The sequence below is a fragment of the Benincasa hispida genome, chromosome 1 (genome assembly GCF_009727055.1).
Source record: "Benincasa hispida cultivar B227 chromosome 1, ASM972705v1, whole genome shotgun sequence".
In the NCBI taxonomy this organism is placed as follows: domain Eukaryota; kingdom Viridiplantae; phylum Streptophyta; class Magnoliopsida; order Cucurbitales; family Cucurbitaceae; genus Benincasa; species Benincasa hispida.
In genome coordinates, this window is record NC_052349.1 from 50,471,867 (window position 1) to 50,543,955 (window position 72,089).

General features: G+C 33.3%; 3 protein-coding genes across 5 annotated transcripts; 2 read left to right on the forward strand and 1 right to left on the reverse strand.

The window, feature by feature from the left end:
- The first annotated feature begins 5,713 nt into the window (after window positions 1-5,713).
- On the forward strand, window positions 5,714-9,712 carry LOC120067422 (LRR receptor-like serine/threonine-protein kinase RPK2). Its single transcript, XM_039018991.1, has one exon. The coding sequence runs from the start codon at window positions 6,061-6,063 to the stop codon at window positions 9,490-9,492; it is 3,432 nt and encodes a 1,143-aa protein (XP_038874919.1). The 5' UTR covers window positions 5,714-6,060; the 3' UTR covers window positions 9,493-9,712.
- Window positions 9,713-16,843: 7,131 nt separating this feature from the next.
- LOC120067431 lies at window positions 16,844-31,009 on the reverse strand. Of its 3 annotated transcripts, none has more exons than XM_039019000.1 (12): window positions 30,564-31,009; window positions 30,376-30,473; window positions 30,152-30,238; window positions 29,861-30,029; window positions 21,724-22,356; window positions 20,623-20,771; window positions 20,337-20,534; window positions 20,129-20,219; window positions 19,879-20,047; window positions 19,110-19,220; window positions 18,913-19,009; window positions 16,844-17,358 (listed from the first exon to the last, which is right to left on the reverse strand). In XM_039019000.1, exons 1-12 carry the CDS (start codon window positions 30,687-30,689, stop codon window positions 17,283-17,285), a joined length of 2,004 nt encoding a protein of 667 aa, XP_038874928.1. In that variant the 5' UTR covers window positions 30,690-31,009; the 3' UTR covers window positions 16,844-17,282. The 3 variants fall into 3 exon arrangements, with proteins under 3 accessions (XP_038874928.1, XP_038874924.1, XP_038874931.1); XM_039018996.1 differs by having other exon boundaries at window positions 21,724-22,437; XM_039019003.1 differs by lacking the exon at window positions 30,152-30,238 and having other exon boundaries at window positions 21,724-22,437.
- Window positions 31,010-40,381: 9,372 nt separating this feature from the next.
- Window positions 40,382-42,689, forward strand: LOC120085595 (exocyst complex component EXO70E2). Its single transcript, XM_039041663.1, has one exon. The coding sequence runs from the start codon at window positions 40,548-40,550 to the stop codon at window positions 42,528-42,530; it is 1,983 nt and encodes a 660-aa protein (XP_038897591.1). The 5' UTR covers window positions 40,382-40,547; the 3' UTR covers window positions 42,531-42,689.
- The last annotated feature ends 29,400 nt before the right edge of the window (window positions 42,690-72,089 follow it).

Genomic DNA, 72,089 nt, shown 5'->3' on the forward strand with positions numbered 1-72,089 from the left:
AAGAACATCAAACATGCATGAGGAAATCAAGACGGATTTAATATAAATCTTCAGCGTCAAACAAAGTAATAAAAAAAAATAGATCTGAAGAGATAAAAAACCTAGATCTACTATAAAATAAAAAAAAAAACAGTTAGATCTACCAAGAAAATGGTTAGATCTACTGAAATATCGTTAGATCTACAAAAAATCATTCGTATCTACCCGATCTAAGAAGAAAACAAAGAAGAATATTAGGAATAGACATGTAGAGAAGCCAAAAAAAACCATTCTAAAGCAAAGAAACGAAGAGACATACAGAGAAACCAAAAAAAAAAAGTCATACAGAGAAACGAAGAGATGAAGAGAAATACAACTCATTCCAACCGGAAAGAGAACGAAGAGACCAAACAAATAAGACAAACCAAACGGCGAAAGAAGTGAGAAGATGAAAGAGAGAGAGATGGTGATTAATTACGTGTGATGAGAAGAGAGGGAGGGGGCAGAATAATGAACCTGCAAATGGGCCGTGAAACGAGGGAAAAAACGAGGGGGTAAAACGATGAGTTTTAAGTTAAGCGTGCATCAAACACCGAATGGGCTTTTTAAGCCCACCCAACCCAACTCAACACACCCATCAAACATGCCCTTAAGCATTAGAATTTGTTTAGTGGATACCATACTAGATACCTTGATTATGCTCGTTGATGCCAAAAGTCAAAAGATGAAAAATTATAGAATTGAGAAAAAAAAAAAACAAGAAGTTTAAAGTCTATTTGATAACATTTTCGTTTCCTATTTTTTGTTCCCTGTTTTCGCTCCCTATTTCTTGTTTCTCATTTTCTCTTTTTTTAGAACAAGAAACAGGAATATGTTTGATAACTATTCAAGTTTCTTGTTTCTTGAAAAAAAATAAACAAGAATAGAAACTTGTTTGATAACTATTTTTTGTATTTTTTTTCCCTAGTATGCATTAAAATATAAAAAATAATTATCAAATACACGTAAGTCTTTATGTAAAATTATTAACAATAATACAATTGTTTCTATCATTCATATGTTACTAAAATTTGATTTACAATATTATTTCTCACTCAAGTCATTTGTTTTAAATTTTAAATGATGTAGACTCAAATCTAACTCAATTATATCATTATGTAAATGTCATGGTTATAAAAAGTACTAAAATGAACCTAAATGAATATCCTAGTAAACTAAATTTATATATTGTAGAATTATAACTGGTTTCGTATGTAAGGAAAATATATTATAAAAAAATGCATATTGCAAAATTTAAAATTCAAAAATAAAAAAAAAATTATATATAAATATTGAAAATGAAAATTATTTTAAATGACAAAATTGTTGGAAATATTTATAAATAATAGCAAAATATCGCAGTCTATCGCGGTCTTGTTATATTTGTAAATATTTTTGTTCATTTTCCTATATTTGAAAACAATTTTATTGAAAATTTGAAATTTGAAAATCAAAATAATATATAAATCTAAATATTTGAAAATTCAAAATTTAAAATTAAATTTGCTATATTTGTAAATATTTTATTCATTTATATATGTATTTGAAAGCAACCTTGTTGAAAATTTTGAAGTTTGAAAATTAAAATAATATATAAATCTAATTCAAAATTCAAAATTAAATTAACATATGGATATAAAAAAAATACTAAAGAATAAAAGAAAGAAATAATTATTAAAAAATATAAAAATATATAGAGAAAAAGAAAATAAAAATAAAAATAAAATAAAAAAGTCTCACTATGACTGGATTCCAAGATCCTGTTTTGAATGTGTTTCCTCACCAACTAACCAAGTCTGCATTTTAACATATTTTAGAAACAATTTTAAATAAAATAGAAACTCATTTTGGCCCCATTTTTAGGAAAATTTCTCAAAAATTTTAGAAACAAGAAACATGAATGATTATTAAACAGGTCAATTTCTTAAAAAATGAGAAATAGAAACAGAAAATAAGAAACAGGTTATCAAACGGGCCCTTAAGTTTCGAATCTCAAATCAAGATATATCATATAGAGTTACAATAATATATTTATAGAGAGAATGACTTGAAGCTTACCTTTTCCGTTTACCACAAGAATGATATAGATCTTTCTTTATCTTACCTAAGTTAGGATTTGATTTGATTAGATCACCTAGACTTATTCGATATCAAATATACTTTATCTTGGATTTATCTTCCCTGATCTTTTCCTACCATTGACTTGTTTCTTCATTTCCAAATTTACTCATAGCAATGCTCAAATTTGATTAAGTCATACACCAACATATGTTATCTAATTTTACTAATAGCCCTTAAATATAAATAAATGGAGACTTTTCATCTTAAAGCAAAAGAAAGATATTTTAAATCTAGAGTACGATAAATTTATGAAGTTTTTTCCATTTTGTTCAACGATATTTAGAATATGTGATTTGAACCTCTAATCTTCTTGGTCTTAAATTCATATCGTATATCAATTGAACTATACTTATATTGACATAAATTAATGAAGTTACGACCCTTACTTTCGTTACATTTATAAATTTATAAATTGAAAGAGATTTTCTAGAAAGAAAACTAAATATTTTATAAATCCAAAAGGCCTTATCATATAAATTAAGTAAAGAAATGTCCCTTGAGTTCCCATCTTTCTCAACAAGTACAAATCATTTTTTGCAATGGAACCCACCATTTCTTTTTATTTCACTCTTTGACTCATGAGTAGGGAGGTCCTCACTCTCTACTGCCTAAAAAAAACAACTACCTTTTGTATCTTCACATCTCTTTCTTTTAAGGCTTAAATTCTTTTACTTTCTTTGTGGTTGTCTTGCTTTTCTTCTTCCATATTTAAAGCATTCTTAGTTAAAAGAGGTTGGATTGGAGAAACTCCAAATTTTCAACCCAAAAAATATATATATTTCATAAACATTCACAATTATTTGATAGCTAAATTATCAATATATGATCATTGTGGTTTTAAAATTATCAAATTAAGGTTGTGTTTAAGTCGTATAGAACTTGTTATTGAGTTCAGAAATAAGTGACATAATATTTATGTTGAACATAATACAATAGTTTGACACCAATACTCCATTGAATAACAAAAAAGAGTAATAATTTTTAACGTGAGGTCAAAGCGCAAATAAAATACAACCACAAAAGAAAGATAAGGACAAAAGAAAATAACTAAACTCACTCCAAAACTCCAAATATCGGAAATCAATTAAATATATTAGATGTGAAAGAATCTATATGAATTTTCTTAATGGAAGCCTCAAACCACGTAGAATAATTTATATTCATCAAATCATACTTTATGTCTCATTTTAATTTATATTTGTGGTTTGGAAACCAAAATATAATAAATATAATAATGGATAAAAAAATAGATTTTATATATTTTAAAAAGGCCAGAGCGAATATAGTTTAATAGGCATATAGTATGTATTAATGCCTAATCCCAAAAAATCTATCGTTTCAATCTACTACTCTTTATTATTGTATTAAAGAAAAATACAATAAAAAAAATATTATTTCAATTTATGATACTTTTTAAATTATAAATTAAAAGTTGATGATTATGGTATTTGGAAAAGGAAATTAAAGGCTTAGAAATTTCCAAGTCAGAAAAGTCAACTAGGTGGAAATTAAGTCAGCAAATGACTACTGGGCCATTAAGGGCATGGGCCCTATCTTTTCTGGACCTCATTAGCCCTAAACCAGCGCTATAAACCTGAAAATCAAATAAAATAATTATTATAAAATAAAATAAATAAGGGGGAAAAAACAGCTGTGTGTCCCACTTTTGGCTTCTGGAAGGACTCCACGTGGGGTTCTTTTTCAGTGGCCACGTGGCAAAAGTTAACTAAATCTTTCTTTTCAATTATCTCCATCTATATAATTGGTGTAATTTTATATTTTTAAGGTTAGGGATTTTTTTTTTTTCCTTTGGGGAATATGTAGAGTGAAAAAATTGATATTCTAATCTCGAAGTTAATAATACAAGTTTTACACAAGATTAACACGACAGAAGTTTCAATTTGTTATTCTAAAGAAGCTTTCATTTGCATATTTCCTTTACATTATCAATGTTACGAGTGAAAAACACGGATTCATTTGGCTAAGTATGGAAGCTGAAACATAGAGTCATCAATAAAGACAAAGGAAGCAGACCCAAAGTAAAACACCAAAGAAGACAAAGGAAGCAGACCCAAACTCCCGGGTCAACCCAAAGTTGGCCAAAACCTCTAAACACTAAAGAAGACAAATCCATGGATCACCCTAGTGGGTCAGTAATAAGGAATAAAATTGAGGTTTAAGTATTCTCCCGTTGAATTAATCTCATATACATAAATCTTCAAACAAAGTTATTCAACGATTCGTCACATAGGCTTAGTAACAATGTAATTAATGACTTAATTAGCTAAATGATTGTTATGAAAAAGACATTTCTATATAATTAAAGAGTATTTTTAAGGCACACTGAAAATATTTTGAGCTTTCTACTCTTTTAGCTCTTTAGAATTGTTACTGACTTGGTTGTCAGAATATCGGTGGTTAAGCATTTTGTTGATATTAAATCTTATTATTATGCAAAGAAATTATTGGATTTTCTCCTGGATTGAAATTATTATATCGATCAAATATTCATTTTAATAGAAATTAATGAAATATCAGCTTTGCTCGAAATAAAATTAAATGGTCAGCCCAAACCTAATTCAACTAAACTCTAGTAAGAGTAAAGGTTGAATAAATTCCATTCTCATAGTCTAAAAATAGTGTTGAATTCAAACAAAAAAGAAAATTGAAAAGATTTAATTCAATACCAATATGAAGAGTATTTTTTAAATTTAATATAATTTAACTCCTCTTTTGTGAGCTCACTTTTGTGTGTGTATATATATACATAGTTAGAAGGATGCTCACTTGTAATTTTCTTATTATTTTTATTCTTTTAGGTCAATAACGTACCACAACAAGCAACTAAAATTCACTAATTCAAATCTCACTGATACGAATGAGAAATAATACTATTTAAAAATATATTTTTCTCAAATAAACAATAACTTTTAGAGGCCAAAAGCAACTAGAGCATGAATAGATTTATTCTCTTATTTAAGAATGCGATGAGAATCTAAACTTAAATTTTCTCTTTATTCTATTAATAAAAAAACGCATATTAAAGACTAGAAGAAGAAAGTTTATGCTTCAAATTAGAAGAAAAAGAAAAAAGAAATATATATTTTTTGTCTCTAAATTCCAAAATGTTACCCATTTAGTCTCTTAAGTTTTGAATTTGGTTTCAATTTAGTCCATAAGTTTCAAAATGTTACAATTTTAAGTTTTGCTTCAATTTGATCACAATATTTTAAAATTTACATTTTTAAATTCGATTATTCACTATATACTCATTTTCCATCTTTAACGTTAATTTATATTAATAAATTAAAAATTATTAAAAGAATTATAATTAATTGTGTTTATTATTTTTAATTGCTTTTAAAATTACATTAAAAAATTACTTTATATTTATTTTTAATTAATTAATAGAAATTGACATAAAAAAAATATTCGAATGTAAGATGAGTTAAATTGAAACAAAATTTCAAGTAAAATTATAGCATCGTAGGTTTTTTTTAAAAAATAAAATAAAAAAATTACATGTTAAAGACGACGAAGAAGAAAGTTGAGAAGAAAAAGAAAAGAAAAAGAGAGAGAGAGAGAAAATTAGGAAGGAAAAAAAATGAAAAATGAAAATGAAAAACGCGTATTCTGTAAAGAACACAGTTTGAATCTTCTCTCTCTCTCTCTCTGTAAGTCTCTCATCGTCCTCCTTTGTCTTCCCTTCCTTTCCCCTTTTTTCTTCAACCAAAATTAGGGTTAGGGTTAGGGTTTTCAAAACCCTTGATCTTCATCTTCCCCACACGATTTTCTCTTCCTTTACGGACGCTGTTTTCTTATTATTATTGTTTTTTGTTGTGGGGGGTTTTCTTTTTCTTTTTCTTTTTCTTTTTTTTTTCTTTTGATAACAAGCCCTTCCAAAGGGGGGGGGATTCCGGTATGGGTTCCTCTTCGTCTTCATTTTTAGTCATCAAATGGTTCTCCTTCTGCAGACCCACCTCGCCAATTCTTCTCTCCAAGCTTTTTTTGCTTTTCTTTATTCTCTTCTTCTTTCAAACTGATATTGTTTTTGGCGATTCCGACAAATCCGTGCTTCTTCAGTTCAAAAATGCTCTTTCTGACCCATCTGCTTTGCTTTCTTCCTGGACTCCCACTGCTTCTGATTACTGCTTCTGGTTTGGCGTTTCCTGCGACTTCAATTCTCGGGTTGTCTCTCTCAACATTTCTGGGAATGGTGGTTCTTCAGGTAATTCCAATGCTTTTCCCTGCTCTGATTCTTCTAAATACCCTCTTTATGGACTTGGAATCAGAAGGGGTTGTGTGGGTAATAGAGGTTTACTCATTGGGAAGCTTCCGTCTGTGATTGGGAATCTCACTCAGCTCAGGACTTTGTCTCTTCCGTTTCATGCTTTTAAGGGTGAGCTTCCTAGGGAAATCTTCGGATTGGAGAACCTTGAGGTTCTTGATCTGGAAGGGAACTCTTTAACTGGGCTGCTTCCCAATGATTTTGCCAGGCTGAGCAAGTTGCGTGTTCTCAATCTTGCATTCAATAAGCTTACTGGTGAGATTCCTAGCTCGCTTTCGGGTCGTAAGAGCTTAGAGATCTTGAATTTAGCTGGGAATCAGTTGAATGGGACAATTCCTCAGTTTGTTGGTCAGTTGAGAGGGGTCTACTTGTCTTTCAATTTTTTTACAGGATCCATTCCGAATGAGCTTGGGAATAACTGCGGAAAGCTTGAGCATCTCGACCTGTCTGGTAATTTTTTGGTCAGTGGGATTCCAAGCAATCTGGGAAATTGCACTCAGTTGCAGACATTGTTGCTGTATTCTAATATGCTGGAGGAAGCCATTCCAGCTGGAATTGGTAATTTGCTGAAGCTGGAAGTACTTGATCTTTCGAGGAATAGCCTCAGTGGTCCGATACCCTCTGAGCTAGGAAATTGCTTGCAGTTGTCTGTCCTTGTGCTCTCGAATCTCTTCAATCCAATTCCCAAGATCAACTACACAGACGACAACTCTCCAACTGAGGAACTTAGTGATGATAGTTTTAACTATTTTGCGGGTGGTATACCTGAGACAATAACAACCCTTCCAAAGCTGAGGATATTGTGGGCCCCTAGTGCAAACCTCAATGGCAGATTCCCTTCCCAATGGGGTAAGTGTGAAATCTTGGAGATGATCAACTTAGCTGGTAATTATCTTTATGGGGAGCTTCCCAGTGGGTTTAGCGTCTGCAAAAAGCTTCAAGTTCTTGATTTAAGCTCAAACCAGCTTTCTGGAGAACTTGATAAAAACCTACCAGCTCCTTACATGACACTGTTTGATCTTAGCGGTAACCGCTTTATTGGTGAGATTCCTACATTCTGTGGCAGTGATTGCTCACCACCGAAGTCCCGTTTGAATGGATATTTGGATCTTGACGATGCCTCATCCCGGTATCTTTCGTTTTTTGTCAGTAGGATTCGAGATGCAACTCCTTTTGAATTTGTTGGAAATGGTGATCTGATAATACATAACTTTGGGGACAATAACTTCACAGGCAACCTTCTGTCATTGCCATTTCCGCGTGATAGACTGGGAAGGAAAACTGTTTATGCTTATCTGGTAGGTGGGAATAAGCTGACTGGACCATTTCCAGATAGTTTGTTTGAGAAATGCGACGATTTGGGGGGATTGATCTTTAATATTAGCAGCAATAAAATATCTGGGCCATTTTCTGCGACAATTGGTAAGAAGTGTGGTTCTCTCAAATTCTTGGATGCATCTGGTAATCAGATGACTGGGCAGGTACCTGCTAGCTTTGGAGAGCTATTATCTCTAAGTCATCTGAACCTAAGTTGGAACAAGTTTCAGCATCAAATACCTACTTCTCTCGGACAGATGGCTGATTTGAAGTACCTTTGTTTGGCTGGAAATAACTTTAATGGTTCTATACCTGCTACCTTGGGAAAGTTGCAGTCTTTGGAGTTGCTGGATCTTTCATATAACGATCTTTCTGGTGAAATTCCCATAGATCTTGTAAACTTGAGAGGCCTAAAAGTTCTGCTGCTCAACAATAATTCACTTTCTGGACAGGTTCCCTCTGGTTTAGCGAATGTTACCACACTCTCTGCATTTAATGTGTCATTCAACAACTTGTCTGGTTCCCTGCCATCAAATAACAACATGATTAAATGTAGTGGTGCAATTGGAAATCCTTACCTTCGCCCGTGCCGTATGTATTCTCTGGCTGTGCCCTCATCTGAAATGCAAGGTTCAGTTGGTGACTCAAGTAGTTTTGCAGCTTCACCGTCTGGCATTGCACCCCAAACAAGTGGAGGTGCCAGCTTCAATTCCATTGAGATAGCATCCATTACCTCTGCCTCTGCCATTGTTTCTGTTCTTATTGCTTTGATTATCCTATTTCTATATACACGAAAGTGGAATTCGAGATCTAAAGTAATTGGCTCAATGAGAAAGGAAGTGACGGTTTTTACTGATATTGGGGTTTCCCTGACGTTTGAGAATGTGGTGCGTGCTACAAGTAATTTCAATGCAAGCAACTGCATTGGCAGTGGAGGGTTTGGGGCAACTTACAAGGCAGAGATTGCATCAGGGATGCTGGTTGCAATAAAACGACTTGCTGTAGGTCGATTTCAAGGTGTCCAACAGTTTGATGCAGAAATTAAAACTCTTGGAAGGCTGCGCCATCCAAACCTTGTCACCTTAATTGGTTACCATGCCAGTGAAACAGAGATGTTCCTGATATATAATTATTTGCCAGGAGGTAATTTGGAAAAATTCATCCAAGAGAGGTCTACAAGAGCAGTTGATTGGAGAATTCTTCACAAGATTGCACTGGACATAGCCCGTGCGCTTGCGTATCTTCATGATCAGTGTGTACCACGGGTCCTCCACCGTGATGTGAAACCAAGCAATATACTATTAGACGATGATTTCAATGCTTATCTCTCTGATTTTGGATTGGCCAGGCTTCTTGGGACTTCTGAAACCCATGCTACCACCGGTGTGGCTGGAACTTTTGGCTATGTAGCTCCTGAATATGCCATGACTTGCCGTGTCTCTGATAAAGCAGACGTGTACAGTTACGGCGTGGTGCTTCTTGAGCTACTCTCAGACAAGAAAGCACTAGATCCCTCGTTTTCCTCATATGGAAATGGTTTTAACATAGTAGCTTGGGCATGTATGCTGCTTCGTCAGGGGCGTGCCAAGGAATTCTTCACGGCAGGGTTATGGGAGGTAGGCCCCCATGATGATTTGGTTGAAGTATTACACTTAGCAGTTGTTTGTACAGTTGACTCTCTGTCGACTAGGCCGACAATGAAGCAAGTTGTACGACGGCTTAAGCAGCTTCAACCGCCATCCTGTTAGAAAGCGGCAACACAGGCATTTATTGACATAGTTAATTTGTAGAAGATTAGAGAGAGCCAGATTGATTGTAATTTGTGTTTTCTTATGAATGCAAAAGCACTGCTGCCATAGGTTGGCTGGTTGAGTTCTAAACTTGTAGTTAATTTTCTCTTGTAAATTCTAATATAGTTGTGCCCTCAATTTTTTTTCTATAAACAAGAATGCTGCTCTTTGTGGATGAGGGAGGGATTTATTTGATGAATCTNAAAAAAAAAAAAAAAAACAAAACAAAACAAAACAAAAAGGTTGAGATATCTTCTATCTTCAAATGATGTTTACATACCTGTATATCATGTCAGTTCTTATTTATTGTTTAATATAAAAGCTGTAGAATAGAAATTTCTCTTTCAACCCAGTTTTTAAAGATGCCTATTTTATGGAAAAATATTTTAAGGCTCGAGTCTGAAAGCATTTTTATTTTTTAAACTCGACATTTTAACCGAGAAATGGTTTATTTAGTTCATGTGTCAGGTTTCTATGGCGACTGCTTGCCCTCTGCCGTCCTTATCATTGCCCATTGTCTTTTCTCTCTCTTCTTCTTCATCTATTTTCCTCTCCTTTTGTTGTTTCTTTTTCTTTCCCCGTTTCTCTCTCCTTTCCGGCATCTACCAAAAAGAAAAAACTGGAACGAATTAGATATGAAATGTGAAAGAGAACAGAAGGAGACGGCGACATAGAAAAGAAAGTCTACCTATTGTCACCCTCCAGTTCGTGGGGTGACGCCCATGGTGGTTATTATTATTATTGTTCACCATTGCAGGGATGAAGGGAGGAATTTATATGAACAAAAAGAAGCAGATTTCAAAGGCATTGTATTGGTTGGGAGTGAATTTCTCTACAAAAAAACAAACACCAATCCAATAGTCATTGTTTTTTGGAGATGGACGCTTGGTATGTCTCTATATTTAGTAAAATCTTTTGCTGTTTGAATCTTGTTTCATAAAACTTATCCTCAAAATTAAAATTGTAGGAGACTAAACTTTCCAACCAGCTTAAAATAAAATAATTTGATCTCTATTTTTGTTCATTATTATTAACATTAATTTGATGCCTCTGTTGATTGGGGTTTAAACATTTTCTTCTTAGATTCTGAATTAAAGATGTGATTTTTTGTTTATAAAAGTAATAAGATAATTTGGGGGTTGTCTGGGGTGTCTTATCATGGGCCTAAAGAAACGTACATCAAATCTCGACCCAAGGGTTGGAAAATTGTGATACATAGCTAATATGCTTAATTGCATTTTCTTTTTCATATATGCTTTCAATACACTACTTCGGTTGTGGTACAAGAGAGAATATCTTTGATCTCATTTTTCCAAACATGTGATTGATTTGATTGTCGAGGTTGTTTTCAAATAAAGAAAAATGAGCCCAACTTATTTTCAAATATAGTAAAATATCACTTTCTATCAATAGTAGATCACGATAGACTTGAGTGATAGTAGTCTATTGCGGTATATCTATCACTCATTGATTGAAGCTTATCCCACAGTCTATAGCAATCTATCACTAATAGACAGTGACATTTTATTATACTTAAAAATAATTTTAACAATTTTACCATTTAAATTAAACATATATAACAAAGGCATAATAGGAAAGAAAGAAAATATCAGTCTTCTCATTCTTGTTATTTCTTTTAGTCTTTTCTTGCTCTTTAGTACTGTTATTTTTCCATTGTAATTTTCCCTTATAGTAGATAAATAAATCATTCTAGAGCCTTGCTCTGTTTCTTGGGAATTTTCTTGTTAGGTATTTTACTGTTTGCAGATTTGGATACCTAACAAATTGGTATCAGAGCCATCAACCTGGGACGAACAAGGAAAATGGCTCAGAAACAAATTGAAGAAATGATGGAGGCGAATGAGAGAGAATCTGGGAATGAAGCAGTTGATCTTGGGACTCTAAAAAAATGTTGAGAAACTCTATGAAGACGTGCGTGAAAATAGCTCGGTGAGGAAGAACAAAGAATTCAGCGTGGTTGATGGGAAAATGAAAGGAAAGCAGGAGGAGGTGGATTTAGCCACTACTCGGGGAAGTACAAGGATGGATAAGAGCAAATATAAGAGGCTAGAGATGTCAATCTTCAAGGGAGAGAATCCAAAATCATGGGATTATCATGCTGAGCATTATTTCGAAATCCATGAACTGAGCGATGTCAAGAACGTGAAGGTGGCGATAGTTAGCTTCGCCCATAATGAAGTATAGACTGGTTCAGGTGGAGCCATAATCGGAAAGCGATCGGTACTTGGGAGGAACTAAAGAGGCAGATGTTCGAACACTTCTAACCCATGGCTGAAGGGAGTCTCAAAGCGAGGTTGCTTCTTATCAAACAAGACGGTAGCTACGCAGATTATATGAAGAAATTTATGACCTATTCAGCACCGTTACCGGAGATGTCTGAGAGCATCCTCGTGGATGCGTTCTTGAACAGACTTGAACCGTTGATTCAGGCCGAAGTTACTGGGCTTGGATGATAATATGCGTGAGGCCCAACTTACTAGCGATCGAAACCTGACCCTCAAATTGGCTTTAATGAATTAGGCATTAACAGGCTGGGAAAATGGGAGGCCTAAACGAGTACAAAAACGAATAGCGGGACGGCAAAGGGGAACCCTAAAGCAACAGAGAATAGGGGAGTTCGACAAGTGACAATCTCCGTCAAGAGAAATGCCGTGAAGAAAGACATGTCGGTGAAGAGATTATCGGACAATGAATATAGGGAACAACTGGAGAAGGGTTTGTGTTTTCGTTGCAACAAGAAGTATACGCACGGCCATTGTTGTAAGGTAAGAGAAAATCGTGAGTTAATGTTTTCATTACGAATGAGAGTGATCGGGAGACAGAAGTGATCGACGAAGAGAACGAAGAGACTCTTGAACTAAACTCGATGGAAGTAATCGAAACGACTGAAATCTCTCACCACTCGATGACGGGTTTCTCCAAATGAGGTACTATGAAATTGAGAGGAGCCATTGGAGATAAGAAGGTAATAATTCTGGTAGACTGTGGAGCGACTCATAACTTCATCCACCAAAGATTGATTGATGAACTAAAACTGCCAATAACACAAACAATGAGGTATAGGGTGATAATCGGGAATAGCAAAGCAATACGGGGCAATGGATTTTGTAAATAAGTGATAGTCAAGCTACAAAATTGGTGGTCAAGGTAGATTTTCTTCCGATTGGCTTAGGAAAAATGGATTTTGTGTTGGGTATACAATGGTTGTTTACCACGAGGTTCATGGGCGTCCATTAGCCCTCACTGATGATGAACTTTATGGAAAGAGACCGAATTGTGACATTGAAAGGTGACCTAACACTTACACGATCAGAAATTTCCTTGAAGGCTTTAACTAAGGTCTAGGAGGACGAGAATCAAAGTTTTATTATTATTATTATTGGATTTCATATTGTAGAGATCCCTGATCATTGAGACATGATGCTTGAGGAGTCTAATCAGGAGGAAGAAGAATTACCTGTCATGATACAAGCCTTGTTAAGTGAAAGTAAGGACATCGTCAAGATCCCATCTGAACTTCCACCTAAACATGGAATTGATCATCAAATTATTTGAAAATAGGGACAACTCCCTGTTAACGTGAGGCCATATAAGTATGAACACTATAAAAAAGAAGAGATTGAAAAGCTAGTGGGAGAAATGCTCCAAGCAGGGATTATAAGACCAAGCCATAGCTCTTACTCAAGTCTGGTTTTATTGGTTAAAAAGAAAGATGGGGGATAGAGGTAGGGGTGTACATAGTCCGGGTTGAGCCGAGTTGGAATATTTTTGTGGACCAACCCAAAAATTCGGGTTGGCTAATAATGAACCATATTAGTTATTTTTTAAGGTCAACCCAACTCAAAATTTCCGGATTGGACTGAGTTGGGTCACTGGTTCTGTTTTTTTTTTTTTTTTTTTTAATTTGACTATTTTTTCTGTTACTTATATATATATATTCGGGTCGGTCGGGTTGGGGTAACCCGAGATCCAACCCGAATTTAATATTTTTTAACATTTTTAACCCAACCTAACTCAAAATAAAATCTAACCCAATCTAACCCTTGCGGTTTAGGTTGGGTAGTTCGGGTTGGTCAGGTTACTGGGTTTTTTTAACACCCCTAAATAGAGGTTCTATGTGGATTATAAGAAGCTCAACCAAAGTACCACTATGGATAAATTTCCCATACCTGTCATCATGAACTTCACAGCTCTACAGTATATTCAAAACCAGATTTACGATCAGGCTACCACCAAATCTGAATGGATGAAAGACATGTTGAGAAGACAGCATTTCGGTAATGCCCTTTCGGACTAACCAACATCCCTGCAACATTTCAATCACTGATGAATTAGATTTTTAGGCCATTCCTTCGAAGGTTTATCCTAGATTCTTTGACGACATCCTGATATATAACCCAGATATTACTACTCATGAGAGTCATTTGGTCATGGTATTTAATATCCTATGGGATCATAAGCTATACACTAATCGAAAGAAATGTACCTTCTACCAAACTCGAATACAATATCTGGGCCATTGGGTATCACAAGAAGGGGTAGAAGCTGACGAAGAAAAGGTGAAAGTAATGGTTCATTGGCAGCAACCAAAAAGTATAACTAAACTCAGAGGCTTTCGCAGTCTCACTGGATACTATAGGAGGTTTGTACAAAGGTATGGAAAAACTGCAGCTCCATTAACCCAATTTCTTAAAAAAAATGCATTCAATTGGAACGAGCAGGCCAACCAATCATTCGAAGAACTCAAGCAAGCCATGGTAACATTCCAGTGTTGGCTCTACCATACTTCTCAATTCCTTTCTTTATTGAAACGGATGGGTCCAGATTCAGATTAGGGGCTATCTTGTCTCAAAATTCCAAATCGATTGCCTATTTCAGTCAGAAACTATCCCCTCGAGCATACGAAAAATCCATTTATGAGAGAGAGTTGATGATTGTAGTGTTAGCAGTGTAGAAATGGCGACATTACCTATTAGGAAATCAGTTTACGGTGATCTCGGATCTTTATAGAATAAAGAGAAGTGCAACCACAATTCCAAAGATGGCTCACAAAATTAATGGGATACGATTTTAAGATTTTGTACTAGCCCCGTCTTTAGAACAAGGCAGTCCATGCACTATCTCGATTACCACCAACATAGGAGTTATTTGTGTTAACTACTCCGATACTATTAAATGAGTTGAAGGAAGTGAGTGAGGATGAAAAGTTACATAAAATCATTGCAATATTGAAGGAGGATCTGGAGGGGAAACCAAAGTATCAATGGCATAGGGATAAGTTGTTGTACAAAGGGAGGTTGGTTCTTTTGAAACACTCAACTTTAATTCCCTCCCTCCTTCATACATTTCATGATTCAGTTCTAGGGGACACTCTAGATCCCTTCAAACTTATAAAGGATGTCTGGAGAACTCTTTTGGCAGGGAATAAAATCGGATATTAAAAGGTATGTTGAAGAGTGTGAGACTTTTCAGCGGAATAAAACATATTCCTTAAAACCAGCAGGTCTACTCTAACCCTTTCCAATACCAAAACAAATTTGGGATGATTTATCCATGGACTTTGTGGAAGGTTTGCCAAATTAGAAGGGTATGATTCCATTACAATGGTGGTGGATAGATTGAGCAAATATGCTCATTTTGTTCAACTGAGGCACCCATTTTCAACAAAACATGTCGCAAAGGTTTTTATTCAGAAGGTGATACACCATCAAGAGGTTCTAAAATCGATTGTGACTGATCGAGACAAAATTTTCCTTAGTAATTTTAAGTAGTTATTTTCAATGATGGGACCATTAGAAAGAAACACAACATTCCACTCTCAAATCGATGGACAGACCGAAAGGATAAACCACTGTCTTGAGACTTATTTGAGATGCTTTTGTAACGAGCAATCATCTAAGTGGAGCAAATGGATATTGTGGGCTGAAATTTGGTATAATGTCACATTCCACACATCTATCAAGACAACCCCGTACCAAGCAGTCTTTGGAAAGAAATTTCCACCACTTGTTTCATATGGAGAGAAGAAGACCCCGAAGAACCTAGTAGAATAACAACTGATAGCTTGGGATGTTGCTTTGAACACTCTAAAAGAACACTCGATGATTGCACAAAATTGAATGAAGAAGTAGGCTAATCTAAACAGAAGGGAGCTATAATTTGAGGTGGGAGATGAGGTATTCTTGAAACTCCGTCCTTATAGACAGAAGTTCCTAGCAAGGAAGAGATGTGAGAAACTAGCCCCCAAGTACTACGACCCATATCGAGTTTTGGAATGCATTGGAGAGGCAATGTACAAGCTAGATTTACCACTAGAAGCAAACGTCCACAAAGTGTCACGTTTTGCAGCTGAAAAAGAAATTGGAAAGGTTAGCCCAAGTAAAACAGCACTTCCCAGTTTTGACCGAGGAGTTCGAGTTACAAGTGGTACCAAAAATGATTTTAGGGGTGCGGTGGAATAGAGATTTGGCTACAAAAGAATGGCTTGTGAAATGGAAGGGACTACCGGATAGTGAAGCTATCTGGGAGTTGGTCTACTTGATGAATGAACAATTTTCCCAACTCCACCTTAAGGACAAGGTACAATTCGAGGTGGACAATATTGTTAGGCCCCCCATCACACACTTATAAACGGAGGGGTAGAAAGGGAATTACACCTCAGATTGTGGGTGAAGGAAGAACTAACCGTGAGAGTGAGGTAGCATGAGAGGGGGGAGGACCATGAATTCAATTATAAACAGAAAGAAGGGAGAGGCAAAGGGTGTGGAATCATTTTGGGAAAAGTCAAAGCAGCTTTCGAAGGAGAGAATTTTGACCCTCTTGGCTGGTTCTTAGTTTCCATTCTTGTTATTTCTTTGTCTTTTCTTGCTCTTTAGTACTATTACTTTCCATTGTAATTTTTCCTTGAAGTAGATAAATAAATCATTCTAAAGCTTTGCTCTATTTCTTGGGAATTATTTTGTTGGGTATTTTACTCTTTACAGATTTGGATACCTAACAAAACCAAACTAGAATAATAATAATAATTTTAGAAAACCAAAAATTGAAAATAATCTAACATAACCAGACAATTGGGCTTGACTCAATCTCCAATTTGGCATTTGATAGCTAATTGAATTTTCAATAAATTACGAATATGTTAAGGAGTGTTTCTAAAATGGTTAAAAGCATTTACCATATTTAAAATTTCTCTAAACATATTTTTAATCATTCAAAACCAATGTTGATATAAAAATTACATTTATAAATGTAAAATTAAATACAAAATGACTCATTTGAGGAAAATGCATTAGTAAGAGCCCATTCTAATAAATTCCAAAAAACATTTGTGAAATTACACATCAGTGTTCAAAAGAAACAACAATACATTGGATACCAGTGATGTCCTAAATGATTTCCCTCTTCAAATATCTCCAAAACCTATACCAAATCATGGTTTGGAAAAGGAACAAGTAAATTGCTAAGAAGCAACTTCAAGTGTACAAAAACACCTCTAAAATCCAACGGAGGTTATCTTCTTTCTTTTTTCCCTTTTTTTTCTTCTGCTAAAATAGCAGTGAATTAAGCTTCTCTTGAGATGTTACAAAATAGAGGGATATGGATGTCTCATTTAGAAGAGAAGCACATTGAAAAATAGATCTCCTTTTAGATCATTTGCTTTAGCAATTTGCTCCACAAAATCAAAGCTTGATGACATTACTACTCTTATGGCTCAGAGATGGAAAATGTCAACATACTGAAGCTGTCTCATTACCTCCACCTGGAAGAGTTTGAGCTATTTCCACTAACTTAGGCCTCTTCAACCTGAATTGATTCAAGAGCACAATTCAAAACAAAGCAAAACAAAACATCGTGAGCAGCAAAGCCTAAAAGATCTTGGAGGCAAATACTGATATGCACAGAAATTTGGTGAGATCCAGAAAAGCATATTTGTTGCAGAAAATGACAAGGGAAATTAACATCATTAATCCAAAAAAAGCATAATCACAGTAGCCATGAAGTGCAGAAGAAATTAATAAAAAAGATAGGGGAAAACAAATGAAGTAACTTTTAAACACTAGGATATATTATTAGAGCCTCCTAAGATATTCAGTCTCCAAGATATTACTAGAAAGAATTGTTACAGTATATTTGAGATATTTGTGCAGAATTTCCCAGAAACTTCTAGAAACGTTAATATGCTATTTATTTAGCATCAACTGAACTGAAAGGAGGGTAGGGCACAAAACAGGGTGAAGGTTCAACTCATAGTATTTCAAATCCAATATGAATATTGATAGAGCATCAAACCATATCTTTAAAATATTATATCAAACATTACGATCTGCATGAACTATAATTTAGTATTGTTACCATTACCATCAAGGTCGACCATCCCATATAAGTAAAAATGAAACAATATAATATGCAAAATTATATAAGAGATTCTGATCGAATTTCAGAACTTGAAAAGATCATCAAAGTCAACAGCCTAATTCCAAAAAATCACTGGCGAACACAAAAATCTTTGGCATCAAGTTCTGATTGGTTTTGATACAAATGTAAAGAATGGAGTTAGAGCTGTTTGACTTTTTTGTTAGCATAGAGCAATTCTAACTTGAAAACAAGAATTTAAAGGGCCGTATGGTAACATCGTTGTTTCTTGTTCTTGTTTTTTCTTAATATTTTCTTGTTTCTTGTTTTTTTCTTAATATTAAAAATTAGTGTATTTTGTAACTATTTCTTATGCTTCTTCATTGGGGAAAAAAAAAAAGAAATATGTTGGTAAGTGGTAACCAATTATGAAATATGTTGGTATGTGGTAACCAATTTTCTTCTTTTTTTTTTTTCTCTGAACTTTTAAATTAAAATTGGAAAAAAATTTACATGAAAATAAGTTTTTAAAATAAATTATCAAAAAAATTTATATTACATTTATTATTACATACCTATTAGGTTGTTTTCAAATATAACAAAATGAACCAAATTATTTATATGATATAACAAAATTTCACTGTCTATCTACGATAGACCGCAATAGACTACTAGTCGTGTCTATCTGTGTCATGATAGAACATGATAGACACTGATAGTAATCTATCGCGGTCTATCACAAATAGACGATGACATTTTTCTATTTTTGTAAATATTTTCAATAGTTTTGTCATTTAAAATAATTTTTCTATTTATTATGCATTTTAATTTTATTTATATTTTGGAAAAAGCTGGGAATAGAAACAAGAAATTCCACAAAATTTTGGAAAATATTTTGAAGAATAAAAAACAAGATAATTACCAAACACTAATAGGAACGTTACCGAATAAGTTCTAAACTGCTAAAAGCTTCATAACAAATATAAATTGGAAAATGATACTCACCTTGAAGAAGTAATGTATTTTTCTATCTCTTGTTTCTGCTCGTCTTTATACATAAACCACTTTTCGCTTGGATTGACTGATTCCCAGCTTTCTATGTCTAACATTTAAAATAAAGTTTTCTTAAACGAAAATATATGTATATATATCTCGAAAGTTTTCAGGCATTCTGCTGAAATCACAATATATTCAAAACTAACCTTGCAGCAGAATATTCCCTTCACCAGCAAAGCCTCTTAATTTCCAAAATACACGACCATTAACGTCCAACATGATGGGAACTGTCCTAGTAGCATCTGAACTTCGTCTCCCTACAAAAATAATTTATTGATATCCCCCAGGTTAAAAGAAGAAGACCAAAATTCATTTAATAATCATCTTTATACTTTCTTCAGAAACAAATAAGATTCATGAACTCTCAAAAAAGTTTTAAAAAAAATGGTAGTACAGAATGTTTGGGCGGGGGGAGATTAAAAACCACAACATCAACATGGTTTAACCTCACCCACATAACTAAAACATGCGACGTCAAACTTCAGCTCTGCCTAAAGGCTACAACGATTAGGACGTCCAAGAACATTAGACCGTGTACTAAGCTTCAATTTTGTTTTATCTCACTATCGACCATACTCCTTTTTCAACTATTATGTCGTCTAAAAATATCTTTACATTTCTATTTCCCAAAATTGAAATCAATTACACAACCTGAATTTAGTGACAGTTTACTTGCTCATACAAGAATTTGAATACACTTTATATATCATCTGAGGGACTCACCAAGCTACCATGAAACCCACTTTAAAACCAGGCAACCCGTTCTAAGTCAACTCCAAAGCATAATTAGTTCATAGTGAAGTTGACCAATGATTGTCCTTATTTCTCATTTAGGTGAAACGATAGATTGTTTGTAGATCAATTACATAAAACAAATAATTACGACAGCAAGAGAAAAACAATTCCAGAGCATACTCTTAGATGCCAATTCCAATGCAACAAGCCTCTCGGCCTGAGCTTCAGATACGTCACTTTTTATTTCTGAAACAATAGCATCGTGCTCTGCAATTGAAAGGGGAACACCATTCTTTGCAATAAGAGCTTTGGCCAATTCATCTCGCATTTTGTTCTTAGCTTGTTTCTCCTGTTATGAAACAAAGACAAGTCAGTTTAAAATTGAAGCTACATAACATACAAGCATTACAAACTTCACAATCTACGCTACCTTATCCTTCAGCGCAGCAAGTTTTTCTTTAACTTCCTTTTGTTCCTCCAAAAAGTTAGTATTTTGTTCTTCAATCCACTTTCTCAATTTTCTGGGAGGAAAACAGAATGAAAATTTGGCAATCAGCCAAATAAATTACCTAGGGAACAATGTGCGGTAGTAAAACATCTTAACCTTTTCAAATAGCATGCTGAATGGCTTTACTTACGTAGTATTGAGAGCCTCGTCGCATAGGTAAGTCAATAGTCTGAGCTTTTTTGAGAGGTCTAAGTCATCATAACAAATGTCACCTCCATCAAAGTGATCTGATTTCAGATCATTCAACTTAAATGGGGATGCAGAAATGCATTTCTTCAGAGCCAGCAACCATGAGTTTTTGTCATTTGTGGGACTCGAGATTTCAGACCTAAGAACAGATGACAGTAAAGATTAAAGACTAAAGAGTATATGTCCAATCACATAATAAAAATAAAAGCCTCAGCTTATAGCCATACTCTTCATCCATATCCTTCAATATCAGAGACAGGAGTTGAATATGAAACCGAACAGTGAGTGAATCATGCACTCGACACCTTCTCTGAGCTCTCTCCCGCATTAGGTCTTTCAGTACAGACTCGGCATGCCCTTTCTTTAAATTAAGAGCCTATCCAAGAATAAAAAAGATGCCAAAGGAAAGAAAATCAACAGATATGGTACAGTATTCTAGCTCATAGAACAAAACTACAAACTCGTACACCCAATTAAATAACTAATAGACAAAGACATTTTATTGATCATATATTATACTCGTGGATGAAAAGGTAACTGATGTTTTGGGGCTTAAAAAATAGTCGTAATCAGGTCAAACTAGCAGGTGCTGTGTTCACAGAAGAGTCAAAATTCTTGATTTAAGATTGACCTTTAATCAAGTGTCAATAATCAGAAAATGTCCTGATATGTTATTTTCAAGAGAATGCAGGCATTCATTTCAAACCTTACATTGTTTGTCCTTGTTCTCGTAAGTCCGTATTCTTTTCTAGCTTGCATGTAATATTGAGCAGAGATCATTTCTTAACAACATATTTGAATGTCTTCAGGATTTTGAATCATACACATAATTCATCAATCTCAAAAAGGAATTGAATTCCTCTCTGGCAAGGTTCTTCAACCATAATTGGTCAGAGTTCCTTATTTATTAAAAAAACTACATATATGTTGGAGAAAACGAGACAAACAATAAATCGTAGTTCAACACATTAAGATCTCAGAATAAACTAATACTTTTCCCATTTTATAACTAATTTAGTTTCCAATTCATGCTATCATACAATAGCAAAATTCAAGTTTTATTTAATAACTGAGTCAGCACACAAATATCATAACACCAATACCAAAGAGCACAATGGTATTTGATTAACATTTGAACTCCTAGTAAAAGATAATAACACACGTACCTTTATTTTATTATTTTAACTCAAAAATTTATTCTAGCTATTATAACTCAATGCTGCATGATTGTCAGTAAAATTTTAATTCAAAAGTGAACAAAGACTTCAGTTGGAGGATTCAGTAAATTTTAGTTTAATACTCAATCATAACCAAAATGACACACATACCTTTCCAAAAGCTGCACAGAATTCTAAAAACTGCAGTGCATGACCAACATCATCTGTGGCCAGTTCAATATCTGCTACAGTTGTTAACCTTGAACCTGGAGGGAAAGAAACACAGGCACCAAGTTCCAGGTTCTGAATATTCACAGAGCATTTTTTATTTTCCCGGGACTTTGTCAGCGGCTTGTCATGCACCTTTGTTTTATTATTTTTCGCATCTTTTGATGTCTTGGCATATTTGTGAATGTCCAAATTTTTTACTTCTTTTGTATCTTCAGCTTTAATTCGATGGTAAGAAACATCCTTTGAGGACCTCTTGTCTTCCTCTTCCACAGCATCTGGTGCTTTAGCATCCTCATGACACGAACTGTTTTTTTCTCTAGCATCCTTGGGTTTGCAAACATCGGAGGCAGCATCCTTAGAGGCCCCCTTTGTGGAGCCCTTTTTCTTTGAGGGAAGAGAGTCATTTCTCCCATTTGCTTCAGTTTGTTCCTTTGAAATTTCTTCTAAGCTGGATTTTGTTGGACTGCTCTTCTTTGAGACTTTAACATCAACCTTATTTCCAATGCATATTTCTTTCAATTCTTCACACTTCATTTTCTTCAACTTCTTTTTATCAGAATTTGGTGTTTGACTCTGCAAATTCAAGTTCGATTCATTATTTCCATTTAAAGAATTTTCCTTCCCTTGTTTCCTTGGTGTATTCATGAGAGACTCCTGTTGAAAAGGATGTGGTATTTGTAAACGAAAGCATAGGCATGGGAACCAAACCTCAAATCTAAATCCTGTCGCATATACATATTTCTTTGGTAGGAAACAAGAAACATTTATTGAAACACACCACATAAAACAACCTAAAGACCATTGGGAAAATACATCCCATGCCTGAGTGATATGAATCTAAGAAGCATAAACACGAATCAATGAATTCATGAGATGGAGTTCAAGAAGTGTTGAATGCATATTATACACTTTGGGGGTGTTTGGGGTTAGGAGTAGAATAGTGAGGAGTAAGGAGTTATGAAGTCTAAGGAGTTGTGAACTTCTGGGGCCATAGTGTAAGGAATTGATAAGATATAAAATTGATGTTTTTTAGTACTGGGACCTACAACTCCTTAAGCTAAACAAAAGGTGGAGTTCACAAACTCTTACTTCCCTACTCCTACTTTCCTACTCCTTTGGCCAAACACTTTTTATGTCAAGTAGAGCTTCAAGAAAGAGTTGCATTAAATGAACATGGGATTCACTTACAGTGAACTCAAGTTACACTAAAGGAAGTCAAGTGGGTTTAAAGTGAAAAAGTTGCATTGAAGAAACTCAAGTTCATCAAATGAAAAATGTCTAAAACTTCATTTAGTGCAAGTTGAGCAACATTTAGTGAAACTACAATTCAAGATACTTTAAAGTACTCCTAGCTCCACCACATTTACTTTTCAACGGTTAATGTAAACTTGTGTATAGTATATAATTGTCTTAATTGTTATTTTTATTATGATTAGATGTCCTTTCCTTTTTTTAATTATTTCTTTAGTTAGAATTTCTCTTGTATTATAATTACCCACTATTCGGTTCTTTTGAGGGATACGAGAAAATAAAATATCTCCCAAATCTACGGTTACAACACTTAGGAGGCTCTTGCATTCTTCTGTTGTCAAATTTATAATGTCCTTTGATGTATTTTCAGTTTCAAACCTTAACCTTTACATTGTAGGTTAATGTTTAGTTAGTAGTCTCAAGATTTTTAAGGTTGCAAAATAAGAAGCACAAATACTTTAGTTTGGTTAGCATGTCCATATTTGACACGTGTTGTACAAACATTTGGTATACATGCATCAAACACTACTTAGTTCTTACACATACTAAGTTCAACACATATATGACAAAAATAATAAAATTTGAGAGTGAAATACATCAAACTAATTTTTTAAGCATAGAAATGAATAATTAACTCATTACCTTTGAATTTTCTTCTCATTCAAAAACGATATATAATTTAGAAAATGTATGTTTTAATAAACGTGTCCTTGCCATGTCCATGTCTTAAACTTTTAAAAAATGATGTGTCATTGTGACGATGTCATATTCGTATCTTGTATTCGTGTCCGTGCTTCTTAGGTTGCAAACTTCATTTATCCCAGCATTAAAATTGGAAATTGTTTAGGCTCTATAGACTTCTAACTGTACTTTAAAATTGGATTTGAGGTTTTAGATTATTGATCTTTGGAAAGCCTTAAGCCAAGAGCTTGTTCTTTGCAGCTATTAAGTGTTTTTAGATAAGACATACAAGCGAGATTAATCAATCCATCCTGTGCAGAGTTTCAAATCTTGAATAGCAAGTATCCTTATCTTGTGAATGGCCACAAGGTAGATCTATTCTAACTTCTTCCATTGAACCATTTCTTAGATTTTAGATCATATATATGTTTACATTTCACTGCATTCTTTTTCATCTTTATTATAAAATTTGTTCTCTTATTCATCTTCCTACATTCTTCTCATTTTAAGGGGGGAAATCAATTTGTACCCCTAAATTTTGAGTGTCATATCAATTAAAGCTTCAAACTAATAATTGCATCATTTTAAAACCTAGACTCTCATAAATTAATTAATTTACACTCTATGTTAGTAATGTATAAGCTATAACTACATTTACTCTAATTTCATTTAAAATCAACTCAAAATCACCTAAATAAAATTATTCTTCTCCCAAAATCCTACCAAAGTAGCAAGAAAAATTATCACGTAATTCTTCCTACATAGAGAAAGAGAGGAAGATGAGAAGATGGAAAATAAAAACTTGTATTAATGAAAAACCCTACTATCTATTTGAGTTCAGTATTTCTCTATAATACTATCTCAACATTTAAAGTATACTTACATGTGTGAAAATTATACATTTATAGTTTTGAAATGAAATCTTAACAAATGGTCTAAATTGATTAACTTGTATAGAATTCTAGTTGGTACATTATAAGTTTGAGATTTTAAATGCTACAACCACCAAAGTTATAGGGAGTATAAATTGATTTGTTTTCCATAAAATATATATAAAATAAAGTTATATATATGTGAACAATAAATATATAAAAAGTTATTTCCAAGAATGACTTTCTTATTGTTTGTGTACTGTTCTATCCATGTTGATCATAACTACAATTTTCCCCCTCAATGATGAAAGCTAAAACCAATTGTTTGCGAAGGAAATCATCACATCTTGTTGACATTTCAATTTTGTTATTCAAATCCAAGAGCACGTGTTCATATTGATCTTGGTGTCTTCTTGTGTTCTTGCTTTGTACTTAAAATATATGCTAGATTTGATTGTTCCGGAGTCAATCGTTAGGTAATTAAGCACCTTGGAGAACCACCCCAAAAGCCACAACTATTGGGATGGGAGACCAAGCCACTTAAGTATCACATTGGTCATCCCATTCTAAATAATGTGAGGACAAAGGTAGTCATACTACCTTGGTTCCTAACAATACCCCATCCTTGAAAAGTCGGTAGGACTGTTGGCAATCAAGCTGAATGGAAAGATTGGAGATGAGTGGTTCTCATAGATTGTGGAGCAACTAACAAGTTCATCTCCCAACAAATAGATGTTAAATTGGAGCTACCTCTAACAAATCGCCAAACTATAAAGTGGTGATGGGCACTAGTGCGTCGGTAAGAGGCACTAGAATTTGCAAAAGGTTGATTATATTTCTATAGAACTTGACCGTAGATGAGGATTTTTCTTCAAGTTAGGAGTAAACTTGATCCTCGAATGCAATGTGCATAAAATGAGGCACATGAAGGTAAATTGGACTAACTTGACAATGTCTTGTCTTAGGGGAGTCATGAATCACATTTAAGCGAGGCCCAACCATCACCAAAACCGAAGTATCTTTGAAGATGATGACTCATCCATGCTCGCCGAAGACCAAGACTTGTTGGTTAAAGTTTCAAGGTCATTGATGCAAGAAAGTGTAAAAGGCATGGCCAGGAGAGTATTGCTCGAAGGTATACAAGAAATATTAGAATTTAGAAGAGAACATTACAATTTTTAATCCTCCTCTAGAGTTTCTGCCAAAACAAGAAGTTGTTCATAGAATTCAAATCTTTGAAACCCTATAAGCATTTTGCTATTGGCACACACAAAAAGAGGAATTGAGAAACTAATTGAAAACATGTTGTCGGGTAAAATTGTTCAAACCAGTGTGAGCCCTACTCTAGCCCGATATGTTGGTGAAAAAGAAATGTGGCCGTTGGAAATTTTTTGTTGTTTATCAAACATTCAATAAAGCAACAATACCAAACAAGTTTCTTATTCTCATGATTAAAGAACCCTTGGATGAATTGTGGTTCAATGGCCATACCCACTTCATTGGAGGAGTTAGGCGAGCTTCTAGGCTTGATGGGTTATTATCAATGATTCTTCACAAACTACGGTGTCATGGCCTCCTCATTAACACATCTTCTAAATAAAGACATGTTCCTTTGGTAGGAGGAAATTACTGCAATATATGAAGAATTGAAACAAGTGGTTGTCACTTTTCCAGTTTTGGGCTTGCCAGATTACAATCTCCCTTTTGTGATCAAGACTGATGTTTCAGGTATGAAATTTGGGACTGTTTTGTCCCAAAACCAAAGGCTGATTACTTATTACAGTCTGACTCCATCAAGCTTGTTCACAGGCCTGAGAATGGGAATTGATGGCGATCATATTATTAGTATAACATTGGCAACATTATCTCTTAGGGCAAAAATTTAGGGTTCGTACTAACCAATGGGCCCTCAAGTTCTTGCTCAAACGGTTGGGTTTTAATCTCAAGATAAAATACCAATCCAAAGTCTAGACAAGAGAATATGGCAGCAGGCACTCTCTCAAGCCACCTGTAGCCTAGTTGTCAAACATTTCTATTCTCATCATTATTGGTGTTCTGCTTGTGAGGCAAGAGGTTCAACATGATCTAGATTTTACTAATATTTTGGAGGGATTAAAATCCCTCAGCAGTGTTCTACAATATACACTATGAGAAAGAAATTTGCTCTACAAAGAAGGTTAGTGTTATCTGAATCCTCAAAATTATTATTGACAACCCTCCATACTTTTCATGACTCAGTGATAGATGGGCACTCAAAGTTTTTACATATTTATGGGCACCTCACCAACGAGTTAAATTGGCTTGGAACAAAAGCAAATGTGAAAATTTATGTCAAGCAGTCTATGGTTTGTTAGCTAAACAAAGGGGAGGAAGTATCCCCAATGAGTCTTTTTCAGTCCCTTCCAACATCTATCCCCAATGAGTCTTTTTCAGTCCCTTCCAACATCAAACCAAGTTTGGAAGGATATCACAATGGATTTCATCAAGGACCTACCTAAATCGATGAGTTTTGATGCTATTCTCGTGGTGGTGGATCGACTAAGTACGGGCATTTTATTCATGTGAGTTATCTTTTCTCTTCCAAGGTAATTGCCAACATATTCATTAAAGTGCCAAGATGTTCAAATTACAGGCACCAAGCTGCAACATACCATTTACAAATATTGTAGAGAAAGAGACTACTTAAAAAAAAATAAAAATGTAATAAACAAAATTAAATAATGGCAAATAAAGAATTGAAAAGTCACACTTATAACTGTATATATGTATGCATGAGAGAAAAAAAGGAGATGACAAGTCACACTTGCACACGTATACATGAGAGAAAAAATAGATGGCTTTAATGATTTTTTAAAGTAGTTTTAATGATATTTTGATTTTTTTTTTATTTAGTTGCATTAAATGTTCTATTGTGTATGGCAGATATCTAGGGAACTTTTCAATTTCTCTTTCTTCTATTCTCTTTCTTCAAGTTGGTTTTCTTCAAAATTTTCCTTTGAAACCTTCTTTTTCCATTTTTTTTTAATTGTCGGCAAGGATTTTTTTTGTTTCATGATTTTCATCCATGCGAACCATCCACGATGTCTTCTCTAACGCCAACAACAATCCAATACTAAATCCTAATAGTAATATTTCGCAGTCTACACATTCCTTACGTTTCATTTTGAATCATACGATACAGCTCATATGTTGTACGATTTTAACAACGCTGGATAGAACGGACTATTATTGATAAGAATCTTTTGGGAGGATTGTTTACCATTCATTGAATATACATATAATAATAAGATTGTTCATAGCTCTACTAAATGCACTCTTTGTGAAACCGTTTATGGCTTTAATCCTTTAACACTTATGGGTTTATACCTATGCCCCCAACGAGTTTGTGAGTTTTGATGTGAATGCAAAGGTTGAGTTTGTTCATAAGCTGCACAAGATGATAAAGAGCAAAAACCCAAAGTTGCTTAAAAGATAAATAAGGGACACAAGCTTTTAGTCTTTGGGAGATTGGGTTTGGGTGCATTATTGAAAGGAATGATTTCAAACTCAAAGAAAATCCAAGCTTTTGCCATGCAGAGATGAACCTGTCCAAATCCTAGAGCACATCGATAACAATGCTTATAAAATTGATTTACTGAGTGAGTATGGTGTTAGTGAAAGCTTTAATGTTGTTGATTTGAGTTCTTTTAATGTAGGTAATGACAATGATTTGAGGACAAATCCTTCTCGAGAGGGGGAGGATGATGTGAACCAAGGAACATCAATTATCATGTCTCAAGGTCCAATTATAAGGTCGAGAGCTAAGCTACAACAAGATTTAGTGACTTCAATCCAAGCTATGGTGAGCTCAATAAAAGAGGTTCTAGAAGATCAAGAATCCTTCCCTACGCAATGTGCAAAGTTGAGCTTCAAGACGAAGATGTATTAAATGCATTTTGCTAGCATTTAATAAACTCATACTTCTTTATGGAACTCGAGTTCAAGCTACTCTATGGATGGTTACAACGACAACACATCTTTTTTATTACAATGCTTTAATTGAAATTTCAGTTTTTGTTGTCATTTAAGCCTTGTTTTTAATAGGGGAGTTGTGGAGAATTATAACTCCCTTAGGTTACCTTTTTCCTCCATAAACAAGCCATTTAAAATTCTCTCTTTTGGTCTTTTTTTTTTCTGTGCCGATTGGGTTTAGGGTGTGAATGGCTATATAAAGCCCTCTTTTCCTCCATTGTAGACAGAATCGAAAAGGTTAATAAATTAAGATTTTCCTTTAGCTTTGTTGGGAGCTAAGTTTTCATAATGCAATTTCTTGTGTGTTAGAACTTGCATGCAAGAGTCATTCAAGTGGTGTTGATCAAACCTCTAGTGGAGTGATTTGAATCACGAGTTTAGAAACAAGTTTTCTTTACTCTTGATCTTGATTGTCAAGGTAGTCCTAATGAAACATTTTGTTTCCTTTTCAAAATAGATTTAAAGATCTTGTTCCTCAACAAGATTGTTAGATCCAATTATCGGGAGTTACTTAACAGTCCTCATTCATCTCTTTTTGAACTTCTTGTGGTTTTCCCTTTCAATTTTGTGTTTCCTCACAACTAAAATAAAGCCATAGCTATAAGCCAATATCGTCATAAACCCAACACAAAAGTCACTGATACCTTAAAAGTCTGAAAGCTCCTAACTTTAAACAACCTTTGTATAAAGGGAGCGCATTAGTTCTTTCATGAAAATGTTCGTTCCATTGTTATATTTTCACTATAACATAATCAACGGAAGGCCAACCATTGTATCGGGCTAAAAGGTGAAAAAACGTAGTGTCGAGACATTTTAAAAGATTTTTATCTAGGTGGAAAGAGCTAATAAATATCCCTCTTTGAAGTACAAAAAGAAGAGCTTTCAAAGAACCAGCCTAGGTTACAAAAAGCAAGTTCTTAGAAACATGAGAGATTCCTTTTCTATAAGAAACGAAACTCTTCTTTTCTTCCCCAACATTGATAGCGAAAATTTTCTTCTCAATGCAACATTAATGAACAATGTGGAAGGCCATGGTTTCACAAACCATCAAGCTAACGTGGCTGGAAAAAGCATCATGCAGGCACAGAGGAGGAAAGACAGAAAGAGGGAGAGGTGAACAAGGTAAAAGGTCCTTTTCGAAATACTGCATGACTCAACCTAGAATGCTTCCAATGAGAAGTCCAGGAACATTGAGAAGTGCATCCGCATTTATATATCAATATGAAAAAAGATAAATAACAGCTAAAGAAACACAATCAGACCTTGTTTTCAGAAGTCTGCTTGTTTGGTGAAGCAACTTTGCATATCGTCGTCTTGTATTGATCTAGGCAGTCGGAACCATTCACTAGAAGCATCTCTGAGACAGAAGAAAACCCAGTTGCTTTGGCTGTGTGCACTAGCAAACCAGTGGGCTTAAGACCTTTTTTCTTCCTGAAAATGGCCATACTTAATTAGATCATGATCATCCGAGTTCATGCAATCAACTTCAATCTAAATAACTTCGAATAAAAAATGCACAAAGAGAATAACAATGATCAGAGTTCCAAATTCACATGCAAACGCTGCAATTGCAAAGGCCTCTGCACTTGGGACAACTCCAGTCTTCCCTAAGCATAACCTCTTCTGCTTTCTCTCCGTATCTAATATAGTTTCCACAAAATTCATTCAATACGAGCACAGACGTAAATTCACAACTTTTTAACACCATATAAACTTAAAAGAAGTGAAACCCAACAAGTAAACAAGAGTACAAAATACGTCAAATTAAAAATGTAACCTGTTTAGGAGGCATTTGTGACAGAATTTTATGGTACACGGCTTGTCCCCTTTCATGTTCATGCAGGATGCAGCAAAATCCATGGTTTTTTGTCGGCACTTGAGCGTTCAATAGAAACCATAAGAAACAATAGGCATTCGAAACAGCTAAAAACTGAAGAGTAAAGGAACTCAGAGTTCAACACTTACTTGATGACAAGTTTTGCCGTGCTCAGAATCATAGATCCGGCCCCCAACGACTCGAACTCCAGGAGACTTGGTCCGTTTAGCTCTGTGTTCGTTATCATCTGCAGCAGCCCTCTTCTTGCTCCCCATTGTCTCTGAGAGCAAAACCTTCAAAACCCAGGTTCAAATACAGACGGCAGAAGGAGGAAATTGGTCAAAACGATGTACCAAACAAATGGGGAGACGCTAGAGACGAAGAAGGGCTTGCATTTCTGGATTGGGAAGTGTTATTTGTTGTGGAGATTCTTCTGTTCCGGCGGGAAAAAATTGAGCGTGAAAACTAATTTCGAAAAGAAAAATTTGGGGCAATGAAGGATTTCCCGCCACTTTTTGAAGATCTGGAACTGAAAATATTTGAGAAGATGACATTAGAGCTAAACTTTTGTTGAGAATTATGAATTTTGGTAAAGTTGCTTGATGGTCAAACTTAGTTTTGTACACAACTTTATTTTATCGATTTTAATGAGTCTCGAAAGATTTGTACGCTATTTTCTTTGTTCGAATTAGTAGGAAAATTAGTAGAAATTGAATCGGGGTAAAATTATATCTAAGTTTATGGTCTAATTTGAAAAAATTGAATCTTTATAGTTCAAATTGATATAATCTACCAAGCTTAGTCAAAATTGGTCCTTTTTCCAAAATATTTTCAAAACGTGTTTTAATGATTATAGTACTTACATGGCATGGAATTGTGATATGGATGAAGACCATACATTTTCAACTTTTAAGTGTTAAGTCTAAGTCTAGGTAATTAATTATAGGGGTCGACAAACTCACCAATCATGATCATGACATTTTGTATTTAGATCTTTGAGTATACGAAGGAAAAATTATCTAATACTATGAGAATATCATACTTCTTTTGTTCGTACTATGAATTTGTCATCGTAAGTATAGTGAACCTTATATTAATATTAGAGGATAATTAAATATTACAAAAAACGTAAAAAAAAAAATAGAGAATCAATATACAAATTTGCATGGTTCATTAACAATATGTTAATAAAGTCTACAGGGTAGAGGGAGAATAATTTTATTAGTGAGAATGTTGCAGAATACATAATGAATAGTGTCTCTATAATTAAAGAGATTATATAATACATCCCTCTAAACCTTAAGAGGAAAAGTAAAAGAATTAAATAATTAAATATATGTCAAATACCAATTCTAATTAAGTTTTGGGGACTTTGCCCCTGAACTCCCACCAAGGAGCACCGCCTCTCCGTACTTGGTCATTCAAATCACATATAACAGATTCAAGGCATTTCAACATGAAATTTCTTGCAATTTTTGTGAAAAAAATGCATGTGAGTCATTCTATAGAGTCTTGCTCAAGTTTGATTATGGAGTGACTCGATCGATCTAAAACATGTTTTCAAATCCTGTTTATAGATCAAATATTTAAATTTAAGAGTTCAGTATTTTCTAGGGGTTGATCTGAATTTTGCTTGAAGGAGGTGCTAGTATCTTAAATTTAAGAGTTCTCGTTTCAACAAAATTTTGAATATTTGGCCTGAGGATTATTAGGATTGCCTGACAAAGGTTTAAAGAAAAAATAAGGTCAATATTGAGTTTTAATTCGAAGAATTTTTTGTGTTTGGGAATGATGTAATTAATGGTAAAACCCATTGAAATTTCTGTGTTTGGGAATGTTTCAACATCTATATCTCATATCTAGTAAGATGTTCATAGGTTGAGTTAAAAGATTTTTTAGACTCAATTCAATTATTCGGATTGTAAATTTCTTCTATTCAAATAACTCTTAGTAAAAAATGAATCAAACCCAACCCAACCATAAAATATTTGGATTTGATTGGTTCGGGTTAATCGGGTCATTTATTTGAAATTTTGTTCTAAAATATAAATATGTAAAAATTCAATTTAATTATTTTCATACATTGAATTAAGATTGACAACTCAATTCCAATTTATATAGTGAAAAAAACTTTTAAGTGCAAATAAACTACTTTTAAGAGTTGGTGAAGAATAAATTATTAAAAAAATAGAACTAAATAAAATTAAAATAAATATATGTATAAATAATTGTTTGTAAGTAACAATATATATAACCCAAATCATCTCAAACCAACCCAAATTTATTATTAACTTTCAAATTTATTATAAGAATTTTACTATCTGCTAACGTAAAAAAACATCTGAAGATCTTACGAAAAGCGTTGGCAGAAGCTTGGATTGGTCTTCATTTTTGGCCATTTGCACCATAATGCTATAAGATATAAACCTGAAAAGATATATTAAAATCCAATAAGCACAATATTAATTTTACTTGCTTTAAATTAATCATGCATCAAAATTAATAAAATAAACTCATACCTCTAAGAGATAAAGCTAAATTCAGAGAGTAGAATGATCAAAGAGACAAACTTTATTTTTACCATAGAAATAGATTGAGAATATCACACAGATAGAAAGACTTAGGTATAAGAGATGAGAAATAGTATCACTTTTAGCATCACTGCAACTAAACTAGATAGCTTATATTGGGTTAACCAAGCAAACAACTACCCCTCAAAGCAGACACCCAACTAAATACTACTCTCATTCGAGCATGCTCACTAAGTAGACAAAAGAGGATATTGAAATCATGTATCTCACTACTCTACGGTGTATTGGTTCCAATGACGATCGAAACTTTTCTTTAGAGCTTCTAAAATCAAACTGCATGGTCACAAAGATCTATAAAAGCCTTGATCATTTGTATTGCATAACCTTTTATTGAGAATGAATTGATATAAGAATGTGGATTAATCATAAAGGTACAAAACCCTAATGAGAATAATCACTCTCATGAAGCAAACTTGCAAGCAACAAAATTTTACACTCTTATATAGATAGTCAAGAGGTCGAAGCTATTATTGGCAACAAAGGAAATAAAATAAATAGAAGATCCAAGGACTCTTAGATATGTTGTTCTCTACAAAACAGTTTCAAAAAATTGTTCTCTATATAGAACCATTTATTAGTTCTAAAAACCCATCTCATTTTTTTTTTGAAAGACAATAAATTTTGGATACACTTGCATTTTCCAAGAAAGAACAGATTCAATTATTGTAAACAAAGACATAAACAACAGTAAAGCAAGAAAACATAATTTTGAAAGATTTAAGCCAAACCTTTCTTATTAAATCAACCCAAAGCATCTTTAGCAACATATCTCGTGGTTTAAACAACATACAGAGAATTCATTATTGCCTCTTAAGCTTGTCGAGGCCTATGCTTCCAATGATGAGATAACTAATAGGAATGTTATCGATTGCTTCACAAATCTTCTCTCAAACATCCTTTTAATAAATCTTAAGCAACATAGAGATCTGTTCCATAATAGAAAGTTTTCAATGAGCAAAACAAGTGACACTTCGACTCTCAAAGTATCCTGATAATAAAACATTTTGACTCTCAAAACCAATTAAAAATTTCTCAAAAAGTGCCTAAAATGACACTTTTAACTTTCAAAACAACCTAGAAGGTACTATTAATTACACTTACTATTAACTTTCTAAGTGATGTTTTGACTTTCAAAACTAACCTTGTGACACTTTAGCTCTCAAAACCAATCCAAAAATGCTTAAATATCTAGGAGCAAAACTATTAGGGAAACCTCATATTTAAGAAATATCTCTAAAATAGCAATAAACCAAGGTACTATTAATTACACTCGGATATAAACAAATAAGAACAAATCTCGTACTTGCTCCTTATGACATGTCTGTGTTAGTTTTACCTCTCTCACTTGCAATATCACATATCTGATGGGTTAAGAGTTGAATATATATATATATATATAACTCAACATGCAATATCAAATTTCAATTTATGCAACAATATTTCTAGTAGTTATGTAAAATTATTAAGGTTTGGTGGCTTAAATTTGAATGAACGACAGTGTTATTGTTGTCGAAAATGGGTGCACACTCCTTTAGAATATTTTGATTTCAACATAAGGTCTTTGGTTCTACAAATACATGTACATAAAGAATTTTACATCTATTTACACATTAAATTCAAATAAACACTTTCCCAAAAAAAAAAAATGGTCCATACATTTCCAACACCATACACCAATCTTTGGATTTAATTTATGTCACATTATTCTAGGAAGATGGAACATCTATCCACAATAAAATCAACAAACAAGTTGTAAACAATTGGTAAAAATGGAACAACTTGGTCCACTAAAAAAATTATGATATTTATATAAACTATAGAATATGGTAATTGGTAAAATGGAACCTTTGTGTTATGATAGGAAATTCTAGAGTCATATGAAGTCATATACATAGTTTATTCCTTGTAATCAATTCGAGCCAAGTTAGCAATCGGGACTGTCCACACAAATTAACCAGGAGAAAACTAGTCAGTAGTAACAAGCCCACTAACAGGCCTGACCCTGATTCCTGGAGGATTTAATCTAGTTTCATTATCCAATGATGTATGATCTACCCAGCACGAAGGTCTGCAAACAATAATTAATTTAATTAAATATCTCGTATTTATTTAAATATAAATTTGAACCACATTCAAATATATATTTCTATCTTAACCTATAATTTTAATATTAATATCATTCATATAAATATATAACTTATGGTTTTAATATGAATTTTATTCATATTAATTTAATATTTGAATTACATTCAAATACATTAATTCTCTCATATTATATAGTTTAAATTTGAATGAAATTCATAATTAACTATATAATAATGTATCTATATACATTATATTTTGTATTAATCATTTCATATATGATTAATATATGTTTTCCTAAACTAATTTAAACATTTGAAATTATTCTTTCAAAATTTTGGCCCTTGTTGATCCATTGTGAGCCAATAAGGGGACCTAGTAGACCTATAGATTATAAACTCCAAGGATCTATGATTAATTAATTAAATTTTTTGATATCTAACCAATATTCATTAATTATGGCGCAAACCACTATAGACACATAGTTATACTCTTATGCACTGTAGAAAAGTTGCGTTATAGATATAATTATTACACATAAGTCAATCCTTCACGTCATTGTAGTTACAATTGGGTCAAATATCCTATTTTACCCCTGTAATTACCTATACCCTTAAGTACCACGGATCATCTCATGAATAATTTATTTATGGTCCAACCATAAACAAAGTCTTGTTGGGCCAATGAGAGGGTGTGACCCCATTGTTTAAGTCTTGGAATCAACACTTAAGAGAACTACTCATCTACTTACCCTATATAGGAAGGCGCAAACTCTATCTTGTGTAATTATGTTTCCAGCTCTCTATTTCGTCAAGTCCTCAAAATGGTAACTATATTGAGTTGGTGGCTTGAACCTCTCTCACCTATGAACATCAAAGGACTAGCCCTAACAGGCAGAAGTTTATAACTCAGTCAAGATTGAGATCGAGTCAGATATGATCATCTTATGAAATATTAATCTCTTCAATTAACGGAGTTATAAAGAGAGATTAATTATTTTGTGGTCTAGACTCATACAAACTCTTTGTATATGATACCCCCACTAACATGTCTCCTCATGAGTAGTTTCGATTACATCGTTTATTAGAATTACAAAGTGGGTCGTATCCTTAGTGTCAAAGGATAAGGCACCCGACTTTATCCATTTACTATAGACCCTTTAGGTTATTACTTCAACATAATTCACTATATGTCAACTACATACTGTTTAAACCTTATGTAAATAACCTTGAGTTTTTCTTCAATGGATATAGTTATGCAAATCTAAAACATACAGTAAAATAAAATTTATCAATAAACAATTTATTTATTTACAAACCACGAGTTTAAGCATAACACCCAACTCACAACTATTGATCTTCATGCTTTTGCTACTCAACTCTCTGATGTTACTCTCTATAGGAAACTAGAAGAATCATTATAGTATCTCACATTTACTCGTCGCGACACTACTTTTGCAATTCATTGTGTTAGTCAGTTCATGCAGCAACCTATTATTCTTCACTATTCTACAGTCAAACATATATTTCACTGCCTTCGTGGTACATCAGGTCTTGGTATTTTGTTTAAACCTGGTAACCTAGCTCTTCAAGCATTTTGTGATGCTGATTGGGCTGGTGATTCCTTTGATCATCACTTGACAACAGATTGTGTTGTCCTTCTTGGCTTCTCTAACGTCTCTTGGTCTATTAAGAAACAACCTATTGTCTCTCGATTATCAACAGAAGCTGAGTATCGTGCTCTAGCCAATACCGCATATAATGTTCATTGGCTCAGGTAGTTGTTGTGTGATCTCCGTGTTTTTCTCTAAGATCCTCTTATGTTATGGTGTAATAATGTGTCTACTATCTCCCTTGCTAGCAACCTTGTTTCTCATGCTCGCACCAAACATTGAAATTGACTATCATTTTGTTCATGAAAAGATCTTTGTAAAAATCTTGTTTTTCGATTCGTCTCTTCGCAAGGGGTAGGTTGCTGATTTGTTCACTAAGGCCATTTCTTCTTGCTCCTTTCAATCTTGTTGTAGCAAACTCATGACTGCTTCCCCGTCTTAAGTTTACTTAGTTGTTTAGATTTTTCATATTTAAATCTCTTGTTTATCTTCTCCTAAAATTTAGGAATCCCTGATGTATCTTCAATCCACTATTCTATAAAATGGGTGTTTATACTTTATGTTGCACATTGAATAAAAGTTGATTAAAAATTAAATTACTTGAAAATTATCTTTATTTTGAGCTTAAAGTGATCCCTTGGGTCGAGGCAGCATGCACGAGACACACCCAATTAGGTAATTTGTTAAGCTCAGCATTCGCCTTACCCAAGGCAAAAAATGCAAGACCTAAGTTAGCCTCCTTCTATTAACCTATTTTTGTTCTAGGGTATCATTTTTTTGCTTGAATTTCATTGTCTGTTTGGTTTTGTCGTGTTTATCCTTGCTTGATGCTAATTATGTTATTTAGTCCAAATTCACCCATATCATAAATAATTATGTAAAAAATGATTTTAATAAATCACTTAAAAATGAGAGAAATTGTTTTAGATGAGAAAATTGTTGAAAATATCTACAAATATAGCAAAATGTCACAATCTATTTCCAGTGTCTATTAGTGGTAAATGATAGTAGTCTTTCCGTGTCTATCTATCAGGTGATATGTGTAAATATCTATTGGATCGATACCATCAAGCAACGGAAGAGTTCAGGATCCATAAGCATTCTAATTCATTAATTTTGGTTGAAAAGAAACGTGCTAAAAACATAGGTTTCAAGAACATACCTTGGCCGAACCAATGAAATCTCCATTTCCAACCATAAAATCCTTTGAATCCTTGTGTAGATCACCACAAAATCTTCCCTACTATCCTTTTGGTGCTCTAGATTGAGTTGTGGGACTCGAAATAAGTTGGAATCAAAGGGAATATGGAGAAAGCTCACTGAACAGAACCCATTGAAGAACTCCTTCTTCATCCGAATTTTTCAGCAAAAATTCGGTCGGTTCACCCTCCATTTCTTCACTCCAATCTCTTCAATATATTGCAGACTATCATGCAAAGAGATGTACTGCATGAGATGCAACTCATGCTTAGAGTAAACCAAAGAAGAGGTGGTGGGTTCTTTGTGAGCAAGTTGAAGATGAACTTGAAAAACCCATTTTTAAATTTTGTGTAATTTTTCAATTTCTAAAATCTATTTTGATTTTAAAGTCATATTTTATTTATAAAATAAAAATTTATTAATTTTACAAATTAATTTTATAATTAATAAATAATTATTTAAACAATTCTAATTAATTTAATATCCAATGTTAAATTAATTTTTACACAAATTCATCTTCATATATTTAAATCATATTTAAATATATTTTCTCCAATTCCATTTGATTCTAATTTGAATGTTTCAAATTAACTTATCATGCTACTTTAGAGCTAATCCATTTCTGAGCTAGTAGGAGGACCTCATGGACCTACAAATCATTAGCTCCAACGATCCGAGATTAATTGACTAAACTCATTAGATCGATCTAACCCCATTCATTAACTAATGGGTCACTCCACTAAAACCCATAGTCGAACTCCCCTCACTGTAGATATATTATGTCAACTCAATATAACCATGATTAGTAAGTTAACCCTTCACAGGTTGTTCGTAATAACGACTGGGTCAAATCTCTGTTTTACTCCCGAAATTACCTCTTGTTCCTTAAGTCCCCACTGATCCCCTAATGAACAATTTTTTGTGATCCAATCACAAAACCGAGTCTCTCTCATGCCAAATGAGAGGGCGGGATCCCTTGTTCAAACCCCATAATCAACACTTAAGGGAATAACCTCTTTACTATCCCTAAAACGGGTAGGAGTGAATTACGTCTTGCACCCTATGTTCCCAGCTATCTATCCGATCTTACCACTGAAATGGCAGTCATATTGAGCCGGCGTTGTTGAGCCAACCCTCACCTATGCAAATCTAAGGGCAATCCCAAATAAATAGGAGTTCATAGTTAGCTCAGGATTAAGGTTAAGTTACCTAGTTACCGCTTTTAAATAGTCAGTCTTAAACAATAAACAACGTTATAAAGTAAGAGTGACTCATTTCGTGGTCCGATCTTGTACAAACTCTTTTGACAAGGACACCCCCACTCCTCATGTCCAACATAAACGAATTAGGATCACTTTGTTTGTTCGTTTGTAGTACTTTACAACTCCTTGTAATAACTATAGAGTAGGCTGCATTCAATAGTGTTACTAGAATAAGGTACCAAATCTTATTCATGTACTATAGATCATTTTGACTATTTACTCTAACCTGATCAACTTTTATGTCTCCACATAAAGTTCAAGTACTCATATAATAGTCAAAAGACTTTTAGGTTTATTGGATTTATATTCAAGCAATAGATCTATTCAATAACACTTTTATTGAATTTTTAGAATAAGTTCATTGTTTACATACCACGAGTCTTAGGACATAAAACTCAATAGTATCTTAGTTCATTTTTTTTTATATATATTTTTAAAATCATATAGTTCATATATATTTTTAGAAACACTACTTCTAAAATCAATCTCAAATTTGCCGATTGAAAATTGAAGATTTAAATAATTTAACTTTAAAAAGAACAAATGATATCCAATCCACGGCCAACTTTGTCGTTCCGAACACGTAATTTGGTAAATTATCTTTCGTATATTAAGAAAAATGAAAAAGAAAAATATCCTCCGTTAAAGTTAGCGAGAAAAAACCAGCGTCTCTACTCTTAAACTACAGTGTACAAAATGCAAATTGAAAATCATATATGCTTCGTCAACGAGAGACAATTCTGACCATTCTCCATTTTCCATTTAATAAATAAACCAAAAAAAAAAACCTTCATTTCCTATTTTATAATCCTCCCCACCTCCTTCAATGGAAGATCCGTCGAAGTTGTAGACCATTTTCCTGCGAAAAACCAATAAAGCAAAACTCAAAGACCTTCAAAATCCGTAGACCCAGAACAGAAAAGCTTCGAATTCGTGACAGAAAAGAAATCCGCCATTGTTGGAGCTCCACCTCTCTCAGTTTTGCAGATTCCGAGCTTTCCTTGCAACTTCAGGGTATGTTTTATTCTAGATTTTTACTCTGAATCGAATACTTGATTTTAGTCTTTTGGGTCTTCTGCTATATTAGATTGGTCTACTTTTAGTTATAAAATTCCCTTTTCTTAGTTGATTCTTTCAACTTTGAACTGCTTTCTTCCTTCTGCTCATAAGTGGGGGGCTTTCTTTTTCTGGACTACTTTTCCTCTTTACTTGATATTATTGGTCCTCAAAAGCTCTTCCTCCTCTTTCTTAATTTGGTCTTATTTGGTTTCTGCAGGAGTTGTTAACTCTGTTTTGAGCTTTGAGAAACTCAGGGTTTCGGATTAATTTGTATTTTTCATCTGGAATCGGATCTAGCTGGTATTAAATTGTTGTTCTGTTTGGAATATGGGGGAGTGTGAGTGTTTGGTTTCAGAGTCGGGAGGAGAAGAACAGCTGGTTGCTGCTGCTAATTACATTATTAAGGCTTTAAGTTCAAACATAAGCCTTTCAGATGATGGAAAGAAGGTTTTGGCTGATCTTTGTTCGAAGTTATCTTTAGTAACTACACAGAATCATCAAGAAACCGATGTTGTTGAAGTCGAAATCAAGGAGACAGAGGTTGGGGATGTTGAAGAGATTGAGAGTAGGTTCATTGTAGTGCAGGAGAAAATCATGGGTTGGGAGGCTGATCAGTCCATGATATGGGATTCTACTACTCCAAACGAAGCTTGCGATTATCTGAATGCTGCGGATGAAGCTCGGGAATTGGTTGGCCAGTTGGAGAGTTTGTGTTTGAGTAAAGATGAACAAGGTTACGAACTTTCAAGGAAGGCCCACGATGTTCTTCAAATAGCTATGGCAAGGCTCGAGGAAGAGTTTAAGCACTTGCTTGCTAAAAGTAGTCTTGAAGATGAGCCAGAGAGTGTGTCTTTCCATGTGGCGGAAGATGCTGTGGAGGACGGATCCACAAGCTTATACCGAGATGAATCTTTTGAGAGTTCGGTTCGGAGTAGTAGTGTTGGGAGAATTTTGGAGAATTCCATCATTGATTTGGTCAATCCAGATGCAGTTATTGAGCTTAGGGGCATTGCAAATGTCATGTTCAAGGCTGGTTATGATCAGGAATGCATCCAGGCTTACAATCATCTTCGTCGGGACGCTTTAAATGAGTGCCTCTTGACTCTTGAGATGGAGAAACTGAGCATTGAGGATGTGCTAAAAATGGATTGGGGTAGCTTGAACTCGAAGATCAGGAAATGGAACCGAGCAATGAAGAGATTCGTGAGAATCTATTTAGCCAGTGAAAGATCCCTTTGCGATCAAATTTTCGGGGAGGAAGGACTGGTTAGTTTGAATTGTTTTGTCGAATCATCGAAGGCATCAATGCTGCAACTTCTAAACTTTGGCGAGGCCATGGCCATAGGCCCTCATACACCAGAAAAATTGAATCGCATTCTCGAAATGTATGAGGTCATCGAAGAGCATCTCTTAGATATCGACACATTGTACTGTGATGACGTTGGCTATCTTGTTAGAATTGAGTATCACGATGTTCTAAATAGTTTAGGTCAGTCAGTGAGAGCTACATTCCTCGAGTTTGAGAAAGCTATTGCAGCAAACACATCGCCGAATCCATTTGCAGGCGGTGGAATCCATCATCTAACAAAATATGTCATGAATTACCTTGTGATACTTACCGACTACAGTGACTCCCTCAATTTACTCCTGAAGGATGATGAAGATGTATGTCCCAATTCACCATCATCCTCTTTGAATCCAACTAGAGAAGAAGATAGAGAAGGTGAGTTCTCCCCGATGGCTCGACATTTTCGTTCAGTTGCTTCAATTCTAGAGAGTAACCTTGACGAGAAGTCAAAGCAATACAAAGATCCTGCTCTACAGCACTTCTTCTTGATGAACAACATACATTACATGGCTCAGAAGGTTCGAGGTTCCGAGCTTATCCAGATATTCGGGGAGGATTGGGTTCGAAAACACTACAAGAAGTTCCAGCAGCAGGCGACCAACTACGAGAGGGCTAGTTGGAATTCAATACTCTCATACCTTAGGGAAGATGGGATTCAAAATCCCGGTTCAAATACGGTCTCGAAAAATGTCCTCAAAGACAGGCTGCGCAGCTTCAATCTAGCTTTCGAGGAGATCTACAAAACTCAGACTGCGTGGATAATTCACGACTCTCGACTTCGAGAAGACCTGCGAATCTCAACGTCGCTCAGGGTGATCCATGCTTATAGAGCATTTTTTGGAAGATGTAATAATCATGTCAGTGACAAGTTTATTAAGTACTATCCAGATGATTTGGAGGGTTACCTTCTTGATCTCTTTGAGGGATCACCAAAATCACTGGCCAACAACAGCAGGAGATGACTTCCAAAATGAACTCTCAAAACCTTTGTTGTTTTCACTGGAAATCCTTCAACTTCTTTCTATTCAACTCTACTATTTTTAAGTTTTGGATCAGATCCTTGTACTTTTGGCCTATCTTATTGTTATAATAAAGTAAAGATTATTATTATTATTTTTTTACTTTCAATTTGTCGTAGCGTAGAACTAGTAAAGTTGTCTAATAAATATATCATGTCATGATGTTTCTTTTAGTTGAATAATATGTGAATGTTTAAAAATATATGTTTTAACCAATTGAACGATACATGACCATGTAGTTAAAATAGATATTACATACAATTCAGCTTCATAATGAATTTTATGTTATTTCATACTCAAGTCAAGCACAAAAACCTCATAATTTGCTTCCAAAATTTAAACCTTTTATTTCCTTAAATACCATTTCTCTGACGACTATTTACTAAAACCGGTCTTTGACCTTTTAGTCAAATCTAAATTTCATCTTTGACTATTTTATGATGGACATGGGTTCATTAGATGAATACTGTAATTTAAAACAAAAAACTGAAGGAAAAAAAATGGAAAATCGAGTTGTTTTTTTTTGTCTTTATTAAATGGTATCTCCAACAGATGCATTTAACGGTAACTTTTTTTTTTTATTAATATTTTGTGAATGTGTCTCTTTGAATTTCAATATAAATGTGGGATTCCCTCTTTTTTCTTGTTTTTAGATTTTGGTTTACTTTTCATTTGCACTCTAAATTTTAAAATATTACAATTTTAATCTTCAAATTCTGAGTTTGATTTTATTTAATTTCCAAACTTCAAAATATCCCAGTTTTACTATTTGAGATTCGAGTTTTATTTTTGTTTAGTTTATATATTTCAAGTTTTACATTTTTAATCTCAATTTTTTTTTAACTAAATACTCACTTTTACTCTTTGGCGCTAATATTTATGAATTAATTTAAAAGAATTAAAAGTATCACACTTAATTAAGTATCACCTTTTTTCATCATTGGTAAAATTAATTTCAATTTTTTTAAAATTAGTTAATAGAAATTAACATCAAAAACTCGAAAATGAGTATTTAATAAAATAATCGTGCTTAAAAGTGTAAATTAAATCTTGAAATTGAGGACCAATGTGAAACAAAACTCAAATCATGAGTAGAACTATTATATTTTGAAACTGAGGGAATGTTTACCAATCTGTAATAAAAATTGGTATAATCGTAAAATGAAATTTTATTGATAGATCAATTGTAATGAGTCAGAAACGTAAACGTAATTAGATTACTTTTGATCATGTTTACTTAGAATTATGCATCTGCAACATTTACTATCACAGTTACCATTTGATGCTAAACGGTAGTAAATTCATACTTCTCATATTGTAACAATATACTAACAGTAATAGTAACAGTAACGGATAACGATAACGTAATTTCGAATGCAAATCGATTGATCATTCTCCACTCACTGATCTGTTTGCATTTTTTTTATTTATTATAGATTAGACAATGAGCCCATGCGTCAATACAAGTATGGAAACATGGTAAACAACAACAAACGTAATTTGTTGGGGCCCAATTGTCAAATTACTATTCATTTATTACTGGTGTAAACATGGCCTAAGTTAAATAAAACTCAAAGCTTAAGGACTAAAATTATAATTTTAAACTTGGAGAGCAAACGAATACTTGCCCCATAGCATAGGGACCAAAAAATATTTTCTATTGTAAAAATGAAGAGCAAAACGACGCACAACGAAAACACAAATATGAAGAAAATATAATATAATAATAAATAGAATAAATTAACAAAATAATATTAATAATAATTTGGAAATAAAATTGAAAATATGGAAATTAGAAAATTGAGATTTCTCCAAATTTCTTCAATCTTTTGGATTTCTCACCAACATGTGTCACCTCAACATCTACCAAATGCCACTATTTATATGCAATTTGACAAGTAGGAGGTGAAAATATATGGCCACTAAGGATATATGATTAACTCATGAACAACACATGAGGTTATGGGAGAATGGCAATTTCTTAAAGACACTAAGAATGAGCATCTAATATTTGTATATAATATTTATAATACTCCCCTTTTAGATGTCCATTATATATATGAAATATGCCTCCTTAAAACCTTATTAGGGAAAAACCCAATGGAAAAAAAATCATAGTGAAGGAAAAAGATTACATATTTTATATAATTTATACTCCTAAAAGAATACAATATATTTAAGATCTCTAAGTCGCCACATTCATTTGTTGTGCACTAAGTTTTCAAAGGTTGCGGTTGGTAATGATTTTGTAAATAAGTCTGTTAGGTTATCCTTCGAACAGATTTGTTGTACAATGATGTTGTCATTTTATGCAAGATCATGAGTGTAGAAAAGCTTGAGTGAAATATGCTTTGTTCTATCTTTTTAATATATCCTCCTTTGATTTGGACTATACATGTTGTATTGTCTTTGTACGATATTATTGGAAGATTTTTACAAGAAGATAAACCACATGTTCTACGAATGTTCTAAGTAATTGTTCTTAACCATACACATTCTCTACTAGCCTCGTGAATTACAAGAATTTCAGCATGATTTGAGAAAGTAGTCGTTATGGTCTGTTTCACTGATCACCATGATATAGCAATTCTCCCACATGTGAACAGATAACTTGTCTGAAATCTAGTTTTATGTGGATCAGATAAATATCCAGAATCTGTATAACCAACTTAATTAAAATTTGTTTTATTTAAATAAAATAAATCCATTTGAACAGGATTGATTACAACCTGACTACCCTGCTCAACGAGCTACAGACCTTCTAATCCTTGTTGAAAAGTAAGGAAAATAAGGGTGAAGCAAATATTTCTTCATCTTCTAAAAAGTTCCACAAAGGTTCAACCTCTGGAAAAAGTTTGTACCTTCTTCCTCCGATATCAAATAGTGGAAAAAGAAGAAAGGTGAAAAGGGGAAGGCTGCTAACCCAGTAGTTGCTACACCAAGGGGTAACTAACCCTCAAGGCTATCAAAGGAAAGTATTTCTGTTTGCTCTCAGAAAGAGCTATTATTCCTAGCTTAATTCTGGCTCGTTATCGGATTTTACGTGTTTATTTCCCTATTTTGCAGGTACTAAGCAATCATGAGGTAGAATTCGCGATTTGGAGCTGAATGAGGTTAATTTGAAGCAATTTGGAGTTAATTTAAGCATCTAGGCTTCAAAGGAGTTGAAATTACCAAATTGTCATCGAGTATGTTGAGCCATTAAGTATCATCGAGTACCACCGAGCAAGGGGCTTTCGAGTACTATCAAGTAAACAAGCATTGAGCACCGAGTAAACGAGTAGAGTATCGAGTAGTGAGTTTCTGGCAGAACATTCAGCGTTGCAATGCTCTTCATAAGCCTTAGTCCAATGCTCATTCAATGCTGGAAGGCAGTAGCATCAAGTGTAGGGCAACATTGCAACGATGCCCCAAGCGTCACGACGCTCCGGAGTTGGGTCATCGCTAGTGTTGCAACGCATCTCAACATTTGCACTTCAACGCTGTAAGACAGAGCACTCAGCGTTGCAACGCCTCTTCCAACCGTTGTAACACTGTGACGGTTGATGAAAAATTGTTGAACGTGCGGCGCAAGCAAACGTTGGACGCATCGTTGCAACGCTTGCCCAACACTCTCCAATGCGCGCCTCAGCATTGCAACACTATTTCTCAGCGTCGCGATGCTGCGCGCAACTTATAAATATTGTGTTGGTGTTCAGCCTTCGACAAGCAGAAAAGAAATAACCTTCTATCACATTCCTCTAGCAAAATACTTACGAATAGAGTGAATTTTGAGAGCTTAGTTCAGTTCTGGGAGCCATTGAAGCCAAATTGCCTATCGATCATCGCCAATAGTCAGCCTCGACTTTTTCCTTTGATCATTGTAATTTCAATATGCCTTTTAGAGGCTAAGTAATTTTCTTGGGATAGTTTGTATGTCTTAATTCTTGAAGTTTACTAGTTTAATCTATTCAATTTCCGCGAACCCTTTGGGTGAATTTGATTTGTTAATAATAAAATTTCGATAAATTTTTCTAAAAAATTAATTTATTGAATTTCTTGTATGCAAAATCATTCTAGTCTGTGCATAATTGATTGATTAAGTTGCACATATTAGGATTGCATGTTTAGGGTCTAGACTGTTTCTGGCCAAATTTATGTATGCCTTAGTTGAAGAAACTCTTATCAAAGAGTACCTTTGAGTGGAAGCAAGATCGTTCCAAACTCATTGTGACAAAATTACCGCATTCACAATCAAACATACAAGTTATGCACTAAACAAAAAATTATGGCATGCTTTGAACTTTCAACAACAAAGAAAATGAGATACGTAAGAGTTGAATAACCCTTTTTCGTCTCAAATATCGCTTTCATCAAAGGACTACACCTCTCGCTCTCACTGTGTAAGCCAAACCAATCGTCCACCAAATCTCGTTGTCGTCTACCCACGAACGGACTTCTTACGAACAAGGCAACAGGGAAGACACCACCACTTGAAACCCCTCAGTATTCTCGGAGTGAGAATCCAAGAGGTGTGGGCTCTGTTAGATTTGGTAGAGGGAAGAAGGAAGAAACAATCGTTTACCATGACTAAGCAAGTGGGAGAAATCAGATGTCTATCGTATAGACAGATACTTGATCATTTAGGTAAAGGTACACGATCGTGTAATAAACTGGGACTGATCGTATAGACGTTCGTTTAGTAAAACGCTTGGGCACGCAATTGCTTAGAAAAAACTAGACGATCGTTTAGGTAATTTTATGCGATCTTTTAGGAAATGTGCGCGTGTACATGATCGTTTAGAAACTTTGAGCTGTCGTTTATGCTCTCGATTTGCTACGCGATGGACAGTGTACTCAATCGGTGAGCGAATGTCTGATCTTTTGCAAAATGAAAACCATTTTTATTTTATCCTTCAGTTACGAAAACTAAATGCAACCTCCCACTATCTCATTCGGTTATGAAGAGAAAATCGGCAACAATTATCCCATAATCGTTTAAATTAAAAAATAAATATAATCTTATTATATTTATAACATATGGTTTAATATCACATCATATACAACATATGAACTATAGTCTTTTTCTCCTCCACTAGATATAAATCATATTTATATCATTTTCCTCTAATTAATATATCTCATACATGATGTCAACTATATCATATATAATTGACCAGTTCAATCATAACATATATAACCAAACTCTCCTTTGTCAATTTGAACACTTCAAACCGACCCAAAAACCGATTCTCAACTTGAATCCATTGAGCTACCAAGGGGACCTTATGGACCTATGGCTCGAAGCTCCATCAGTACGTGAATAACTGACTAAACTCTTTAGTCACGAGATCCACCATCTGTTAACTAGCAGACATTCCAGATCGACAGTGCACTCTTCTCACCACATATATATTTCTGTGTCCATCGGATATAACCAATCAACAGTATGATTACCCTTCAAAGATGCTCGTAAATACAGCTGGGCCAATTTACCATTTTGCCCTTGTAGTTACATCTAACTTCTTAAGTACCACTGATCCCTCAACAATACAACATAGTCCTACTATGTGTGGACACCTTGGCCATGAGAAGGTGTGTGGCGCCACATCGTTCAAGCCCCAAAATCAACCCTTAAGGGAGCAATCTATCTACTTACCCCTGCTTCGGGAGGATGGGGGGGGGGGGGGGAGGAGAAGAGAGTGAATTCCATCTTCTGTAGCTAAGTTCCCAACTCCCAAATCAGATGAATCCCTAAAGTGATAGGTTTGAGTCGATAATCTGGCCATTCACACCCATGCAAATCAAAGGACCGCCCTCAAAGGCAGAAATTTCCAACTCACTCAGGATTGAGGTCATGTTACCTATGGTTATCCTAGTGAAGTGAAGTCTCTGTCATGAACGACGTTGTATAACGAGACTATAACACTTCTGGTCCGGTCTTATACAAACTCCTTTGTATAGGACGCTCGCATGTCTCCACATGAATAATCAGGATCAGACCATTTGTAGCAAGTCATAACACTTGTAACTATTTTACAAAGCGGGCCGCATTCGTAGCATTACCAGGATAAGGTTTCCCTCCTATATCCATATACTACATACCATTTGGTTATCACTTAAGACATGATCCACCTGTATGTCACCACATACATGCTTAAGCTACAATGACAACTAGGGATCTTAGTTTATTGGTTTGTGGTAAAACAAATAAAAGATACAATGTTCCATAGACAATAGTGAAGAAAAATATCATATATTATTACATCATAAGCGTTTGTTCAATACTGGGTTTACAAACTACAGGACCCAAAGAGAGTTTAGGGCATCAACCCCAACACTAGTATAATTCTTCCCAAATAAACCATGCTATAAGATGTGGCTGTCCGCCTTGTAGTGTGTCTTGACAATTGAACCATTTCTTAATGCTTTTCAGTCTTAACTTGTATGTCGCTGAGAAAGAAGCTTTTTAGACTAAATTAGGGCTGATTTAGATTTTTATCAAATTTGGCTAATTGGTCTATTAGAATTTCTAATAGGTTGAGGGGTTCACATAATTGGAGAAATTAACTAGTATCTAATGATAGAAAATAAAAAGCATACAAACTAATCCCAAGATTTTCCATCAATTTGATTCAATCCTTTTCCTGTGCTAACTCTTATTTATTCTTCCCTATTTGGTTTTTAATTTATTTTATAAAAAAAATCAAGAACCATGAAAACTCCCTTTATTTGGAATTCATAAATTGGTCTAAGTTAATTCAAAAGTCTCTATGTGGAGTTGACTTCGATCTTACCACTTTCCTACGTTTGTAGTATAATTCTTGGATTGGTGAAAATAAATTATCTTTGCTTGGGTCGAGAGTAGATATGACACGCTAGTCCTGGAGTTCTAACAAAATTGGCACCATTGCCGGGGAGACTTGGCAATTAGCCTAGTAAAAAAAAGAGTGTTTAGTTCCCTTTGGTTTATGACTTGCTCCTCTGAGAGTACAGATTTTGTTTTTCTTGCAAATATTGACCAGGAGGAGAAAAGAATCTGAAGGAAATGCGAAGAAGAACATCCAGAAGTTACCGACAACACAACAATGGGAGAGGTAGTTCGTGAGAAAACCTTGAGGGAACTGGCAGAACCTTACATGGATCAGCAACCCCTATGTATCGTATTTCCATCTACCACAGTGCTATTCGAACTCAAATCGAGGCTAATCAATCTATTGCCAACCTTCAGAAGGCATGTAGTGGAGAACCCCCACAAACATATCAGAGACTTCCATATGGTTTGCGTAAGTACGAGACCCCACGAAGTCACAGAAGAGAACCTAAACCTTAGGGCATTTCCTTATTCATTACAGGATGACGCCAAGGATTGATTATACTAATTGGCTCCAGGGTAACCTACAAACAGACATAATTTTGAAAGATATTCCAATTTCTTAGGATTTTGCACCAACACGTGTGTCGGGCAACCCCAAATCCGGAAATGACGTAAACTAGCTTTATGTCCTGTCTTGTCCATAACTCATAAGGTGTTTCTGAAACACTATTAGAGGGAGCGCTATTCAAAATGTAAGTTGCAGTACTCTCTACTGCATACCCCCACTGAAGCGTTCTATTTTATAAAAGATTGGGTATTTACTTGGTTATTAACCGGCTAATATTTAAAAACCTAAATCTAGGTGATTTTTCTTAGTATAACGTTTATACCGGGATTAACCTATGATGTCCTGGTGATAAAACTAGGATTTTTGACTTAGCCGCCAGTTTGATCTCCAGGTAGAAGGTATTCCGTTAACTGTCAACTTAAGTACCCCCAACCTTAAACGAGATCTCTCTAAGTAAACAACTCTTGTTTTACAAGTAATCGACCTATTCTAACTCTTAAAAAAGCGATTGAATTGCATCGGTTAACCCCTAGGTGAGCATGCATCTTATCTTTGTTATAGATTTTAAAAGTCTAGGTTATTTTGTAACAATTATAAAATAAATTATACCATTTATAACTCTAGAACATTCATTTATAACATGCTTCCTTAAACAAACATGCTTTAATATGACACTTATATTAAAACCTAGCATGCATACTATATACATTATAACACTTATAACATATAACAAATGCATGCCACATGCTTATTCTATAGTGGGGTTTTTAAAAAACTATATGGCATACTTTATGCACACATAATCAAACAATATTATACGTCACATGCATAATAAGTAAACAACACTAAAGTGGACCGGTTTTGGCACTAAAAGTAAACAAACAACTAAATTATTATATAATTTAGCAAGCAACTCCCTCGAACCAACTTCAAACACTTTGAACCAACCCAAACCAACCAAAAACCACTCGAACTGGCTTGAAAACACCAAAACCAGGTTGAATCGGTCAAACCGACTCAATCAGGTCAACTGGACCGATTAACGCGCGTGCACGAAGTCAACTCACGGGACATGCGGGTCGAAGGGGCACGAGTTGGGTCGCGAAGCAGGCGGGTTAGGTTGACGAGGTAGCTGGTGTGCGCGAGGCTGCTGACGGAACCAGGTTGCGGAGCAGGCGGGTCAGACATGTAGAGACAGTTGACACGCGCTAGGACTCCACTGAACCGGGTTGGGTCGTCGGGTTCTCAAGACTGGGAGGCAGAACTTGGGTTTGAAGGCTTAAATTAGGTTTGTGAGCTTTTCTCCACCAAATTGAAGTTATCCTCTTTCCCGAAATCGAGTAGTTACAGCCTAAAACAACTCTAATGAGTCTAGCAAATTTACAGACCCTTTGCCACACATTAAAGCTCATATACATGTGAGCAATTACAAATTTGAACAAGAAATTAAATTAAAACTAATGCCAAAACCGTAATGGACACTTTAGTCAACCAAACATTCATCACATGAATAACACCCACTAAAATGTAATAGAATGTTATAAGAATGCTCTGATACCATTTGGTGGAACATAAAGAATGCATGCATAGCGGAATCGATGAAATTAACAACATTCTAATTGTAGTAAAAACTAGAATAATGAAGACCCCACCACAATATTCCTCTTCCGAGCTCGATTGACACCACGAACGATAAATCCCGCTATTCTCCAATTGAAGAACACGGTTGTCGAACCGTTATGTTAGTGAAAATAAGGAAATTTCACTATAGAAAGAAGAAGAGTAAAGAAAATTTGTGGTGGAAAAATTTAGGCCAAAAGTTATGGAAGCATTAGTTTTACAAATTTAAAAACAAAGCCTTTTGTAGAGAAAACACATGCAAAATCCCATTTTGCATGTCTTTCACCTCAAACTACACTAGCATGTAATCTCTAGGTGTCAAGTTTGGGAAAATCTAACAATTGGATTTTTCCACTAACTAAATTTTTATTAAAAAAAATGGAATAAAATTTTCAAATTTTGGAAATTATTTATCAAAACAATTTTAATTAAATAAAATAAACAAATTTAAGACACCTAGCTTTGATTATCACATTAATAAAGTTTTAAAAAATACTTTCATGCTAATGATCAACTATATTCTAAAAAATAATTAATTAATAAATTAATTATTTAATTGTAAATTATATCTCATATAAAATACATTTTTCCCTTAAGACCGAATTTGGACATTTCAAATTCTCACTTCACCTAGTTCTTCAATTTTGTCCATATTGAGCTAGCAAGGAGACCCGATGAACCTACAGATCATAGGCTCCAAAGATCTAAGACTAACCGATCAAACTCTTTAACCTAGTTAATCAATGTTTGTTAACTAACAGTACTGTCCACTATAGCTTGTAGTTGCACTCCCCTCACTGTAGATATATTATATGTCCATTTGATATAACCGTCATCAATAAGTTAATCCTTCACAGATTGTTCGTAACCTTAGCTAGGTCAAATATTGAAATACCCCTGAGTTACATCTTTTCTCCTTAAGTACCACTTTCCCTCTAATGAACAATTGATTTAGGATCATAACAACTAAATCCATCTCCTCTCAGGTCAACAAGAGGCCCCTTGTTCAAGACCTAGGATCAGTCCTTAAGGGAACAACCTTTCTACTATCCCTAAAATAGGTAGAAGTGAATTCCATCTTGAAAATTCTATGTCCCCAGTCATCTACCCGGTCTTATCCCTGAAATGGGAGGCATATTGAGCAGCGACACTGGGCTTACCCTCACCTAGACAGATCAAGGGACAATCGCGAATAAACAGGAGTTCATAGACAGCTCAGAATTCAGATCAAGTTATTTAGTCATCAAGAAGTGAAATTAATCAATGTTAATAGTAAACAATATTAATATATAATAGTGATTATTTCATGTTCTGTTTTACACAATCTCATCGTGTAGAACACCCCCACTCACATGTCTCTATATAAACGAACTAATCACATCATTTATGACACTTTACAACATTTGTAACAATCATAAAGCGGACCGTTTCGATAGTATCTCCAGAAATAGGTACCCAACTTAATCCAAGTACTATAGACGGTTTAGGCTATTTCACTCGAACTTGATCTAGTTTATGTCTCCACATAAAGTCCAAGTATTCATAACAATAGCCAATGGTTCGTAGTTTATTGAATCTAGAGTTATTAAACAATCAACAACACTTGTCTGAATAAACTTCATATGCCCTATGCCTCTGCTGTAGGCAGCTTGATGTATGTGATGTCACATACTAAAGTTGATATCTTCTATGTAGTGAGGATAGTCTGTAGATATAAATATAATCCATGATTAGATCACTGGACAACCGTTAAAAACATCTTCAAGTATCTATGGAGAACGATGGACTACATGCTTGTGTATGGTTATAAGGATTTGATCTTTACGGGATACATTGACTATGATTTTTAGACTGATAAAGATTCTAGGAAATCCATATCAGGATCAATGTTCACTTTTAACAGAGGGGCAGAAGTATGGTGAAGCACCAAGCAAGGGTGCATCACTCACTTCACCATGGAGGCTGAGTATGTAGCGGCTTGTGAAGCTGCTAAGGAAGCCGTTTGGCTCAAAAAATTCTTGATTGATCTGGAAGTTGTTTTAGACATGTCAAAGCGCATCACACTTTATTATGATAATAGTGGTGTTGTGGCTAATTTCCAAGAGCCTAGAAGTCATAAGCGCGACGAATATATAGAACGAAAATATCATCTCATACGAGAGATTGTGCATCGAGGGGACGTGATTGTCACGTAGATAGTTTCAGAGCACAACGTTGCTGATCCGTTTACAAAGGCTCTCATGGCTACAATGTTTGAGGTCACCTGCAGAATATGGGTCTATGGGATATGCCACGTTTGGAATAGGGCAAGTGGAAGATATTGTACTTGGGGCATGTTATGCCTAGTTTATTATTTGCGTACTTTGTATTTTGGTTATATTGTACACCCCACTAGCTTTAGATCAAGTTGGAGATTGTTTGGATTGATGCCTTAAATCTTAGAGTCCTATAGTTTGTAAACATTGTTGGACAAACTCATTATGTATTTAATAAAATATTTGATATTTTATTCATTGTCTATAAAATATACAATATTTTAGTTTCATTAATCACAAACCAATAAACTAACATCTGAGGTTATCTTTGTAATTTAAACATGTATGTGAAGACATATGGGTGGATCATGTTTAAGTGATAACCTAAATGGTTTGTAGTATATGGATAAGGTACCTTATCCAAGTGACATTACGAGTATGACCCACTTTGTAGGTGTTACAGTTATTATAAAGTGCTACAAATGATTTGATCCTGATCATTCATGTATTAGACAAGCGAGCGGGGATATTTTATACAAAGGGGTTTGTATAAGACCGAACTACGAAATATTTAATCTCATTATATAACGCCGTTCATAATAGAGACTTACATTTCACCAAGATGACATAGGTAACATTACCTGAATCCTGAGTGAGTTGTGAACTCCTGCCTATGAGGGCGGTCATTTGATTTGTATGAGTGAGAGTGGCCAGATCGCCAGCTCAAGAAGCCTACCATTTTGGAGATTCGTCTGAGTGGGGAGTTGGGAACACAACTACACGGATGGAATTCACTCATTTCCCGAGGTAGGGTTAAGTAGATAAATTGCTCCCTTAAGGGTTGATTCTGGGTCTTGAACAATGTGGTACCACACCCTCTCCTGGCTCGAGAAGGGTAGTCATAGTTGGACCATGATCTATTGTTCATTAGAGGAATCAGTGGTACTTAAGGAGTTAGATGTAACTACAGGGGCAAAACGGTAATTTGGCCTAGCTGTACTTACGAGAAATTTGTGAAGGGTCATGATTGGTTATATCCAATGGACACAAAAATATATCTGTAGTACGAAGAGTGCAACTGTCAGTCTTTAGTTGAGTGCCTGACAGTTAACGGATGATGAATAATGTAATTAAAGAGTAATTAATTATTCATGTACCGTTGAAGCTTCAAGCTACAGGTCCATGAGAACCCCTTGGTAACTTAATAGAATTTAGTTGAGAATCAATTTTTGGATTAATTTGAATTGTTCAAATTAATAGAGGGATTTAATTATATATGATATAGTTAAATTGTTTCAATTATATGTGATATAATTGTCATAATATATTTGATACATTATAACTTAATGGGAGGAAATAAATATTTGAATGAGATTCAAATATATTTTCTATGAATAAGATTCATAGTGGTTAAATTTAATATAAATATGATTTATATTAAATGTCATATAATAGAGAAAAGAAACTATAGTTTATATTTTATGTGATACAATATTAAAACTATAGGTTATATGTTATATTTGATATAACATATAATTTAATATATATATAATATGATAAATTAGTTATCATATTTATTTTTATTATATTATTATTATTTGAATAATAAGGAAATGAGTTACAACTCCCTTCCCTATCTTTTCTCTCCACCCACGTTAATGGGTGGTGGTTAATTTGGGCAAGTGGAAAAAGAAAAATGTTTTCTTCTTCTTGTTACGAATGTTGTTGAACGATTGAGAGAAAGAAATTACAGAAGCATTCTGTGTATTTTGTGTTCTTAATATAGTTCTTAATCTTCTTCCTCCTCTACCTAAAAAAGCCTTTCCCTCTTAACCAAAATAGTTAGAGCCCACCACTCCTGGGTTCTCACCCTGAGAATACCAAGGTTTCATTGTGGTAGTGTCCGCGTTTTGGTTCGAGGTTTATCTTGAAGAAGGTCTTCAAGTTGTAGTGATTCATCCGAGGGAAATCATGAAGAAAAGGTTCTACAAAGGTGATGTCTATTGAAACTTTTTCTTGTAAAGCATGTTGTAATTTAGTTTTTAATGCATATCCTTTTGCTTGTTTATTGTAAACTTTATATTCAATAAATTATGGAATTTGGTCGATCTGCTTCCACTCAAGAAATTCATCGATTGGCTAGAGAGTGTAAACTTTGTATTCAGTAAAAACTATCCTATAATCGGGGGAATTCTATCCGTTCAAGACCCAAAATCAAACGTTAAGAGAACAATTCATCGACTTACCCTATGATCGGGGAGAGGGGGGAGTGAATTCTATTTTGTGTAGCTATGTTTCAAGCTCCCTACTTGGACAAATTCCCAAAATGGTAGGTATATTGGGTCGGCAAAACTGGCCATTCTCACCCATAAAAATCAAAGGATTGCCCTAATAAGCAGAAGTTCAAAACTCACTCAGACTTAAGGTTAAATTACTTATGGTCATCATAGTTAAATGTAATTCTTTTCAAATAACAATGTTATAAAGAATGACTAATCATTTTGGGGCCCGATCTTATACAAACTCTTTGTATAGGATACCCCCCTCCTCCCCACACATATATCTCCACATGAACGTTTAGGATCAAATCATTTGTAGCACTTTATAACTATTGTAACACTTACAAAGTGAGTCATATCCGTAGTGTCTCCAGAATAAGGCACCCAACCTTATCCATGTACTACAGACCGTTTAGGTTATTAATTAAACATGATCCACCTGTATGTCAACCACAAACATGTTTAAGTCACATTAATTAAACTCGAATCATGTTTATTGGATTGAGTTATACGATTCTAAATGTCAAATAAAATAACTCCTTATTTTATTAAATAAATGAAATCGTTGTTTATACATTACAAACCATGAGATTTAGGGCACAATCCCAACATCACCAAGGTTCATGGCGTCCAAATGTATCTCAACATCAAGTACCCATGACAAATAAATATTACTATTAAAGGGCTACAAATTCTAGCTTTGTAAGGTTTGCCATGGTAACACTATCACAAAATATTTTATTTATATTAGAAATTTAATATATACTAAGCATGCAAAATAACATTTAATTTATAAATTACATTAAAGAGGGAAAGTCAACCTACCTTTAGGACTTACCTCAACGGAGAAAACGATAGAAGCTCGTGCTAATAACAACGTATTGTTAAAATGAAGAGCAAAACGATGCACAATGGAAACACGGATATGGAGAAATATAATATAATAATAAATAAAATAAATAAACAAAATAATAATAATAATAATTTGGAAATAAAAATTGAAAATATGGAAATTAGGAAAATTGAGATTTTTCCAATTTTCTCCAAACTTTTGTATTTTTTTTTACCAATGTGTGTTACTCCAACATTCGCTAAATGCCACTCGTTATAGGCAATCTGGCAAACAAGAGGTGGAAATACATGATCACTAAGGATGTGTGATTATGAAAAACATAGACAACATATGGAGTTATGAGAGAATGACACTTGTTTTTTAAGGACACTAAGCATCGGCATCTCATATTTGTATATAATACTTATAATATTTTTCCTATATTTTAATTTTTATTTATTAGTGAAGAATAATGTGTGCATCCCTCTATTTTTTTTTAACACATAATATAAACATTTTTCTATGTTAGTTTTTAAAAAATATAATTAACCGTTTTTATTTTAAATGTTATTTTTTTTTATTAAAAAGTTCATTAATATTTTTTACTTCATATTCAAATGATATTATTCTAATTAAATTTTGTGTATAATGAAGAGATTAAATCCCATAGCGGAAGCGTTTAATTTTCTTTTTGCCCAATTTTATTATAGGAAAAATTTACATAACAAAAACAATTATGAAGTTAAGTATGCTCTTAGAGGATTGTTAAGGGAGAAGGTAACAAACATTTGAATAAACTCTTCTTCAAATCTTCTCCCATTGTTGAATGAAGACAATACGATAAAACGAACTACTTTCTTGAAGCTTCAAGTAAGACACGATTATAGGGCTTCTCTGCTATTCTCTTTGGAACAAGAAGAATGGTGGAATCCAATTAGAAATTTAGAGAAGGAAAAACCTTTTTGTCAAAAAACTATTTCTCTATAAACGTGAGAGCAAGAGAGTAAGAGAGAATGATCAGTTTTTTCAAGAAAAACATTTCTCCTATTATTGTAGACTGTCCTGCAATGCAAGGGAGTTAATTAATTAATTCTAATAAACCAACTTAATTAAAATTAATTATTAATTAAATCTAAATTTAGTTAATATTTTATTAAATATCTTATATTTAAGATTATGTATATTTGAATCATATTCTAATATACATATCTCTCATGGCCTATAGTATTAATATGATCTCAATTCATATTAATTCTAAACTATAGTTTAAATATAAATCTAACCATATTGAAATAATGTTTGAACCTTATTCAAATGTTAATTTTTCATATTATATAGTTCAATTTGAATCTTATTCAAAATTGATTTTTTTATTATAATATTTCTATATACATTATATTAATTGTATCATATACAATTAATTTCCTTAAAATAATTTGAACCCTTCAAATTTTTTCCACTTTGAAATCCTTGTTGTAATCCGTTTGTGGACTAGTAGAGGGACTTAATGGACATACAATTATAAGCTCCAATGATACATGATTAATTAATTAAATTAATTGTCATTCATTAACTATGAGACACTCCACTAAAGACATAGTTGCCCTTTTATGAACTGCAATATATTTATATGTCCATTGATTTAACAATATTATGTAAATCAATCCTTCATAGATTGTTCATAATTACAATAGAGTCAAATTATCGTTTTACCCCTATAATTACCTATTGCACCTTAAGTACACTGATCTTCTAATGAACAATTCTATTTATGGTCCAACCATAAACAAAGTCCTTCTTAGGCTAGTGAGAGGGCGAGACCTCTTTATTCAAGTCCTAGGGTCAGCACTTAAGGAAACAACCTATCTACTTTCCTAAAAATCGGGAAGGGGTGAATTTCATCGTGTAAAGCTATGTTCTCAGTTCCTCACTTGATATCGTCCCCAAAATGGTAAACATATTGAGTTGGTAGCTAAGGCCACTCTCACCCATAAAATTAAAGAATGACCCTCACGAACAGGATAAAGTACTCAACCTTATCCATATACTATTGATTTTTTAAGTTATTTCTTGAACACGATCCACTTAAATGTCAACCACACATGGTTTAAGTTACATTAAATAACTTGAATTTTAATTTATTGGATTTGAGTTATGCAAATAATAAATAACACTTATTTGAAAAATAGATAATATTTATTTATTAATCATTTGTATACAATAATTTATAGATTACTAAATTTAAAACATAAATCCCAATAGTTAGTAATTATTTAAAAGAAAAAATAAAAAGGATAAAGTCATAGTATTTTCAAATAAAAAAAAAACCTCAGTATGTTGTTTTAAATGTTAATTTTATTTTTCAAAGAAAACCTCAAGTTTTTGTTTTAAATATTATGTTATTTTAAAATGGAAGCTAATTAACAATTACATGAAAATATAATACACCAATAATCATTCGATTAAAAAAACCAATCATTTGTATATTTTCTTTCTATTAGGACATCTTAACCAATTATTTTGTGAAATTATAATTTTTCTTCGGTTGGGATTTTAATTTTTGTTACACTTGTTATGTTAATTTGTTTTAGTTATTACACGTAGCTATTTTTAATCTATCACACGTGTATTTAAAGGCTTGTTATTGTACTCCACACTTGATCACAGAAATGAAATTGATTTTCCTTCATTTTTCCCTTTTTAGTTTATTATGGTATCAGAGTGCCTCTCATAGCTTCCAAATTTTTGTTTGTTTGATTTATTTGGTTCAATCAATCCTTTTTTTCTTCTCCTCTTCTCTTAATTGATTTCACCATGTTAGACATTCCCAACTCTTCTACAGTTACACAAAATAATTCCAATAGTACCAATCCATATTCTCTCCACCATAGCAATACTATCAATCTGGTTCTGGTATCTAATCCATTGACCCATGATAATTATACTTTATGGAGTCAATCACTGAAAATTGCATTGTCAACGAAGAATAAGTTAGATTTTATTAACGAAATTATCGAGAAACCAACGGGAAAGCTTTTGAATTCTTGGGTTCGGAGCAACAATGTTGTTTTATCTTGGATTCTAAATTCTATATCAAAGGAGATTCCTGGGAATACTATTTCCTCTTATTCTACCCTTGCAATTTGATTAGACTTGGATGAGCACTTTCAACACAAGACTGCTCTACGAATTTTCCAAATCGGTGAGAATTGTCTAATTTGGCCCAAGAACAACAATCAGTGAGTGTTTATTTTATGAAATGAAAGACCGTTTGAAATGAATTTGAATACTTATTGATCGGGATGTACCTGCAGAAAAATAAAAACCTTTCTTCAGAATGAGTATGTTATGAGTTTTTTAATGGGACTCAATGATTCCTTCTCACAAATCTAAGCACAAATTCTCTTAATGGAGCGATTGTCATCAAGTAATAAGGTCTTTACTTTGGTGTCTCAAGAGGAACAACAATACTCGATCAACATCTCAGTCCCACCTTGCGGCTCCAATTGCCCTTGTTGTTTAGCCGTCACAACGATATCCAACTTATTGCGGAATCCAAGTGCATACGGTGGATAAAAGTTACAAACTTAATGGATATCCTCTACGATATAAGTATTGATTTCAACGTGCTAGACAACATCCCTCTTTTGATAACACCTCTCAGTAATGTTGAAACCTCCAAAGAATTCTCAAGTCAATTCTATTATCCAAGGAAGGCAAGATACTTCTCTTTCAAAACTTTAATTCTGCTCAATATCAGCATTTGTTTAAATGTTTTACAGACACAATTATTGGCATCAAAGGCTAATAATGCAAGTTATATCGAAAGCGAAGCCTCTTCTCCTTTGCACATTGCAGGTACTTTCTCGACCATTCATTCGAATTTTAGATCTCCAAATTGTTGGATTGTAGACTCTGTGGCTTCCGCTTTTATATATTTTAGTCGCTCACATTTATCACTTTATATCTAGTTTTTGGTGCTTTTGTTAAACTACCAAATAATTGTCAAGTTCATGTTACTGCCATGAGATTTGTTTTATTGGATAATTCTATTTTACTATAGAAAGTTCTGTTTATTTCTGATTTTTCAGTACAACCTAATTTCTATTACTGCATTGGTTAAAGATATGAATATTTCAGTATGCTTTCTTAATGATTCTTGTCTCATCCAAGACAAGTCCACTTTAAAGACGATTGGAAATGGTAGAATTTCTCATGGTCTTTACATTCTCGATGCCTCTGCTATCCATAATGATTCACTTGTCATTTCATGTGTTTCTTTACATTCAGTCCCTTTTAGCTTGTGGAACAATCACCTAGGTTATCATTCTTTATGTTGTTAACTTATTTAAGTAAGACTTTGCATTTTGATGTTGTCAGTTCTCAGAATTTGTATTTGGATCCTTGTCTTATTTCTCCTTTAGCAAAGTAAAAACACTTGCCTTTTAGTTTCAATAATAACTTGTATGCTCGACCTTTTGATTTCATTCATGTTTATATTTTGGATCCTTATATGACACCCTCCCATAATGGACATTGTTATTTTCTTATTATTGTGGATGATTGCATTAGATATACTTGGCTCTTCCCTTTACACAAGAAATCTGATGTTCTTCAAATTATCCCTCAATTTTTTGGTCATGTTAAAAACCAGTATGGATTGCTCAATAAGAAGTTTCGGTCAAATAATGCCCATGAGTTGGTTTTTTATGATTTTTTTCATAAGAAAAGTGTTGTCCATCATTTTTCATGTGTTGGTCGTCCTGAACAAAATTTTGTGGTGGAGCGTAAACATCAACATATCTTAAATGTGGCAAGGGCCTTATATTTTCAGTCAAGTGTTCCCATTTTATTTTGGGGTGTGTTCTTACAACAGTTTTCTTGATTAACAAGACTCCTTGTCATGTTCTTCAGTGCAAACTTTATATGAATTACAACATGGTAAGATAGTTGATTATCATTCATTACACACTTTTGGGTGTTTATGTTTTGCTTTTACATTAATGGGTGATCGATCAAATTTCATCCAAAGGCCATTACTGCTATTTTTGTTGGCTATACGCCTAACATAAAAGGTTATAGATTGTTTGATGTTGAGGAGAGGAAGTTTTTTTTATCTTTCATGATGTTGTTTTTTCATGAGATATGCTTCTCTTTTCATTTTATAACTCACAATGTTGAAATGACTAATCCATTTCATGATTTAGTTTTTCCAAAGGAAGTTGACACCATTTTGACGCCAACTTCTTCTAGTTCTGGCCTACACGATAGTTCTTTGCAGGGGGTTTCTCCACACCATGCTTCTGTCATTGATGTTGTATCTGCTATTGATCAAGTTATTGAAGAGGTTCCTTCTTCAGTCGTATCATTATGGTCACCTATTACTAAGGTGGTTCCTTCTTCTACTTCTAGTATCGAGAATGTTTCTTCTGATATTGGGTTACGACGTTCTAGATGGGTTAGTCAGACATTTTTTTTATTTGGTTGATTACCATTGTAATCTGTTATTAGGTTCTACTAAACCTCCATCTTCGACTAAATATCCTCTACTTATTCCAGGTTGGATGCTGCTTATCGACATTTTTTACTTAACATATCTACCAATTTTGAAACCCCAATATTATCATCAATTGATTGTTCATGAGCATTAGTGTAAGGTTATGACAGAAGAGTTACAAGCCATGGAATCTAATAAGACTTGGTCCATTGTTCCTTTTCCCACTGGCAAACACTCTATCGGATGTAAATGAGTATACAAGATGGGAATTTGCAATAGGTGGCAAATCCAAAATGTATAATTAGGTGTATGTCTTCAGCATATGAAAAAGTGTCGATATAGCAAAATGTTTAAATTTAAATTTTTGTTTATTCCGTATTTCAATTTTGCTCTTTTAACAAACTCATGTTTTTTAGTATACCATATCAGTTGTGTATTTTTCCTCTTTGATCGGTATACATTTTGTATTTTTTATTTGTAGCAAAATGAGTTATTACTCACTTTAATTTTTATATTTGCTACATTTTATCCTTACTGTAGTTTTTTTTCTTTTTTAAATGATGTTGTTTCTTTCATTTTTAAGTACAAATATACAATAGGTTGGGAAAATTCAACATAAAACTCACTAACACTCAGTTTAATATACTCATTTTGACAATTTGGCTGTGTTTGGAATAACCAGAGAAAAAATATATTTTTTTAAAAAAAATCATTTATATGATTTTTATAAAACACTTAAATAATTAGTTATTTTCAACCATGTATCTATATCAAGTGTCTATCAATAGTGTATCAAGTGTATATCAATAGTGTATCAAGTATATATTAATAGTGTATCAAGTGTATCAAGAGTATTAGGTGTATTAAGTGTATCACGTGGGTTGAGCTTGTTTTTTTTTTTGCTATTTTTGCAAAATTAATAAGTTTGGACTATCGGTATAATTTTTAAAACTTATTTGGTCAAATCTACAAGAAGCCCTTATAAGATCAATCACAAGTCTGATAGATCCATTGAGAGGTACAAGGCATGTCTTGTTGCCAAGTGATTCACTCAACAGGAAGAGTTTGGTTTTCTTGAAACATTTTCTCCTGTGGCAAAGTAAGTAACTGTGAAAACTCTTCTTGCTATATCTATTTCTAAGCATTGACCCATAATTCAATTATATGTAAATAATACTTTTCTTTACGGTGATTTATTTGAGGAGGTTTACATGGATATGACATCAGGTTATCGTCTACATATTGATGCTTTCCTTAAGGGAGAGCGGTTTGTTTGTCTTTTGCATAGAAATTTATTGTCTAAAACAGACTTCTTGGCAGTAGTTTGCTAAGTTTGCTTATGTCTTGCTGTTTTTTGGTTTTCGACATTCCAAAGCTGATTATTCCCTCTTTGCGCGAAGTACTGGTTCTTCTTTTGTCGCTTTATTAGTGTATGTTGATGATATCATCATCACGGGCCCAAATGATTCTGGTATTTAAGACTTAAAAGCATCTTTTGAATGACATTTTAGGCTCAAGGATTTGGGAGGCCTTAAGTGCTTTCTTGGTCTTGAACTAGCACGATCTGTTAAAGTTCTTTCTTTCTCAATGTCATTATGCTCTACAACTTCTAGAAGATATTGGTTTCTTGGGGTGTGAACCCACTACTTTACTATGGATCCTCATGTAAAATGACATTTTTCTGATGATGATTTGCTTACTGACCCTTCTGTCTATAGGCGATTAATTGGACAATTGCTTTACTTGACTATATCACGTCCTGATATCACCTTTGCGGTGAATAAACTTAATATGTGTTTCACGCCCACTAAGGATTATTTGGCAGTAGCTCACTATCTTCTACGTTATATTAAAGGATCACCTAGTTAAGGTGTTTTTTTTTCTAACGTCATTCTCCTTTCAAATTTGTGATTTTGCCGATGTTGATTGGGGGTCTTGTCTTGATATTCGTCGTTCACCTACCAGTTTCTGCGTATTTCTTGGTGATTTCTTAGTTTCATGGAAAACAAAGAAACAAACAACAATTTCTCACTCTTCCGCTAAAGCAAAATATCGTACTTTAGCAATGGTTTCTTGTGAACTTATTTGGCTCACTCATCTTCTTACAAATTTGCAAGTATCATTTCCTTCACCTGCACTTGTTTTTTTGTGACAATTAGGTTGCTGTGTATATTGCCTCCAATCCAGCTTTTTATGAGCATATCGAACACATTGAACTTGATTGTGATTCCATTTGGGACAAAGTGGTTGATGGTTTTATTAAGTTGTTGCCAATTCGTTCTCAACTACAGTTGGCTAACATCTTTACGAAGGCCTTAGCTACATCTTTATGAAGGCCTTAGCTGCTCCTTTGTTTTTTTTTTTCTTTATTGTCCAAGTTGGGTATTGTCAACATTCATGGTCCAACTTGGTGCGAGAGTATTAGATCCTAATCAATTATTTTGTAAAATTATAATTTTTCTTCAGTTGGGATTTTATTTTTTGTTACACCTATTATGTTGACATGTGTATTTAAAGCCTTACTTTACTCCACGCTTGATCACATAAATAAAGGTTAATTTTCCTTCATTTCCCCCTTTTTGATTTATTAATTTCCTATCAAAATAGAATCTAAATCCAATATTATTAACTATTAACGAGCATGTCTTAAAAAAAAGTTGTCATATATAGTGAAGAAAAGAGCCTTTTTTTTCCAACTAAATTAATAATTTATAAATAGCGGATTCTCACCTATTATGTCAAATTTACATTAAAAAAGTTGTTATTCTTATGAATATGAAGAACTGTTCTTTCATAAAACCTTGTTGGCTAAAAAATTTGTATTCCAAGAAAAACCAAAAAAGACTATATACAGGATAGGTATTATTTACCATTGTTACTTTTTCTTTGAAATAAATAGTTACGTTAATATCATTAAAATATAAAGTACTATTATTTACCATGGTTATTCTATTTCAATATCATTTCCATTGCAGAAGTCATTGGATTTTGAACTATATCTTGGAAACCTCTAATCAGCAGAATGTGAATAAAAATTTGAGCACCAAAAGACATATCACTCTCCAGTCTCATAATCAGCAGAATATGATGATTTGCCGTTTGAGACATTATATAATTCATTTTAGTTTTAAAAAAAAAAATAGTAAAAAAGAAAATGTAATGAATGTGTTTTTAAAAATCGGTTAATACCTTTTTTGAAAAAAAAAACATAAAAAGTAGTTAATAATTTGTTTCTTAAAAATTAAAATGAAGGAGGCATGCATCACTCTCCCGTCTCCAGTCTCCATTGATAAAAGGGAAAAATTGAAAAAAAAAAATGAGTAGGGAGGATCGGTAAAAGAAATTCTCAAGGATTAAAGAATCTGGAGAGAGAATACATCTCTTTGAGAGACACATTCTAAACAAAAATCAATAGAAGAGACACGTATTTTAATATAGCTAATTTATTAGTTTTAATTACAATATTCATTTAATTAACCCTGTTCATGGATATAATTAAAACTATAGTTGCAAATATAGTTATAACGTAGTCATGTCTAAAGCATTAATAGAGATAACACAATGCAAAAAAATTGCATATAAATAAAATTTAGATTTTACTCTCAGAATCTATTAGTGATGGGAGTTTATTAACGATAAAGTTTATCATTGATAGATTTTGTTGTTGGTAGTAATAAATTTTTATTATCAATATAAGTATATCATTGATATATTGGGGTAGTGTTATGGGGGGAATCCCAATATGGAATTTTTACCCCATGTGGTCTAACGAGATTTTCATAATCAACCTACTAAAATTTGTCCGAATTACACACGACACACTGATGGAAGTTAAAGGACGTTTCACACTTGCTATCACCACGGCTAGAGAGGAGAAGAGAACATGAACACCTGTGAAAATTGTCTTTATCAAGAAGGCAATAAAAAGTACTAATTACGAGATTCAAAGAAGCTAGTGCTCTCTACGAGAATAACCTTTAAACTTGAGAAAATTAAAATACGAAGGAGAGTATGGTTGGACAAGCCCCAAGTTATACCCTTTTATATATACATGGAAGGGAGTAATTGTAGGAGAGAATTGTGGGGGAGTGGCCCTAGTGGGAGTGCAAACCACCCACCCACCCACCTTAATAATAGGGTCACTCACCATGACTAATTAACTTCCCCTTTATTGTAGGGTAATTACTTAGTTCATGTCCACAGCCAAATAGGCTTCCACATATTGGGCTTATTTTTCTCTTCATTACCTACATAATCGGCCACTATTACTCCTCTCCGATATTTTTAGGCACAATCACCTACAACCTAAGGACTAGCGTCTCATGATCCTTTAGTTGGCCGCCAAATAAGAAGTGCTCCATAAATCATGTTTGCCACCCCAATTGAGTGCACGCATTGGCACTCTGCTGTGTGCCACTTGCGCACCAAGTTTTTGTGCTAACTTGTAAACATGAAGTGTAGGCCACCTGCTCATGTTGTGTCCAGTGTAATGCTATCCTCTCTAGCTTGATGCATTAGCTTGCATATCCCTCGTACCTTGGACACTTTTCACGACTAACCTCCACTCAGTCTTGTACATGCTTTTCGCCCACTTGAAATGACCCTCCTATCATGTCTTATACTTTGAGATTTGGTAGACTCTATCAAAGATATGAAATATCACTAGTAGACTCTATCGGTGATTAGAGTCTATGACTTATAGGCTTAAATTATTGTTTACCTAAGTTTAAATTATTGTTCTGTTAATATTTTTAGGCTTATAAACATGATTTATGAAGTGTGAATTCCACTTTGATTAACTGGTTAACAAAATTCATTTGTTTTCAAAGCTATGACATGTCTACATGTTTAAATACATTAATAAAGAGATTAATGAAACGTTTGGCATATGATAAAAGAAATCATAATCTGATTTTGATGCAAGGGTTTATATTGAAAATTCTTGATAGATTGAACCTAAAAATGGAGCGGTGAGGATTGAGGAAGTCATGGATGGAATAAATGGAGGGGTATAGAAGTAAATTTGGTAGTAAAATAATGGGTCAAAAATCAAAATGGACTTTTCTTTTTCCCCTTTTTTTCCAACGAGAAGGGTCAATGTTTTGGGAAAATTGACGTCACAATTCAGACAGCCTTTAATTAACGCGCTTGTCCTCAGATAGGATGGCCACGATTGACACTCAACAGCCAACACCACCTCTCACAATTTATATGGATAAATACGTACGGTTTGAAATTTCTTTTTTTTTTTAAAAAAAAAATAATAATAAATTCAGATAGCAGATATGTGAAGGAAATACACGGTCATTTTTCTTTTCAAATTTAACCTCAACTCACGACTCATTTTAATTAATTGCATATTTGTGAATACTTTTAAAATCGTTAAAAATTACTTTTTTTTTTTTTTTTTCATTTTTAAAATCACTAAAAAATATATTTTTAATTACTTAAAATTAATTTAGTTTTCAATTTTACATTTTTAAATGCAGTTTTCATATCATCAAAATTAGTTTTGAAGGATTAAACATGTTTCATGGTGATTTTGAAAATGAGAAAAGTGATTTTAATCATTTTGAAATCACTTCCAAATATAAAAATCCACTTAAATCGAGCAATCCAAAACAAAATAAATTAAAAATGACAAAGACATAAAAAGTTTGAAGAAAAAATCCGAAACATAATTAAATCTTCATTCTTCTCTTCTCTCTCATCATCTAAATCATGATTTATACCCCCTTCATCCTCAACTTCATTCTTCAATCTTCATCTTCTACTTCTTTTCTACCGTTTGCTCTAGTCGCTCAACCACCACTCGATGTTATTTGATTTTTTTTTTCAAGTTTTTACTCTCTTCTTGAATTTATTTTAATCTAACTTAAAATAAGTATTATAACAATTAGTTGGGCATATATAGATATGTGTGTATATGTTTACGTACATGTGTATATCTATATATCTATATATATAAATATATAAAATGTATCTTCAAAGTATCTGTATCTTAGTTTTTTAAAAATTGTCGTATCTTCGTATTGTATCGTATCCATATCAGTGTTTGTACTTCTTAGCTCTACTTCTTAACTTTCAGAATATCCTTCTTAATTTCTTTTCTAGTTTATCTATTGACTTAGACCACATTTACAAAAGGTGTATCACAATAAATGAAAGGTAATTTAAAAAGTGAGATCCATTTTTTATATTTGTTAGTGTTTCCCGACATTCTAATTCGTACTAATAGGTGGGCCCAGTTGAAAATCAAAAGTCAAGTAATGTAATTTGAATGACGAGCGAGAGATTATCAATTGAACTCTGTCCGAGAATTATGTTTTATCCACTACTGTTACCGTTATGGTTATGGTTGCCATTATTGTTACTGTTTTAGTGAAAAAACTATGAATTTTGATACATTTACTGTTAATATTACTGTACCATTACAATTACGATTTAGCTTTCATAGGTATAGGTAACCATAACATTAACAGTAAATTTGACAAAATTCTTAATTTTAGGTAAATGCGATTAAAAAAACGATCTAATGACATTTGCGATTGAGGCTCATTACGATTGATCTGTCAATTGAAGTCGATTACGATAACACCAATTTTTATTACGAATTGGTAAACGAGGTCTTACTTTTTAAATATTCATTTTGGTATTTGAATAGTTTTCAAAAATTTATAAAAATAAGAAATTCAAAAAAATAAATAAACAAGATAACATGTTTATTATTTATACCAGTGACATTTATTTTTGCTTATTTTTGTGTGTTTCGTGGATTTTTCTATGATATAGTGGAAATATCGATTCATCTCTTAAATCGATGTTAAACCCATGAAAACATGAAAATATCGATAGAATTATTGGCATGTTAATGAAAATTTATTCTATGATTCTATTTAATGTATATCTACTTGCACAATGTTTGAAACCAACCTATATGTCTTGAATCATGCTCTATGTTGTATGTATATTCAAAATTTTGTCATTGATATGTTAAAAAAAATTATGATGATGATGAAAAGAAGATCAATGACTAAAATAAAATCAATTTTAAAGTTGAAGAATCAAAATATATCACACTTGAAAATTGAGGGATAAAAATATGATTGAAGTAATATATATGCATGTGTGTGTATGAAGTATAGTACAACTAGAAAAATGTTTGTTGTATCCTAACATTGTCCTAACTCCTATGTTATTATGATTTGTTAGAAAATTTTTTCCTTTTGAAAAGGTAAAGGAAAAGAAGCACGATGAACATGGAAAACTTTTCATGGTTGAAAATTGAAATAATAATAGATTACACAACTTTTCATCTCTTAACCATATTCAAGGATTATGTATAACAATAATCAACCAAATGTATGAATCAAATGTTGAAGAGATCAATTATTGTATTGTAAAGGAATTATTAACTTTTCATTTTTAATTATAATTCAAGGATTATATATAACAATAATCAACAAAATGTATGAATCGAATGTCAAGGAGAGCATTGTTGTGTCGTAAAAGAATTACTATCTTTAAATTAACTGCAACACAATTTCAAAGTTGAATCGTCTTACATCAATTGCTTCCTAAAGTTATACAAGCACCGATTAGAAAAAGATTGAAACTAAATACAAAATTGGTTGCTTAGATTTTAGGGGTAAGAATTAAATTAAAAAAAAAAAAAAAACATGGAATTTTTTCTTTTTCTTTTTTTTTTTTTTTTTGAAATATCTTAATATTTTTATGATGTGAGTAGTGAGAAAGGATGCACAAAGATGAGTGATGCCCAGGATGCACCTAAGTATTACCCAAGTGTTAATATCTAAAAGCATTTCAACCACTCGAAAATCCTTCCATGTAGGACAAAAACAAAAACAAATTTCATAAACATAGGTGCTACCCATGATGCATCTAAATATTTTTCTAAAACCAATTGACTCGACCAAGTATTGCAACACAAATAATGTGTTGGAATAACTTACGCGATGTTGACATCATCTTGTCATAAATCAAACTTATTTATGATGTATTTTCATATTTAAAAAATTATCATAAGATGACCAAGATAGGTTAGAGCAAAAGTCACACCACATGATTTGGGAAGTTGTTTGTGGATTTAAGATTTAACCAACGACCAAATTTAACCCAATTCCATGCATCACCATCGAGTAACAATAGTATTTACCTTATCGAGTTATTGGTTCAAATGTTTCTTATATGTTTGAGGATAAAGGATGTTGTTCAAGTTTTGTCTTTGGATTGTATAGGTATCAATACTAATTTTTGTAATAATAAAATAATATTTTTATATTTAATTATGATGCATTATTTAATTCAATTTTCAAAAAATAGATCTAAATTTGTTTATCCTAATATATGTATAATTGTAATTGAATAAATAATTATAAAAAGTTAAAATTTTTAATACTAAGTTATCTCAATTAATTAAATATATTTAACAAATTACTAATCTTGTTGTTAAGAGAAATTATTTTAAAAGACAAAACTGCTGAAAATATTTATAATTAATAGTAAAATGTCTTAGTCTATTTGTGATAGAACGCGATAGACTACCATTTATGTCTATCATGAAGCAGATAAACACAAACAGTAGTATTCTATCGTGCTCTATCATTGATGGACTAAGATATTTTGCTATTACTTATAAATATTTTGCTTTATTTTCTTATTTTTGAAAACATCCCTTTGTAATAGTTTCAATAAATACACAATTATGCTAATTTAGTATACTTTTATTAAGGAAAAAAATCAATTTTCATCCGTAAATAGGACGTCTATTTAATATGATTTTTTAACATTTTCAAATGGAGAGAGAAAATTTAAAATTTTTTCCTTTATTTAATTTAATTGGAGAAAGAAAATGCATTTAATGATATTTTATTTTCTATTTTCATTGGTTTCACGTATTGTTTTTTTTTCCGGATTCATGGTCATTTAAAACATACCTCATAACATTTTGTGAATCAATTCTTGGCACAAATCACCATTTCGTTTTCTATGTTGATCTTTTATATTATGTGATTGATTCGTCTTTGTTCACTTGTACATGTAATATATTCCATTGTTTATTTGGAAACATTCTAAAAAATTTATGAAATATATGGGTAAATATATTTTATATCTACTCAAATATTTATGGTTATTTTTAAATATACCTTAGAACTCAAATACTTTTTGATATGAATGTCAACATATTTTATGTTTATTTGATGTATATATCCCAAGTATTATGATATATATGCACTTCTAATTAGGTATCGATATTTTGTTGCTTTGATATGTATGTCTCTATATCTTCGAATATCATTTTAGATGTTTGCAAATATTTAAACTAATATATGAAATATACTAGTAAAATGGTAAAACATTTTTTAATATACCAATGTATTTTTAAATATACTAGTAAAATGATTTTTTTTATATATACCATAGTTTAGATTCATGGTTATTTTTAAATATACATTAGAACATTTGTCTTAGATGTTTGCAAATATTGTAAACAATATATGAAATATACTAGTAAGATTGGAATCGAATATATATAAATCACAAATGAATTTAATGTTCAATATATATTAGTGTATATATCATAATAAAGAAAGTCTCAATAAAAAATCGAAGATATATATCACAGTATATATCG

Bases quoted from the DNA above. Each gene is read 5' to 3' on its own strand.
- LOC120067422 (XM_039018991.1), top strand. From the start codon at position 6,061: ATGGGTTCCTCTTCGTCTTCATTTTTAGTCATCAAATGGTTCTCCTTC.
- LOC120067431 (XM_039018996.1), bottom strand. From the start codon at position 30,689: ATGGGGAGCAAGAAGAGGGCTGCTGCAGATGATAACGAACACAGAGCT. The intron at 30,030-30,151 runs GTGAATTTGGAA...GGCCATTTTCAG, and splicing joins TGCAATTGCAGCGTTTGCAT to GAAGAAAAAAGGTCTTAAGC. The intron at 19,221-19,878 runs GTATGCTCTGGA...TTATTTTTGTAG, and splicing joins ATTGGAATTGGCATCTAAGA to GGAGACGAAGTTCAGATGCT.
- LOC120085595 (XM_039041663.1), top strand. From the start codon at position 40,548: ATGGGGGAGTGTGAGTGTTTGGTTTCAGAGTCGGGAGGAGAAGAACAG.